At 47.0% G+C, this 70,943-nt stretch overlaps 1 protein-coding gene across 1 annotated transcript; it reads left to right on the top strand.

Moving 5' to 3' along the window:
• Nucleotides 1-15,547: 15,547 nt before the first annotated feature.
• LOC135180641 (sucrase-isomaltase, intestinal-like) lies at nt 15,548-50,789 on the top strand. The gene is made up of 24 exons (XM_064153263.1): nt 15,548-15,671; nt 17,318-17,391; nt 22,126-22,246; nt 23,261-23,370; nt 24,764-24,915; nt 27,062-27,233; nt 28,986-29,085; nt 29,671-29,783; nt 31,326-31,451; nt 32,242-32,373; nt 33,639-33,758; nt 35,167-35,280; nt 35,810-35,894; nt 37,229-37,346; nt 38,126-38,297; nt 39,772-39,888; nt 40,747-40,901; nt 42,049-42,133; nt 43,144-43,200; nt 44,158-44,282; nt 45,347-45,435; nt 46,727-46,776; nt 48,562-48,732; nt 49,496-50,789. Exons 1-24 carry the CDS (start codon nt 15,548-15,550, stop codon nt 49,559-49,561), a joined length of 2,748 nt encoding a protein of 915 aa, XP_064009333.1. The 3' UTR covers nt 49,562-50,789.
• Nucleotides 50,790-70,943: the final 20,154 nt, after the last annotated feature.

Raw genomic sequence — 70,943 nt, 5'->3', positions numbered from 1 at the left:
GTGCTCTTGCATTTCCAATTCAACAAGGAAGCAAGGGGCTGAATTTCTTCATAGGTTTTAATGACCTTAGAGCCTTTGGTGTTCCATACAGAAAGCAAATATCAGGGCTGCTCGAGTTCTTGCCTGGCTGGGCAGGAGAGGAAGTACTGACAGGACAGGAAGGGATGCCTGATACCTCTGCTGCCAGCCAGGCCTCATGGGGTCTGTGCTCTGTGAGTAGAGCACAAGTTAACACTAAGGAACATCAGCATTTTCTCTGTGTATCACGTCTGAGCTGAAATGCAGTGGAAGCATTTTCCTCTGTTTGGAGAGGTACCACAGCAGAAAGGATCATGGAAAACAGCACAGCTGAGCCATTTGGAATGTACAGGAAAAAAGTGTTATCCAAAATGTGTTTTACCCTAAGCCATGCAAGCAGGAGGATGACTTGCACACTAAACTCACAGAAGCCTGTGAGTTAAACCCAGACATGCTTCTGGGTATTGGCTTCATCTGAATTTGTTTGCTTATGAGGCTTTTGCACAGACTTGAAACCCAGAACTCTCTCTGGTGCCACAGGCACTGTGTGGAGGTGGAGCTGAGCTGTGTGCACCAGCAACTGCTTCTCGTGGGCACAGCTTTGGCTCCTTCCTAGAGCAGAGCTGCACCTTGAGTCAGCAAAGCATTGGAGCTCAGCCTTCAGCAGCTCTATGGAAGCCATGCACTGACTGCATGCCATACTCTAACTGGAAGGGATATCAGAGGTCATCTCCAACCTCCCCACCACGGGCAAGGACACCTCTCAGCAAGACTCAGCTGCTTAGGGCCTCATCCTAACTGGCTTTGAACACCCTTGAGGAGTCTTTAAACTTCCAGACTGGAGCCAGTATCTGTGGCCTCTTCAAAGGCTCTCAGCACTTGCTGTGTCTCCTCTGGATGTAGCTAAGTGCATGTTATCCATCTTTGAGGAATCCCAAGCAGACAGGGACAAGGCTGTGTCGATTGTTGTCAATGGCTGGGTCTTTGCAACACACCTGCAGGGACCAGGCAGACCTCACACAAACTGCCTAGCCTCCAAAATGATCACTTCATTCCAAGCACAAAGCACTTCATAAGGACAAGTTTGGCTCCTTGGCAAGTACATTTATCCTTTATTTAAGTGCAAGGAGTGCTGTGTGCTTCCCTGTCGCCTGGGAGGTTCTATGCCCACAGAAGGGCTGCTCTGGCATTTGTGCTGCTTGAAGGAAACATGTTCATCATTGGCTTGGACTGGATCAAATCTCTCCAACCTGTTTTTTCCCATGTGTCATTGTGGTTTAAAGGCACTACAGCAGCAGGACCAAACTGGAGCCTTTCATGGCAAAGACACTTGCAGGAGGGAAGCTGTCCCCAGTGCTTTCAGCCCTAATTGTCCCTAACTGTCCAACAGGTGAGAAAATGGAGCAGGGTAAGGAGACTCTGGAGTGACCCTTGGCTATTTCTCTGCTTTACACGTTTATCACCACCAGATATTGTTCTTCTCTTAAGAGTAAAGGATAATTATTGCCTAAGGGTAAGTCTTGGCTGGCTAAAGACTGAATTGGAGAAAGCTGTACAATAGATAACTGGGGAAATAAAGCAAAGGGAAGCAGCCCTTCTACTGCAGCTAAAGATTCAACTCCAGCAGAGGAGAGCTGTGTGCATGGCTGAGAGTCTCCCTCCCTAGACCTGCCAGCCCCACACCTTGCCAGGGGCTTTGGAAGCTTTTAAAAATGCAGCCCCAGGGTTCACTTGCAGCTTGTTGTCACACCCTATTTGCCAGAGTCTTGTTCAACACATTCAGTAGAGACTGGGAATAACAGAATCACAGAAGTTTAGAGGTTGGAAGGGGCTTCTGGAGATCATTCAGTCCAATCTCTCTGCTAAAGCAGGATCACCCAGGGTAGTTTGCACAGGAATGCATCAGACAGGTTTGGAAAGTCTCCAGAGAAGGAGACTCCACAACCTCTCTGGGCAGCCTGCTCCAGTGCTCCATCATGGAGCAGATCCTCCTGGAGGCACTACTGAGACACAAGAATAGTGAAGAGGTGATTTGCTACAGTCGGCATGGCTTCACCAAGGGCAAATCCTGCCTGACAAACCTGGTGGCCTTCTATTAGCAGGTCACAACATTAATCGATGAGGGGCGAGCAACTGATGGCATTTACCTGGCCCTGAGCAAGGCCTTTGACACTGTCCCACACCAGATCCTGATCTCCAAGCTAGTGGACATGGGTTTGATGGGTGGACCACTAGATGGATAAAGAACTGGCACGATGGCTGCACCCAAAGAGTGCCTGTCAATGGCTCCATGTCCCAGTGGAGTCCCTCGGGGATCAGTCCTGGGACCAGTCTTGTTTAACATCTTTGTTGGCACCATGGACAGTGGCACTGGGAGCACCTTCAGCAAGTTTGCTGAAGGCACCAAGCTGTGTGGTGCCACTGAGAGCTGGAGGGAAGGATCCATCCAGAGGGACCTTGACAGGCTGGAGAGGTGTGCCCAAGCCAACCTCATGAAATTCAACAAGACCAACTGCAAGGCCCTGCAGCTGGGTCGAGGTAATCCCAAGCAACAATATAGGCTGGGCAGTGACTGGCTTGAGAGCAGCCCTGAGGAGAAGGACTTGGGGGTGCTGGTGGGTGAGAAACTCAACAGAGCCAGCAGTGTGCACCTGCAGCCTGGAGGACCAACCAGATCCTGGGCTGCATCCTGGGCCAGCAGGTCGAGGGAGGTGATCCCTCTACTCCACACTGGTGAGACCCCACCTGGAGTACTGTGTCCAGTTCTGGGGTCCCTGTTACAAGAGGGATAGGGATGTGCTGGAAGGTGTCCAGAGAAGGGCCACGAGGAGAATCAAAGGGCTGGAGCTGCTCTGCAGTGAGTAGAGGCTGAGGGAGTTAGAGCTGTTCAGGGAGTTTGGAGAGGAGAAGGCTGCAAGGTGACTTTATTGTGACCTTTCAGTAGCTTTTTAGGATGTCAGGCAGAGATAAGACTGGGGGGAATTGAACAAAGATAGAAATGGGTAGATTCAGACTGGATGTTAGGAAGAAGTTCTGCACCATGAGAATGATGAGACCCTGGAATGGGTTGCCCAGGGAGGTGATGGAAGTCTCATTCCTGGAGGTGTTTAAGGCCAGACTGGATGAGGCTCTGGCCAGCCTGATCTAGTGTGAGGTGTCCCTGCCCATGGCAAGGGGATTGGAACAGGATGATTCTTGTGGTGCCTTTCAACCCTGACCAATTCTATGCTCTTAATTCTAAAAATGTTGCTGGTAACATTCCCCAGCTGTGGGGCCCTTCATTATGGGACACAGCATTTCAACAGCAGCTACAAAAGGGCCTTCTCAGGCTAAAATTAGGTAAAGTTACTCCTTTGTGAGTGAAAAAAATAATGTGATGCAGGGAATTCATTAGCTTTCACATTTCCTTTCAGGAGAAATCAAGACTGTTGTGTGAAGTTTTGCATTGCTATAGTAACAACTCAATTTGCTTTAAATTCCCAATTTATTTATCCATTTCACAATTAATTGGGGATAATTACATGTGTTCACAGAAGTGTGGTATCAACTACAAGGCAGTTCTTTACTCAGCTGTAGTGAGCTTTGCAGACAGTGCAGGGTCACTCTGAGTGTCAGGTTGCTTACTCCATGGAGCAAAGTGGTCCTTCAGTGAGTGATGCACTGTTAGGTCTGCAGGATTAGTAAAAGTTTGTTTCTTTATCAATTCCTCCTTTGTCGACATCTCCTTAAGAGCTCAGATCAAGATTAAATGTAAAGGTAACTACTGGGACCCTGCAGAGCTGTTGCTAATGTTTTGGAAATTTAAGGGTTATACCTTAGTGTTCTGCTCACTGTGAAGGTTACTGCCAATTCATCCTGACTCTAGCATCACCCCATAGTTTTCTTGTTCACCCAAGGATCACACATGCAGAGAATAACACAGAAAGCATCTGGGTGGAAGAGACATCCAAGCTCATCCAGTCCAACCCTCAACCCAGCTCTGCGGGGTTAGGACTAAACCATGTCCCTAAGCACCAGCTTCACAGATTGTTTGAACACCTTCAGAGATGGGGACTCCAGCACTGCCCTAGGCAGACTAGGGGGTGACTTAATAGTGACCTTCCAGTACCTGAAGGGGCTACAAGAAGGCTGCAGAGAGACTGTTTGCAAAGGCCTGCAGGGACAGATGAGGGCAATGGCTTCAAACTGGAGCAGATCAGATTTCAACTGGATGTTAGGAACAAGTTTTGCACCAGGAGGATCCTGCAACACTGCAACAGGTTGCCCAGGGAGGTGGTTTGGGCCCTGGAGATATTCCAGGTGAGGCTGGACAGGGCTGTGGGCAACCTGATCTAGTGGAGGATGTCCCTGCTGAGTGCAAGGGGGTTGAACTGGATGAGCTTTGGAGGTCCCTTCTAACCCAAAACATTCTGTGAGTCCATGATTCTAAGTTCACATGTCTTTGGACTTGGAGATTTCCCATCCCCTGAATGATCTCAGTATGAGCTGGTCCAGACTGTCCCTGTCACTTGTGCAGAGCAGCCTGCTGCTGAGTGCCTGCTGAGTTACCATACAGAAGGAGAGGTGCAGGGACATTAGATTGCTAGCACTGATGTCATCCATGCCCTTCAGTTACTGTTACAAATATGTGGATATGAAATATTCACCTTTTCTTCAAAAACCTCCTGAGCCTTTAATCCTTTTGTTTTCTTACAGTGAGCATCTATTATTTTTACTGGAAAGAAATGGCAAAGCTGAATAATGCCCTGTAATAAAGCATCTAAATAAGTAAAAAGCTGGCAAGGAATCAGTGTCTAATCATGGGGGCTTTGCTTTGCTTCCTGCTCAGCGTTGGCTGGAGGACCATCTGCAGCAAGGACAGGGAAAGTCAGAGAAACAGGCAGCAGAAAAGCTTTGACACAACCTGCAAAGGGTCAAAGCAGTGATTTCATTAAGCAGCTACTTTCAGCATTCTCCGCTCCCTCACTCCAAAAGCTGAGAGACAATCTGTCATTTCAGCTTTTGTTCATTAATGGCATGAAAGAAAACCAAAGAAGTAAAAGTGGAATAGGTTAGGAATTGTCTCTACTGAAATTAGCACTCAATAAGGTGAGGTTTGAGTTGTTATTTTCTATCTGGAGTGGTTTATTGCCTTTAGGATATTGTCAGAATTGCAGCCCTGTAATTCCACCTTTAAACAATTGCTGCTTTTTTTTTTGCTGTTTTCCAGTGTGATCTGCTCTAGGTGATCCTGCTGTGGCAGGGGGGCTGGACCAGATGATCTTTCAAGGTCATAGAATCATAGAATCAGTCAGGGCTGGAAAGGACCACAAGGTTCATCCAGTTCCAACCCCCCTGCCATGCCCAAGGACACCCTACCCTAGATCAGGCTGGCCACAGCCTCATCCAGCCTGGCCTTAAACACCTCCAGGGATGGGGCCTCAACCACCTCCCTGGGCAACCCATCCCAGGCTCTCACCACTCTCATGCTCAACAGCTTCCTCTTCACATCCAGTCTGTGTCTCCCCACCTCCAGCTTTGCTTCATTCCCCCTAGTCCTGTCACTCCCTGGTAGCCTGAAAAGTCCTTCCCCAGCATTTTTGTAGGCCCCCTTCAGATACTGGAAGGCCACAATATGGTCACTTCAGAGCCTCCTCTTCTGCAGACTGAACAGCCCCAACTCTTTCAGTCTGTTCTCATAGCAGAGGTGCTGCAGCCCTCTGAGCATCCTCAAGGCCCTTCTCTGGACACGCTCCAGCATCTCCACATCCCTCTTGTAATAGGAGCTCCAGACCTGGATGCAGGTCCCTTCCAGCCCCTGACATTCTATGATTCTGATTCTATTTATTTTCATTCTTCTAATGAAGTGGAGATATTGACCTTCATTGAAAATCAGACACTTCATTATAAATTAGACACTTCACTGACAATACTCACTTCATAAAAAGTAGTCACTTCATTAAAAACTAGTTTCTGGCAAGAAAGGGAAAGAGGAAAGAGGAAAGAGGAAAGACTAAAAATACTCTTAAGCAACTTCAGAAGCTCAGAAAGTGAGAGAGTCCTTAGTTGTTGTTGCTTTTTTAAATAGCAGTAGAAAATACATCAAAGGCTGACTTGGATCTGCCTGATGTATGACTCAAGAACCTTCAGGAGCTGGCAGGTGCTTGGGCTTCCTGGTGGTCTGTGCATATGTGTGCTCACATATGGTGAGTAATCAGTAGGTAGTGGTAGAGTAGGCAGTGGTGTAAATATTTATTTTATGTTTGTGTGCATTTCGACAGCCTGAACGCAGAGTGCGGTGATTCGGGCTCTGAAATCCAGGACTCTTTTGGTTGTGGTTGATTAATCATGGAATCCTAGAATGTCCTCTCTCCAGACACCCTCAGCAAAAGTCCCTCTGCAGCCTTCCTGCAGGATCCCTTCAGGCACTGGCAGGCAGCTCTGAGGTCTCCCTGGAGCCTTCTCCTCTCCAGGCTGTACACCCCCAACTTCCTCAGCCTGTGCTCACAGCAGAGCTGCTCCAGCCCTTGCTTCATCTTTGTGGACTCCTCTGGCCTCTCTCCAGCAGCTCTGTGTTCTTCTGCTGGGGACAGCAGCACTGGAGGCAGGATTAGAGGTGAGGTCTCAGCAGGGCATATCCAAGGAGCAGAATCCCCTCTCTTGCCCTGCTGCCCAAACTCCTCTGTCTGCAGCCAGCACACAGCTGCCTGCTGGGCTGCATGAGGGCACTGCTGGCTCCTGGGGAGTTACTCATCTATCAAACCCCCAAGTCCTCCTCTTCATGGCTACTCTCAACCCAGTCTGTAAGAGCAGTTAAACACAATTCACTAGTAGTTGGATTTTTAGTTCTGGGACAGAAAAGAGGGAGTGCTTAAGTTTCATTTGATTATCTCTGGAGTTCCTTTCCAACTCCTAACATTCTGTGCTTCCACGTTTCTGTGCTAAGTGAAGTATCCATGAACAAGTACTTGTTGATTTCTAATGCTACATTCAAGATAAGACTGGGTGAGGCATTTAGTGCCATGGTCTAGATGACTGGATAGGGCTGGGTGATAGGTTGGACTGGATGATCTTGGAGGTTCCTTCCAGCCTGGCTGGCTCTGTGAGTCTATGATTCACTTATTACCACAGACTGTGATCATGTATTTGTATTAACAGCTGAAGTTTCCAACATAGGCAGTTGTAATCAGTTCACCAATCATAGAATGATAGAGCAGCTTAGGCTGCATTTGTGAGCATTCCCAGGTCTTCATCTTGCTGGGGCCAGATCTGCATTAAGCTGGGTTTGGTGTCTGAAGAAGACTCAAGGGCAGCTGCAGACCTTTTTTTCTTTCATGAGATGTTTTCTTGCTCAGTTTCACAGCTGAGGGTTTAGGGTTTTTTTCCCCTAAACACAGAAATCTTCTGTGTCCTCTTCAGCAGCCTGTTAACACGTTGCAAAGCTGAAGAGCACTGTGCCTTCACACTCAGGTTTGGAAGCTGCAACAAAGATGTCCCAGGGAGCTCTGGTAAGGCTTCTGTCTAGAAGTTTCTATTAAAAAGCTTTTCAAAGCTCTGTTCTGAACACTGGTTCTTGAAACTTAAGAGAGGAATGAGCTGCCTGTAGTGGGAAGCATTTACTTTGTTATAGCCATTAATGAACTTTCTGAAGGTGTTTTCTTTGCTGTTCATCTCTTTACTGAGCTCGCAGGATCTGATAGAGTCCCAGAGCATGGTGGTGCAGCAGACAAAGCTGTTCTGTGGACCACAGGGTTGGAAGGGACCACAAGGATCATCCAATTCCAACCCTCCTGCTGTGGGCAGGGACACCTCACACTAGATCAGGCTATCCAGAGCCTCATCCAGCCTGGCCTTAAACACCTCCAAGGATGGAGCTTCCACTACCTCCCTGAACAACCTGTTCCAGGCTCTCACCACTCTCATGGTGAAGAACTTCTTCACATCCAGTCTGAATCTACCCATTTCTAGCTTGGTTCCATTTCCCCCAGTCCTATCACTACCTGATAGCCTAAAAAGTCCCTCCCCAGCTTTCTTGTAGCCCCATTCAGATACTGAAATTCCACAATAAGGTCACCTTGGAGCTTCTCCTCTCCAGGCTGAACAGCCCCAACTCCCTCAGTCTGTCCTCACAGGGCAGGTGCTCCAGCCCTCTGATCATCCTCATGACCCTTCTGTGGACACCTTCAAGCACATCCACATTGCTCATTCCAGATGTTCTCTGCAGTCCTGAGGAGTGATCATGGTGTGAGCCGAACCTTCTCCCGACTGAATGCCACCAAACTCATCACACCTCACATTACTCACTGCTGTTAGTTGTTAGTGAGGATTTTATGCAGGCTTCCACCTACAGGTGTGATTAGGTACAGCCTAAAGAAAACAAAGGGGACAAGGGATCAAGACAAAGCTTTCTTTGCCGTTGTTTAGCAGTGCCAGGGTAGTTCAGTAATTCAATGTTGATCAAGCCAGAGAGAACATGCAATGACTTCTGCTGAAAGGCTGAGACCCTTCTCCAGTTAAGGACTCCTGGTCTCCAGGCTCTGCTTCAGCTCTGTGTGCTTTAGTCACTGTTTATGTAAACCAGAGGAAGAGCCCTGAAAGCACTCAGTCTTCTCCCAGAGAGATGTAGGAAGGGGAAAAGTGCAGCTGTGTTTCCTGTGAGCTCTCTCAGTGGGCTGGGATGGTTCTAATGGAGTTTCTAAACCAGTCTGAAGAGGAAGCTGTGCTTCTATTTTTGAAAGGTTGGAGGACTTTTTTGTAGCTGAAGACTAGAACAAAATGTCTGTGATTTCAGCGTGAAAGAGGAAGGTTTTGGGGGCAGGAAGAACATCCGTGTGATCTGCTTGTTTTATCAGGGGCTTCCCAGGAGCCCTCTAAGAGCTGTGCTCAATTTTGGACCAGTTGTCTATCTTATTAGTTTGCCAGCATGCCCCAAAGTTGTTGAGAGTAAATTCATCACCAACACAAATCGGCTTGGGCAGTGGAGTTACAACAGGAACAGCTTTGGTCTCCTGCCAGCAGCCTGCTCACTTGAATCAAGCAGAAGCTGAGACTCTTACCAAAATACGGATTTGACCCGACTGTTTAACCTCTGCCCAAGGAGGATATTTGTGTTGCCTCAGGAAAACCAAATTATTACTCAGTGCGTGCAGGATCTGCAATGTCAGTCACAGAACCACAGGATGATAGCGGTTGGAAGGGACCTCGTGAGATCATCTAGGCCAAGCCCTGTGGCCAGTGAAGGTTCACCAAGAGCAGGTTGTGCTAGATGGTGTCTGAGTAGAACCATAGAATGGTTTGGGTTGGAAGGGACCTCAAAGCTCAGCCAGTTCCAACCGCCCACCATAGGCAGGGACACCTCCCACTAGAACAAGGCCTCATCCAACTTGGCCTTGAACACCTCCAGGGAGGGAGCAGCCACAATCTTCCTGGGCAACCTGTGCCAGTGTCTCACCACCCTCGCTGGAAAGAACTTCTTCCTAACATCCAGTTTAAATCTCCCCTCTGCCAGTCTAAACCCATTACTCCTCGTCCTGCCATTACAAGACCTGGTCCATAGTCCCTCCCCAGCCCTCTTGTAGCCCCCTTCAGATACTGGAAGGCCACTCCAAGGTCTCCTCGACCACTCCTCTGGACTGGCTCCAGCAGTTCCATGTCCTTCTTGTGTTGGGGGCTCCAGAACTGCACAGAGTACTCCAGGTGGGTCTGAGAAGAGCAGAGCAAAGGAGCAGAATCCCCTCCCTTGCCCTGCTGGCCACACTGCTCTTGTTGCAGCCCAGCACACAGTTGCTGTCTGGGCTGCACTCACACTGCCAACTCATGTTGAGCTTTTCATCAACCCAGACCCTCAGGTCATTTTCCTCAGAGCTGCTTTCAGCCATTCCCCATCCAGCCTGGAGTTGTGCTTGGGATTGTGCTGACCCAGGTTTCAAAACCCAGGTAGGTTTTGAATCACTCCAGAGAGGAGGACTCTACAACCTCTCTGGACAGCCTGCTCCAGGGCTGTGCCACCCTCAAAGTAAGAATGTTCCTCCTCCTGTTTAGATGGAACTTCTTATATTGAAGTTTATGCCTGTTGTCTCTTGTCTTGTCAGTGGGCAGCAATGAAGAAATGTCTGATCTCATCCTCCTAACATCCACCCTTTAAGTATTGCTCAGCATTGATAAGACTAACCCCCCAAATAACCTGATGATGATTATGTTCCTGACTGAGCTGGTGCTCTGCTAGCAGTTTCTTACAGGAACTAAGGGCTCCAAAGTGTAACTTTAAATAAATACTATTTTAGCAAAGCAGGGAAAAAAAACCAAATCTCATGAAACTGGGGGAAAAAAATCATGAGCTGTTTATTTTTCCTGCCATGGTCCCTTAGCTGAAAGCTGAATGAATACAGCCAGGGAGCTAGCTGATTTTTCAAGTTTTATGTGGTTTGGTTAGAACTGGAGCTGTTCAAAATGAGGACATCAATGTTTCTTTTTAAGTGGCTCTGTTTTTAACAGCACAACCTTTCCTGCCTTGCTTTCCTATGCCATTCTTTACAGTCTAGCCTCTGTTCCTGGGCTTGCCACCTGTCAGAATTGAACCAGCTCTTAATTCCTGCAGACAAAAGCAGGATGCAGCAGAGCCCACGCTGTTCCAGCTCTTGAGTTAATAGAGTTCTTGGATGTCTTTATGGTCTCTCCCTGTTCCCCGCTGAAGAGCCTTCCCCATTTCTCCTCCTATGAGTTCAATATCAGCTCTTGAGCTGAGAGCCCTGTTGTTGATATCCTTTGTAGACTAATGACAATGCACTCAGCTGGGAAAGCTGCTGCTTAACCCTCCGGGAGACCTTTCTGTGCCCTGCTTTTAGGCTCTGAAGCGGCACAGAGAATGTTGACTGGGTGATTGATGATTTACGTTTATGGCACTGTGGATGCAGGCAAACACGTGAGGAAATGCTTGTATTGATGGCAGGGTGATTGCAGACCTGCTTCACTCAAACACATAGCCATATGCTTTGCTGGCCTGGGCACTTTTCTGGAACAGCTAAATGAAAATGTAAAGCCTAGAGAGCAAACACCCATCAAATAAACCCCCAGGTCACCCAGACCGTGGATATCTCCACAATCCATGTGGAACATTACTTCCCAATAGGCACTGGCAGACCAGTCTACCTAGGGATGTGGAGAGGCAGGTTAGCATCGAGTTTCTGGAGGTTTCTTGCACACAGGTAGAGGTGAGTGAGGGTGCAGTGAAGTTAAGGGGTGAGGTAGCTACATACCAGGCTGTGTGTCAGCCCCAGAGGTGCTGAGTGGTGGCATTGATTCATGTAGAAGTGGCTGGTTCCAGGAGTGCACCAGTTCTCTGTCTGAGTGATTGATTCTCCTTCTTCTAAGTGCTGACCGAGGTAAAAGAAGCAACTCCCTTTGTGCTCAGAGAATCACAGAATCAACCAGGTTACAAAAGACCTTCAAGATCACCGAGTCCAATGAGCACCTTCTCATTAATTGAACCATGCCACTAAATGCCTCCTCCAGCCTCCTTTTAAACATCTCCAGGGATGGTGACTCCACCACCTCCCCAGGCAGCCCATTCCAGTGCCAATAACTCTTGCTGGGAAGAACTTCTTCCTAGCATCCAACCTGAATCTGCCCTGGCACAGCTTGAGGCTGTGTCCTCTTGTTCTGTCACTGCTTGCTTGGGAGAAGACACAATCTCCTTCCTGCACTTCACAGTCTGAGGTGAGGAAACCATGCAAATTTGTGAGTGGCTCAAAAAGTATAGGTGGAATTTTTCAGCCCTTTCTATAGCTTATAAATACTTGAATGACATGAATTGAATGCTTCCTTTTGGGAAAAAAGAAGGAAATATACAGATTGTATCTGTCTGTCATGAGATAAACCCCTACATATGTACAAAGGTTTCTTATTAAGGTTACAATTGAAGCCACTTCCCTAGAAACTCTTCTCCATGTTAATCTTCCATCCTTTTCTTCTGCTTTTGACTTAGATTGCTAATATCCTGTGAACTCTGTTTAAATTGATGCTAAAATTAATACTTTTTAATTCATTCCTAAAAACTTCTAATGACCATAAATTCAATTATCTCCTGCAACTATTTTAATAGCTCTTTCCCTTAGCTGAGCACATTTAATGACTTCTCATGGTGCTTACACCAGAAGTGATAGACAAAGAATGTGAAGGTTCAGTGAAGGTTCAGTGAAGGTTCAGTTGACAAAGACATGGAATAAAAACTGTTTAGTTAAGCACCATGAGTAAGTTGATTGACATTTTATGGCTGCTTTTCTCTCATTTGCAGAGTCTGATACATCATATTGAAGCAAAATACTGTTAATTAATCAGCCATTCCTTGGCTACAATATGCACAGCAACTGTGTTTAGTCCAAAGAGTTGCTGCAATCTGCCCTGCAATCATGTCCTTGCCATTGGCAGAGAGCTTAGCAAACAGAGCAATGAGCTGATAACAGCCAAGGATAAAGCACTGAGGTTGGCGTTGAGCTTTACAACCAGGAGCAGCAGATGAAGGAAGCAGAGAGGCTCCAAGGTATGTCATCCTTTCTATTGCATCCTTGGTTCTGGACACCTTTACCTTACTGCTGAGAACATGTCACACAACAGAATTTGTCTTTGTGAATGATAAAGCCTTCTTTCCAAAGCTTCAGGCTTGGGGGAGGCTGTGAGAAAGCAAGAACTGAAATGCACTGTTATAGCTGATGGTGGAGGGAGAGGGTGGGGAGAGCTTGGTTCCTAGCTATATGTTTAGGCAATGTTAAAGAGACATCAGGAGAGGAACTGCTGGAGCAGGTCCAAAGAAGGCCACAAAGATGATTAGGAGGCTGGAGAATCTCCCCTATGAGTACAGGCTAGGAGAGTTGGGGTTGTTCATCCCGAAGAAGAGAAAGCTCCAGAGAGACCTTAGAGCAGCATTCCAGTACCTGCAGGGGCTTCAAGAGAGCTGGAACGGGAGTTTTGACAAGAGCTAGGAGTGACAGGATTAGAGGGAATGAATTGAAGCTTGAGAAGGGCAGATTTAGACTGGAGATGAGGAAGAAATTCTTGACAATGAGGCTGGTGAGACACTGGAACAAGTTGTTCAGAGAGGTTGTAAATTCCCCCTTCCTGGAGATGTTCAAGTCCAGGTTAGTGAGGTCTCAAGCAACCTGATCTGGTGGAAGCTCTCCCTGCCTATGGTGGTGGGGGTGGAACTAGATGGTCTTTAAGGTCCCTTCCAATGTCAACCATCCTTTGAATCATTGCCTCATTACAAAGAACAAGCCCTGAGATGCTTTTCCATACACAGAGTGTTTGCAGACTTTAAGTTCAGTGTTCCCTGGAGGAGTAGAAGTCAGTGTCATGTTAAAAGTGACTGCAGGTGTTGCTATGGATGGAGAAGCTAGAGCTAGGACTAAGGTATTTACAAAAGGCTCTTTCTTAATCCTATGCAAAGCACTTAGCCAAGCACCACCTTTGCCCTTCTGGGGACCCTTAATGGGCCACTACTGCTTTCACTCTTCATTCATTCCTATGGCTGTGGGACTTGCATGAACTGAGATGCAGGTAAGGTGATGGGTTGTACTTGGAAGAAATGGGAGGCAAAAATATGAAATAGCTTTAAGATATTATTACACACACACAAAAGCTGCTCCTAAAGTATTTTTCATTCCTCTGGATCATCACCAAAACCTGTGGAAGTCTTTGCTATGCCAGGAGAATGCACATGTGCTCCTACAATTTCTTGCTTTAACTAAAAAGAGCAAATTTCTCTGTAAGGTTCAATGTCCTTAAAGGGAGCCAACATGTAGTAGCTGCTGCCAGTGCCTATTGGTCTGGGTGCTGGAGATTAGTTTGAATTAGCTTTATTGCTGGTGTGCAGTTCAGTGTTAGTAGCACCGTGTTGTCCTCTTCACGTGGCTGAGCAGCTGGCTCTGCAGCCAGCACCGCCCCTGGGCACAGCCTGCCTTGCTCCACTCTGGCTCCCAAAAAAGCAAGGCTGGGAAAAAGCAACTTTTACACAGCATTTTAAGGTGCTGCCGCCATTGACATAAACTCCCTCACTGTGGCTGTGATTTCAAGAGCTATCAGCATACTGGGGGCTGTTACACATGATGGATTCTGGCTGGAGCATCTCTGCTGTGAGGACAGACTGAGGAACCTGGGGTTGTTCTGTTCTGCCTGGAGAAGAGAAGACTCCAAGAAGACCTTAGAGCTGCCTTCAAAGATCCTCCAGGAAGGCTGCAGAGGGGCTTTTCCTGAGAGTGTCTAGAGACAGAGCAAGGGGGAATAGTTTGAAACTGAGGAAGAGCAGGGTTAGACTGGAGATGAGGAAGTGACAATTTACATGGTATTGTAATGACAGCATGAGGAGTAATAAGCTTAAATTGGCAGAGGGGAGATTTAAACTGGATGTTAGGAAGAAATTCTTTCCAGTGAGGGTGGTGAAACACTGGCACAGGTTGCCCAGGGAGGTTGTGGCTGCTCCCTCCCTGGAGGTGTTCAAGGTCAGGTTGGATGAGGCCTTGAGTGACCTGTTCTAGTGGGAGGTGTCCCTGCCTATGGCGGGAGGTCGGAACTAAATGATCTTTGGCATCCCTTCCAACTTAATCATTCTATGATTCTATAAGAAGTTCTTCAGTAGGAGGGTGGTGAGACTCTGGAACAGGCTGCCCAGGGAGGCTGTGGCTGCCTCCTGCCTGGGGTTGTTCAAGGCTGGATTGGATGAGACCTTGAGAAACTGAGTCTAGCTGAGTGATGTCCTTGCCCATGACAGGGAGTTGGAGTAGATGATCTCTGAGGTCCCTTCCAACCTGAGCCATTCTGTGATTTACAAGTCAGTAATTTGCACTGCCACCTCTGTCTTGCCTTTGAACATGACAGGACCATGTTATCAGAGCTCTTTAGATGCTTTTGTCAAGGATGTTTTTTAACAACATCTTCCTTTATATTGGTTAAGTAGACAGAAGTTTGCCATGGTGCTGAGATCTATACCAGATGTTAGCATCTGCTTGCTCATGGGAGCCACACCTGCAATGGGAGGTTGGGACAGATGATCCTTGAAGTCACTTCCATCCTAGTATTCTATGATTGTATGACTCTGTCAGAAAACAGGATATAGTTTGTGTTTATTCTAAAGGAGGAAAGAAGACTTTAAAAGCAAGAAAAAGAAGGCAAATAAAGGCTTTTTGGTGGGTTTTGTTTTGTTTGTTTTTTCTTTTGTCTTTCAGGAACTTCAATACCATGAAGAAATCCATAGTTAATCTCAGGAGAAAATTCTTCTTTATGTGTACAGTGGTTTGCAGGGAGCAAAATGTGTTTCTCAGCAATTGCTCACTAGTGTAGTACTGCAACAATGTGCACTGTGTGAGTTTTCCTAAGTGGGAAACCTCTGGCACACAGCCATTAAGGAGTGCATTACTTAATCCCTGCCATTAGGTACATGGCTTGAAACCTTAATAATGTATAGATTTTGGTAACCGATGAAATTGGTAATATAACTGGTGGAGTTTTCAAAGCTGTTATTTATGTCTTCCTTTTACCAATGGTGTTTCTTCTGGTCTAGATGGCCAAAAGAAAGTTCAGTGGGCTGGAAGTCACCCTGATCATCTTCGTCTGCCTGGTGACGATCATAGCCTGTGTCTTCATTGGGCTTTTTGCATCAGGACAATCTGGAATCAAAACTAAAGGTAAGCACTTACCATTGCTGCTGTGGGACTAGAATGAAAACCCTGAGTGGGAATGGCCCAGCTCTGCTTGCTTGAGAGTAGTTTGAGTGCCACAGAGCTTGAGGAGCTAACCATTGGCATCACCTCTGTCACTGTTTGAGTCAGACTATTCAGGAACGTGGATGTTCAGGTGAGAAGTGCTCTAAAAAAGCAAACACAGCACTCTAAAGCCCTGACCTCATTGTCATTGTTCTTATCACTACCCAGAGTCATGCCAAAGCCTTCCTACAGATAATATGAGTACAGTTGCCAATGATGAACATAGCAAACAGCATGACTCAGAATTTATTGTTATGGGGAAAAAAGCCCTTTTATGCCTTGCTCCCAAGACTGGACTTTTTTATAGACATAGAACTGGCAAGATGTCAAAAAAATTGAGTATAAAGAGTACAAGACTGAAAAAAAACCAACAAACAAACAAGGGGAAATTATCAGAGAGACTATGTGGGAGCAGCCCAGTGGTGTGAACCGTGCATCATAACCACAACAACCTGTAGTGCTTCCTGCTCACGTGTTGGTATGTTACAAACCACTTGCCTTGTTGTGTGGAGCACCCTGCTTTACACACAGCTCTGCTGTGTTTGAGTAATTCCCCTCACACAGGAGCATTGAACCAACAAGCTGGGAGCTTGAAAGTGGCAGTAAAACAAAAATAGTCACCAAGGCACAGCAAACATTTTGGTGTTTTACTAAAGCTGCCCACGCAGGAAATATTTGCATCTTTTCTGCCTGCTTCTGCCTCAAGATGATCAGGAGCCTGCCTGAGCAAAAAGGAAGAGTGCCTGCAGTGCAGGTGATGCAAACAGGCTCTCTGTGTCTCCCAGCTTGCAACAGGGTTGCTCCATGTCAAAGCTCTCATTCTAAACATACATGATTCCAGAAACTGAAAGCCATCACCAGGCACCCTTTTGTCAGCTAAAGCTGCCAAGAGAATCATAGAGTCATAGAATCAACCAGGTTGGAAGAGACCTCCAAGATCATCCAGTCCAACCTATCACCCAGACCTGTCCAGTCAACTAGACCATGGCACTAAGTGCCTCATCCAGTCTTTTCTTGAAGACCTCCAGGGACAGTAGGCTTAAATAGGTTGCCTTACATTTTGTCTGACAAACCTCAGATCTAATGGAGCATCTCTTGATGGAGCTTTAAGGTGCTCTTCCCTGTTTTTTTAATTCCAGCAACTGTAAGAGAACAAAGTTTCAGGAGAAGGAGATCCTGTGGGAGCAGCAACACCGTATCACAGAAGGGAAATGAATGTCCTTCCAATTTGCATTTGAGATGCCTTTTCACAAGAGGCATTGCATAGTGAGCCACAGGGTCTGCTGGAAACCAGATCAATACCTTCAGGAAGAAAACTAGCAGTGTCCTCCATCTGTTCATAACCTTTAAAGTGAACTTGGTCCTACCTTTATCTAAAATAGCTGTCTGCAGTTTTCCAAAGGTAAAATCATCTTAGAGTTCACATTCGTCTGAACCTATCTTTATGGTTGGAGATTCATGACGATGAGAACCAGGCAGCAGAAGCAGTTACTGAGGTAATAGGTAGCCAAGTTGTTCCTACCTTCTGGAAGCCCTGCTCATAACCTGTTCATTTCCTTCCCTAACAGAGTTTACAGCACAGTGCCCCAGTGTTTTAGTGGCAGAGAGGATCGACTGCATCCCGGATCAAATCGCTACTAAGGTCTGGTAACAGTCTGAATTAACTAGAAAGGGTTTGAGCTGCGAGAGCCTCATGCTGCCTCATGGCAGATTAACTGCTTGCTGCTGGCTCTCCTGTCCTTAGCCTCTCTTCATCTCTGATCACCTGAACACTTTGCAGGAAAGCAAACCCACATGTAACCCATTTCAACCCACTGACACAGGGAGCTGGGGTTGCTCAGCCTAGGGAAGAGAAGACTCTAGGGGGACCTCAGAGCTGCCTTCCCATAGCTGAAGGGATCCTGCAGAGAGGCTGCAGAAGGACTTTTGCTGAGGCTGTCTAGAGACAGGTCAAGGGAGAATGCTGAGGCAGAGCAGGGTTAGAGTGAAACTGAGGAAGAAGTTCTTCAGTAAGAGGGTGTTGAGACTCTGGAACAGGCTGCCCAGGCAGTTTGTGGATGCCTCCCTCTTGGGAGTCATGGTGAAGCCTCTAGTTGAGAGGTGTCCCTGCCCATGGCAGGGAGGTTAGAGTAGAAGATGCCTGTTGTCCCTTCCAACCTGAGCCATTCTAGGATTCCAGCCACTCTAGCACTTTGTTGTCAAAGCTTAAAGTTCACTGCCAAAGTACTCCCCAGCAGGCTGATTCTGGGATAGGTGGAAACATTAGTCAGACATCAGCAGCTAAAAAAAGTCATTCTTAACATTTGCCAACTTTGCCTGAGCAGTTTCTTTTTGTCTAATGGTCAAGTAGTAGCACTTAAGTCAGGTCAGACATAGCAGGTGAAGATGCACTTCACCCAGGGGCACAAGACTTTTGTAAGAGACATAGACAAAGTTTCCTTTCAGAACCAGTTTTGGATCTCAGAGTCTTCCTTTGTTGGTTGTGAGATCTCTTATCTGGGAGAACACAGAGTTTAGAAATTACTTTTCAGCTTAAGAAGCTGTGAGTTAAGATTCACAGGGAAAAGGATCACAGAATCACAGAAGTTTAGGGGTTGGAAGTGACCTCCAAAGATCATCCAGATCAAGGTCACCCAGGGCAGGGCACACAGGAACAATCCAGGTGGCTTTGGAATGTCTCCAGAGAAGGAGACTCCACAGCATCTCTGAGCAGCCTGCTCCAGGGCTCTGCCACCCTCACCATACAGAAGTGTCTCCTCATGTTGAGGAGGAACCTCCTGGGTTCCAGCTTGTACCTGCTGTTCCTTGTCCTATCAGTGGGCACCACCATATGGAGCTTGGCACCTTCATCCTGGCACCCACCTCTCAGATATTTATAGACATTGATCAGGTCCTCTCTCAGCCTTCTCTCCTCCAGACTGAACAGCCTCAGAGCTCTCAGCCTTTCCTTGTAACAGGTATGATCAAGTCCCCTCATAGCATTTTGTTGGACTCTCTCCAGCAGATCCCTGTAAATCATCTGAATTTTTCAATGCTCCCCCATTCACAACCTTGTGTTGGCCTTGAAAGGCTGCTGGTGGCTTTTATTATCATTGTTAGTTGTCATCTTTCCAATGGATGCTCTCAGTTTCCATGGCAAAGTGGGAGATGCCTGGCATCTTTCTTTGGTTTAGGGGAGCAGATTAGAAGGAAAAAAAAATAATATATTATGATGTGTGATGTTTATGTCATTCACAGAGGTACCAAAAATTATTAACCATCTGCCTCAGTCTCTGAGGAAATTCCCAGTCCAATTCCAGAACTGACAGTTGGTAAACCTTCTGTCCTGCCATGGGTTTGGTACTGATATACAGTTCAATAAAGTGCTGCTGGTGAGCAGATCAGGAGATGCTCATGTCAGAAACTGCTCCTCTGCTTTTTCTGTTCCTCCACCCCTCCAGGGGCAAGCACACCATGGTAGGAGCAGGCGTGCATAACACTTGACTTGCTGCCTTTGAGCCACTCACCCCACATTACTGCTGCACTCCTCACACAGTGAGGGAAACAGTTTTGCTCTGGTTGCAGCTGTAAGCCCTGTTGTAAATCTGTCTTTGAGTTTTACCATCACTGATCACAGAATGAATGAAAAATAATCAGATTATTTGGATTAAAGTAGGGCCAGATGCAAGTTGGAATATGGGGGCACCTGCTCTGGAATTAGAGAAGAAATAAATGATTCTTGGATATGTTCTGCCATCAGTGAAGACTAGAGATAAATGCCACCTTTACCCTTTGCCCTGGTGACAGCTGCTAGGTGCACACCTGACACCAGCCAGAGCCCCACTCCAGCATGTTCATTCATTCCTGTTATGGATTTTCTCCTGGGAGCATTTTGGTTATCCTTCCTTAGGCTGTTCCATCAGAGCTGTCAAACTACAGGTAGCTGCTTACAACAATAGAACTATTCTGTAGTGGTTTCCATGAGTGCTCTCCAGAACAGCCAGCAGCTGGGAAAATAATGATTTGCCTAAGCTTATACAGCAGGTTAGTATCTGTCTGGATTTCTGCATGCACTGAAGATGTCCTGGATGAAGCCAGAGAATGAGTAGGATTGCAGAGGATGGAAGTCTGGAAAGCAGATAGATAGTTATTAAGGGCTCACAGGGGTGACAGAGACAGACGTGCTGGAAGGAGGCAGACCTTTATTAACTAGTCCCTGCTGTGGACACTGCCAAACGGTCTGATTAGACAAGAGGAAGGCATCAGTGAGAAATGAAGCACGGCAAGCAGAGCTAGAGTAGTCCTCTGCTGGAGTGACACCTCCAAAGGCTCAAGGGAAGGCTGTGGCTTTGGTTTGGTTCATGTCTGAAGGGTTTTTTTCCAAACTATCCTGCTGGCAGAGTTTTCTTTGAACATTTTAGTTCAGCAGCACACAGACAAATCTCTTCTTTTTATCCTGGGTGCCCAGATCCCTCAGGAGTCAGTGCTGGGATTAGTGCTGTTCAACATCTTTGTCAATTATATGGACAGACAAAATCAGGCACTGTCTCACTCTTCCAACCAGATTTTTTTCTTGGAACCTGACTGAGTGACCACAGACTTGTGTGGATGTGGCAGAGAGACAAACATTTGTCTGTGTGGTGAAGCTAGCTTTTACTTGGGATGGCTCTGCAGAGGTTTCTGTGCTCTGTGCAATCACTGCCAAATAAAGGCACTAACACTTCCCAAGCCAGTGGCTCTGTGAGCTCCCTCTGTGCTTTTCTTCAGCACTTCCATGATTTCTGGGCTGGATCTGGCTTTTATCTTTGCGCTCTTCAAAGGATTGGAAAAGCATTTGCTGTGCAATGACCAAATTGGGCTCTATAACCCCCCAAAAGTATCACAGTATTATGAAGGTTGGAAAAGACCTCACAGATCATCTAGTCCAACCCTTTACCACAGAGCTCAAGGCTAGACCATGGCACCAAGTGCCACTAAGGACAGCAGCAAGAGAGATTTGGGACCATGTCCACCTGTTTCAAGCTACAGAACATTGAAAATGAGCATAGCACAAACCAAAACCATCTGAACACAATCAGATAGAGGCAGAAACCATTTCTGCCAATGCGTAGGTGGAGAGAAAGATCTTGAAGATCTGCACATTGGATTTGGACACCTGAGATCACTTCTGGGGTACCTTTGCCCTCAGTGAAGTTTGCATTACTGCTGCCCTTTGACCCAAGTAATGAGCTGGGGATTTAAGGTGAGAAACATGTGTGGAGATGTGCTGGTGTAGTACCCAAAGCTGATCTGCAGAGATAAAACTCAGGCAGGCAGCACGTGAGGAAGTTAATTTCTAACAGCTAAGCAAGGTGAGGTAAGGGTTGGTGCCACTACCCTGAGATATGCTTTAAAAAATAGGGTTAAGAAATTGATTCATTCCAACTCAAGGCTCTGCAGAAGCAACCTGAACATGTTTGCTACAGAAAAATGGCATTAAAATGTAGATTGTGCTGACAATAATCAATTATGCATGCATGGATCTTTAACCAGATGCTTTCCAGCTGTTAAGCCAACCATAACTTTTTGTCCCTCCCCAGCATGTGACTTTTGGTCAGACTATGCCACATCTGTCACAGCTCCATTGTTTAAATGATTCTTTTCAAACATGTGTTTTGCCTGTGGATCTTGTGTGTTTAAGACAGATTTACTGACTAATAAGCACATTTCTACTCTGAATGCACAAAATAGCTTTTCTACTTCAGTCTGGAGCAGAGAAGGCTTCGAGGAGATACTGGAGTGGCCTTCCAGTATCTGAAGGAGACCTGCAGGAAGGCTGGGGAGGGACTATTTACAAGGTTTTCAATCACACTCTGTCATTCTGTGATCCACAACCTCCCTGGAGGTGTTCAGGACCAGGTTGGATGAGGTCTTGAGCGACCTGTTCTAGTGAGAGGTGTCCCTGCCTATGGTAAAGAGTTGGAACTGGGTGAGCTTTGAGGTCCCTTCCAACCCAAACCATTCTCTATTTCTACTTCACATACACGAGGAGGAAAAACTTTACTTCGTGGGTGGCAGAACACTGGAGAAGACTATCCAGAGAGGTGGTGCAAGCTCCATCTCTGGAGTCATTCTAAACCCACCTGGATGCTGTCCTGTGCAACCTGCTCTAGGCAACCCTGTTCTAGCAGGAGGGTTGGACTGGATGATCTCCAGAAGTCCCTTCCACCCTCCAGCAGTCTATGATTCTGTGGGTCTGTATCCCATGCCACTGAATTCCCTCTCCAGCAGTGGGTCTGGCTGCAAAGGCTGTTAAGGTTTCTGATGTCTGGGGTCTCTCCATGTGCATTTGCACTGCTGTGGCACAGAGGATTTTTGTGACACCAGCTCATTTGTGCTGCTCATGTCATTGAATCAGAATCTCTGCACTCTGCGTGGCTGCTGCTGGAGTCCCCAGAGTGATCCCAGCGTACCCTGGTGTTACTTCCCCTCCAACTACGGCTACAAAGTGGATGGGTCGACCAGATCTACTGAGGCAGGTAAGCTGCAGGCTGAGCTCCACGACTGCTGTGGGAGTGTGCTGGCTTGAGGCTAATTGGAGTATTTTAATGAGAGAAATTATATCATTGGGTGTGAAAAGAAAATAACAATGATTGGTTTGCTGAGGGATAAAAAGCCAAAACATAAACAGTGCTCTCTCACTTTGTCCTGGGACCTTGCCCTGTTCCTTCCTCTGCCTGGTCTGTATTGTTAGATTTAATCACTTCCATTTTAACCCCAATCTGCTTTGATATCTCACCTCTAATTTTGGCAATGAACACATAAGCTTTGCTTTGTTTGTTTGTCTGTCTGAGACAGAGGGAGTAGGGAACAGAGAGGGGGTAACTTTGAGCCCTTCTGGGAAGTTTTCTTTGTCCTGGAGGGAGTTTGGGTTTCTCTATTATTTCTAACTTGTATATAATTGTAAATACTTGAATATATTGTGTATATACAGGCTGAGGGAGCTGGGGGTGTGCAGCCTGCAGAAGAGGAGGCTCAGAGGTGACCTCATTGCTGTCTACAACTACCTGAAGGGAGGCTGTAGCCAGGTGGAGGTTGGTTTCTTCTCCCAGGCAACCAGCAACAGAACAAGGGGACACAGTCTCAAGTTGTGCCAGGGGAGGTCTAGGCTGGATGTTAGGAGGAAGTTCTTCACAGAGAGAGTGATTGGCACCACCACCAGGGAGGTGGTGGAGTTGCTGTCCCTGGAGATGTTCGAGACAAGCCTGGCTGAGGCACTTAGTGCCATGGTCTGGCTGACTGGGTAGGGCTGGGTGCTAGGTTGGCCTGGATGATCTTGGAGGTCTCTTCCAACCTGGTTGATTCTATGATTCTATGATTCTCTATGCTTGCAAATGTTTCTGTGCTGTCAATATATCTTCATCTTACTTCCAAACTATCTGAGTTAGTCTGGGAAATTTCAAATGGTGGGGAGGGAAGGTTCCTAATCCACCGCAGGGTGCTGCTGCCTGACTGTGCACAGTAACCAGGTACAACCTCTGATTTCTCCCAAGGGTTTGAGAACACTCTAACAAGGCTGTCATCACCATCCCTCTTTGGAAAAGACATTGAGACTGTCCTCCTGACAGCAGAGTACCAGACCTCCAATCGCTTCCACTTCAAGGTCAATCCTTTGTACTATCCCTCTTCTAAGATCCATGTTCTGCGGAGGATTTGAGGCTGACCGGGGCAGTGCAGGGATGTTAGAAGGCATGGATTAATCCCCACTGTGACTCCCACTGAAGTGTTGGACTCCTCTTTGCTTTGTCCTCTCTGCTCTTGCAATGGCTCAGGTTTAGAGGACAGTGGGATTGTTGTCTGAAGAAAATTGCTGATACCTCGGTTTTTAAATCTGCCTCCCCCTCTTCATCATAGGAACACACTGGGGGGAAATGTTATTTAGTTATTTTTTTTGTTTATGGAATAGACATATCTGTTTAGTCTGGAGAAGAAGAGGCTGAGGTGAGCCATCTCACCTTCCAGTACCTGAAAGGGCCCTATGAGAAGGCTGGGGAGGAACTATTTGCAAGGTCTTGTAATGACAGAGTTTAAACTGGCAGAGGAGAGATTCACAGTATCACAGTATCACAGTGTCACCAAGGTTGGAAGAGACCTCACAGATCACCAAGTCCAAACTAGATGTTAGGAAGAAGTTCTTTGCAGTGAGGGTGAGACACTGGCACAGGTTGCTCAGGGAAGTTGTGGAAGCTTCCTCCCTGAAGGTGTTCATAACCAGGTTGAATGAGGCCTTGAGTGACCTGTTTTAGTGGGAGGTGTCCCTGCCTGTAGATGAGCTTTGAGGTTCCTTCCAACCTACACCATTCTATGATTCTATGATTGATCTCTGCAGCTACCTGAAAGGAGGTTGAAGATAGGTGTGGGTTGGTCTTTAGTATCAAGTGAAAGAAATGGCCTGAAATTGTGCCAGGGGAGGTTCAGGTTGAAGATCAGGAAAAACTTCTTTGCTGCAAGAGTGGTCACACATTGGAACAGGCTGCCCAGGGAGGTGGTGGAGTCAGCATCCCTGGAGGTGTTGAAGAAATCTGTAGATGTGTCACTTGGGGACATGGTTTAGTGGCCATGGTAGTGTCAGGTCAATGGTTGGACTCTCAGAGGTCTTTCCCAACCAAAGTGGCAGACATTAGATCTTCCAATGGTTTAGGCTTTCTGAGGAAAGATAAACAGCTCATGCCATGAATGAGGGATACTGATGTGTTCTGGGCTTGAGCAAACTTCCTTCTGTGGGAGGCCTTCCTCTTGGGCTCCTGCTGGACCAGGGAAACACAGGGTTAAGTCTTATGAGGGAAATGGCTGAAAAAGAGTGATACAAGTTGAAAGTGAACAACAATGAAGGCAGAGAAGGAGAGTGGGATGGCGTAGGAATATCTTAAGTCTGAGGTGTGTGTTAATGCTGGAAAATCTAAAATATGTATCAAGATTTTGACCTCAAATTCCCAAATGTTTGCATCAAACATAAGGTTTTAAAAGTCCACCACTTCTGTTGTTTAAAACTGCAGATCACTGATCCTAACAACCAAAGATTTGAGGTCCCTCACGAACATGTGAAGCCTTTCACTGGATCCAAGGCCTCCAATTTAAACTACAAAGTAGAGGTGAAGTCAGATCCCTTTGGCATCGTGGTGAGCAGAGCAAGCAACAACAGAGTGCTGTAAGTAATGTTGGTGCTTTTGCTGAAGGCCAGGGGTGACGCTGCTTGGCTCTGGAAGCCACACAAGCCATAGATGTCCAAGTTATCATGTCTGAGGTGCTCTCTTGGACATGCTATTTGCTTCTTTTCACTGCAGGATTTTCTACAAGAGTTCTGCAAGGCCTTTGGGAACAAGTTCTGTGATACGGAATGTCCTAACGGGAGGGGTTTAGGTCTGACTCTCTGCTCACTTTCCCCCAGAACCAGGGATATTTTTACAGCTACTCTGCTCTATCCATTTGGGATTTTTTTATTATCCCTTCAAGTGGCATGGAAGCATTCCTCACTGCAACTTTCATTTGTCACAAACATGCTGAAGCCCTGAATCACCAAAACCAGGTTGCCCTTTAGACCCACAGTGCACAAAAATAAAGACTGGATGAGGCACTTAGTGCCATGGTTTAGTTGACTGGCTAGGGCTGGGTGCTAAGTTGGACTGGATGAGCTTGGAGGTCTCATGCAACCTGGTTGATTCTGTGATTCTATGATTCTATGACAAGAACAGATGGTGCCATCCACTGATAAGCTTCTTATGTCATTATGCAAGAGTAACATTTGATGAACTTGCACCTTGAATGCTTTTATCCCTCTAAGGTTCTAAAAACAAATAAGCAAACCAAACCTCTAAAGCTAGTGGCGTGGCATGGCTTGAAAGTCCATTCAGAGGAGGGAGTGCAAGGATGTCACTTATTATATCAGTCCAAAAATGTTTGTCCATCAGAGTGCTGGGCCACCTGGATTATCAACATTTCAAGGGGAAGTACTGATTACTTTTGTGCTCTTACTAGTATTTCCTTGCTCAGAACCCTCTAGAATGATTATGGAGAGCACAAAGGGTGGGTTGGTGTTCAGAGGTGCATGACTGATTGAACACAAGTATGGAGGGGGAATGGCAAACCCACTGCAGCAGAAGCCTGTCGAATGAGTGCTCTGGAAGCTTCTCTCTCTTTTCCTCAGGCTCTCATTTAATTTGGTAACAGTGGTTTCATTTTCTGTCTCTAAAGGAAAAAAACCTGCAGTGCCTGTTGACTATGAGTGTCTTACAGAAAGCTGAGGTTGTCATGGGATAAGGGCAGCCCCCCAGGGGCAAACCCTTGATACTTTTGTCTATGCAAAATGATTGCTTTCCCTCAACTCTTCAACTGATTTCCTCTGGTAAAAAGAAAGAAGAACAGGGAGTGCTATGTTATTCCAGCTCACTGCAAAATCCTCATTGGCCAGGTGATTATAAAGCCTGTGACCCTCCCTTCTTCACTCCTTACACCTGAGCCCCACCAAAGGCTTAGAGATCTGATTGCACATTCACCATCTGCAAGACAAGCTGCGTCATTCCACTGGAAATGCAGACTCTCCTCCCCAGGAAAAAAGGTTTCAGTGCAGTTTGTGAGCAGATGGGCAAGACAGTCCTTGGGATCATTAAAACTGGACAGAAACATATCAGTCAAGAATTTAGCCACTCTCAACTGTTAGTATTTTTAACTTTAAGAAAGGAAGGAAAAGTAAATGAGCAGATAAAAATTGTAGCAAGGCCAACCCCCTCTGGTTTTGCTGCTGCTTGTGCAGTGCTGGAGGTCACCACTGCAACGTGCCTTTATGTGTTCTTTCAGCACTTGAATCTGCACCCATCTCTGCTTGGATTATCAGGGAGCTGGCACACAGCCACACTCTGCCTCCCCTGTAGGTGCAGCTGGGCTCTAGAGTGAGCCGTGTTCAGTTTCCCTGACAAGCCAAAGCTGCGATGGGTTGCAGGTTGATGAAGCTGAGTTATTTTGGGGTTTCTGTTCACTCACAGAAGTTTCCAATCTGCCCCATTGCTGTGAGTGGCCACTGAGAGTGGATTCAGCATTCAGCACAACAGACACAGGGTGGGAAGCTTTGGTGGAAGAGGGGACTGCAGATGTACCCTTGACAGCAGAAGGGCTTCTACAGGCTACATGGATGCTGTCCATCTCATCCTCAGTGGCAGGGTCACTGTGTTCCAGCCCTACACCCTCCTAGCTGCACCTCTCTGAACCTGCTGCCCAGCTTTAGCTGCATGGGACAAGAACAATTCCTGCAACAGGCCTTGGTAAAATTCTTTCTCTTCCTTTTCCCATGATTCCATCAGGTTTGACACTACCATAGGACCTCTGCAGTACTCAGACCAGTTTCTACAGCTGTCAATCAGAGTGCCAAGCACCAACATCTATGGTGTGGGGGAGCACGTCCACAAGCAGTACCGGCACGATGTCAACTGGAAGACCTGGCCCATGTTCAGCAGGGACATTGGCCCCTCTGAAGTAAGGACTGGCTTGGTTACACTGCCTTTATTGGAGGACTTGCATTATCCCAGCCTGTTATGCAGCAGGCACATTAGTAACAGCCACTGAAATTTCCCCCAGGGGCTTGTCAGGCACTGCCTGTTATTGCTGAGAGCTGGATGCAGCTGATGATTGTTCCCTCAGGAGTCACTTTTAACAAATATTTTGATTTTTGTGTTGACATGCAGTTGAGAAAGTGTTGATAAGCATTAATAGCTGAGAGCCTTCGGTTCCTGCTGCTCACATCAGTACCAACCTGTGCTGCTGCAGTGTCAGTGCAGAGGACGCAACGCTCCTCCAGCTCACACCCTCCTAGTTCAGCAAGTGACTGAGGAGCTCTCCTCAGCAGCTGTCTCCTTGCAAGCCAAACTGTGTCTGGCAGCAGTCATTTGTCTCTACAGTCACTGCCTCTTTATGAAACAATTTCTGAGGCACCCATTTTTTGGTAATTGTGAGGCAATTTGTTCCTGTTACCTCAGCCTCTCAAAGCAGCAATGCTTTGCTTTTCCTGGGAGAGACCACTTCAGTGCTGGGCTGAAACAGAAGCTCCGTTAAGGAAAATCAGAGAGCCAGACCATTCTGTGTAATCAATTAATCATTTGGAATGTGTCCCTCTTTCCTTGGGCCACTTTCTGCATAATCAATTAATCATTTGGAATGTGTCCCCCTTTCTTTGGGCCACTTCCTCACTATCTTTTTTTCTATTTTAAAGGCAGTTCTTACCTGAATGGCTTGGTTGAGTGTAGACTTTTTAAATTGAACTAATCAAGACTAAAGCAGAACCAAATTAGGCTGTTTTCAGATTGCTCAACTTCTCCTTCTGGTTAATTTGTTCTGAGTTTTCTTTTGCAGAGGAAGAAGCACAACTCTTGAAATTATTACTGTTTCTACAGGAGGGCTGGGGAGGAGCTGTTTTAAAGGTCCTGTAATGACAGGACAAGGAGTAATGGGTTTAAACTGGCAGAGGGGAGATTTCAACTGGATGTTAGGAAGAACTTTGCAGTGAGGGTGGTGAGACACTGGCACAGGTTGCCCAGGGAGGTTGTGGCTGCCCCCTCCCTGGAGGTGTTCAAGACCAGGCTCGATGAAGACTTGAGTGACCTGTTCTAGTGGGAGGCGTCCTTGCCTATGGCAGGGGGTTGGAACTGAATGAACTTTGAGGTCCCTTCCAACCTAAACCATTCTATGCTTCTATAATTCTAACATCTCTAAGGCTCTTGCTGCTGATAACAGTGGATTGAAAGCATTAGGAAGGCAACAAAAAAACAAACAAACCAGAAGCAAGGCATTCTCTTGTTTCTATACATTAGACATTACAACAATGACCCTGTAGGACTCAGAAATATAGATCAGATGGAAAATCTAAGCTATGCTGAAAGGTGATGAAAGCACCTTTCAAGCTCTGCTGTTCACTTGATGTGCTTCTGTATCACCCGGAAACAGAGCTGCAGCAAATGCAGTCTTGCCTAGAGATCCATCCCATCTGCTTACTTCTGTGACCTGTGTGTGTGAGAAGACTTTGGGTATAATGGAAAAGGTTCTCTTCAAGGAGGAGAATGTCAGGAAAGGGAAAACAGAGCTGGATAGGTGTCAGGATTTCTGGCTTTCTTGTTTGCTGTATTTTGTGAGCTTTGAAGTTCTACCTCTGATATGCTTGGAGGTATTCCAGGACCATTCCTGTTACTAGACTTTATTCTTCTTACTGTTTGTGTGTTTGTTTTTTCCTTCAAGGCAATGCATAATTTATATGGAGTTCAAACTTTCTTCCTGTGTTTGGAGGACAGCTCTGGAGCCTCCTTTGGTGTTTTCTTAATGAACAGCAATGCCATGGGTAAGAAAGCTTTCTCTCTATCTCTGAACATTGCAGTTAGCTATCTTTTGAAGTCACCTGTTGGCCTGGGATTAAAAACACAGTGCTGGGTACACACGACATAAGCAACAAGCAGCACACAGGGAACGTAAAGGTTCTGCTGGAAGCCTGATGGTCAGAACCTCACCCAAAGCCTGTGCAGGAAACTGACACCAGGCCCTTAGTTTGGTGTGAGCAACACCTGCAAGTAGATGCCCTTTAGCCTCTTTAGATGAGCATGCAGATGAGTCTACTGTACAGAGCTACTCACAGCAATGCAGATTGGAAAGTTGTGCTGAAATGCAAGAATAAAAGCTTGAGCCACTGAATTTGTTCCCCTTGTCACCTCTGTAGGGTGTAGAGGAATGGAAATATGGACATGTAGAAGAGTTACTTGAATGTATTTCCCCTTCACTGCAAGTTCAGTTAATGGGTTTGAGTTCTTTGCTTGGTTATACTTTGTGGATGTTCCTGAAATCAATTTCCTAATAGTCAGTTAGAGCATTACAAAGTTATTTTACAGTTAGCTGGCACTCAGAACTGTTTTTTGACACTCCTCTCTGGCAGAGTTTGTGGTGCAGCCTGCTCCAGCAGTGACCTACAGAACCATTGGTGGGATCCTTGATTTCTACATCTTCTTGGGGAACACACCAGAGGAAGTGGTCCAGGAGTACCTACAGGTGCCTTTAGCTAGAGGAATTATGCACTAAAGAGAGCAAAACAAAATGCTTGGGGTTTTTTTGGTGGGTTGTCTTTCCCCCCCCCCCCCCTCCCCTTTATAGGACTCTGTGTCTGCACCACCTTAGCTACTAACTGCAAATACTAAATGTATTCAACTATCTATAACTGTTAGCACATCCTTGGTGTAATTGCTGCCCTCAGTAACATCTAGCTGCAGTCAAGATGAGCTGGAGTTATGTTCAGCTGACCTTTTGCAGCCAGCTGTAACTTAAGCTCTACTACTGGAGATACTGGAGCAGCAACCATGCAGCAGCTTGAGGCTCAAGAAACTGGCAGCTGCTAAATTCTTCAGCCTAGAGAAGGAACAATTTCAGCTTCTCTGAAGGGACATTGTGGAGAGGCTGCTGCTGGTCTCTTCTCACAAGTCACTGGAGACAGAACAAGGGGGAATGGCCTCAAGCTGAGGCTGGGGAGGTTTAGATTAGACATTAGGAACAAGTTTTTTCATGGAGGCAGTGGTCAGAGACTAGAATGAGCTACCCAGGGAGGTGATGGAGTCACCCACCCTGAATGTGTTTGAGGGTGGTTTGGATGTGGTGCTTAGGGGTATGGTTTAAGGTGAATCTTGTAGAGTAGGGTTATAGGTTGGACTTGGTGATCCTGAGGGGCTTTGCCAACCTGCATATTTCTGTGATCTCTTGATGGGGAAGCCTCCTTGATGGGGCTCCCTCTTGTCATAAGGACAAACGCCTGTTCCTGTGGCATTAGTACAGGGTACATAATGTGTTTGCAGGTGTGTCATGGTGTTATGGTCATAAGGTATTGCTGATATCTTTTGCTCTCCTTGAGATCTGCTTAGGTTTCAGCAGCACTTTAAAGATTGGGCATTGTCCCAGAATATTAATATCTCTTAAACTTAAAAAGATCATAGAAAACAACTACATTTGAGGATATTTCTATCTCTTAGATGTAAAAAATCATAGAAAATTACTACATTTGGGGACATTTTTATCCTTTAAATGTAAAAAATCATAGAAAATGACTGCATTTGGGGACGTTTTTATCTTTTAAATTTAAATAACATAGAAAATGACTGCATTGTGGAATATTTACATCTCTTAAATGTAAAAAAAACCATAGGAAACTACTGTATTTGGGGATATTTTTCTCTCTTAAATTTAAATATCATAGAAAATGACTGCATTGTGGAATATTTATACCTCTTAAATTTAAAAAATCACAGAAAACTACTGCATTTGGGGATATTTGTGTCTCTTAAATTTAAATATCATAGAAAACTACTGCATTTGGGGATATTTGCATCTGCTAAACTCAAAAAAATCACAGAAAATTACTGCATGTGGGAATATTTCTGTCTCTTAAATCCAACAAACCATTGCATGTGGGAGTGGGCTGCTCATTCCACACACTCAAGCTTACTGTAGACTATTTATTAGAGAGCATGGGCAGGGAGATGGAGACTGAGGCAACACGAGCAGTATCCACTGATGGTGCCTGCTGTTCCTGCTCTCACCTTTCAGTTCGTGGGGCTGCCATGTTTTCCCTCTTACTGGAACCTGGGCTTCCAGCTCAGCCGCTGGAATTACGGCTCCCTGGATGAGGTGAAGTCAGTTGTGGAGAGGAACAGGGCGATTGGACTCCCTTATGTAAGTAGGGGCCTTGAGCATCCTGTGAGAGGAGAAACGACCCAGAGGGTCTTACTATGGTGTTTTGCAGCTGCTTGCTGTGACACCAGTTTAAATGAGTAGATTTGAATATACGGACTCGTGGTGGCAAAGGGGTTTATGCATTCTGATGACAGAGCCATGATCAGAATGTGGGCCAGGGTGGGGCTCAGTGGCACTAGGTTTTATTTGAGCACTGGGTTGGCAACACTTTCCAGCTAGATCCACTTCTCATGTTACCTAATCCATGACATTATGTTTTTAATTGTCCTGTAGACAATTACAGAACCACATGTTAGTCTTAATTAACAGCCAAAGGTAAAGTACAATTAACTTTTAAAATCAAATTTCAGGTTACATTAGCTTGATGGCTTAAGTAGAATAAAAATGCCCTAATATTAAGCTAAGATTTGAGGAAAGGATGTTTGGATTTAAGGGGACAGCTCTTGAAGTCAGGCAACTGCAATGAAATAAGCAGAGGGCCAGGGGCTATCTGAGAGGGTGCCAATGTACACAGTCATTTGGATTCTGTTGCTGTTGAACAAGGCTCTTTGGAGGCACAAAAGATGTGTCAGTGCCATTAATTAGGGCTGAAAGTATGAGATGAGATGCACTTTGTTTGCAGGAGCTCCTAAAAGAACACTTTGTGCCAGGCTCCAGTGAAGTCCCACTGGCAGATTCACTGTAGGGCAGAGGGGAGCTGGCAGAAGGTGTGTTGTGCTGAGATTCAAAGGCTTTCCTCGTGTTAGGGCTGGACTCCTTTCTCTTTCAGGATGCTCAGGTCACTGATATCGACTACATGGAGGAAAAGAAAGATTTTACTTACGACAAAGAGAAGTTCCAAGATCTCCCTAATTTTGCAGCTTACATGCATGCCTATGGCCAGAAGTACATCATCATCTTGGTGAGCAATCTATGACTGGATGACCCACCTGGTAGATGAGGGGAAGGTTGTGGATGTGCTCTACCTAGGTTTCAACACAGCCTTTGACACAGTCTCCCACAGCATCCTCCTGGCAAAGGCACCAGCCCATGGCTCGGACAGGTGCACCCATTGCTGGGTTAAACACTGGCTGGATGAGTGAGCACAGAGAGTGGCTGTGAATGGTCCCACATCCAGTTGGTGTCCGGTGCCCAGCAGTGTCCCCAGATATTTGGTCTGGGCCCAGGTCTGTTCAACATCTTTATCAATGACCTGGATGAGGGGATCGAGTCTGCCATCAGTAAACGGTGGATGACACCAAGCTGGGAGGGAGTTCATCTGCTGGAGGGTAGGGAGATGCTGCAGAGGGACCTGGCCAGGCTGAGCCCATGGCCAGAGAGCAGCAGGACCAACAGCAGAGTCCTACACCTTGACCACAACGACCCTGTGCAGCTGGCATGGAAGGCCAAGGGCGTCTTGGCTTCTGTCAGATACAGTGTGGGCAGCAGCACCAGGACTGTCATTCTGCCCTGTGCTGGCACTAGGGAGGCCTCACCTGGAGCTCTGTGTGCAGCTCTGGGTCCTCACTGAAAGAAAGATCTTGAGGGGCTGGAGTGGAGCCAGAGGAGAGCAATGAGACTGGGGAGGGGGCTGGAGGGGAAGGCTGCTGAGTAGAGGCTGAGGGAGCTGGGGGTGTTCAACCTGGAGAAGAGGAGACTCAGGGAGACCTTAGCACTCTTTTCAACTACCTGAAGGGAAGCTGTAGTCAGGTGGGGGTCAGCCTCTACTCCCAGGCAACTTGTGACAGTGTGAGAGGGCATGGCCTAAAGCTGTGCCAGGGGAGGGTTAGTTTAGGTGTTAGGAAGCACTTCCTCAGGGTTAGGTTGGATATTAGGAAGCACTTGTTCTCAGAAAGGTGGTTAGGCACTGGAGTGGGCTGCCCGGGGAGGCGTCGGAGTCACCATCCCTGGAGATCTTTAAGAGAAGGTTGCATGTGGCACTTGGTGGCATGGGTTAGCTGATGTGATGGTGCTAGGTTATAGGCTGGACTTGATGATCTCAGAGGTCTGTTCCAGCCTCAATGATTCTGAGATTCCTTTTCCCTTGGAAAATATTAACAATGCAACTATTTCTTAGTCTGCCTTGCACATTCTGTGCAGCTTTTGCAAGCATTGCCCAGCCTTCCAGTAGGCATTGATGGAGTGTACCTGAGCTGCTCTTATTTTCCTGTTTTCTCTTTTTTTTAGGACCCTGCTATCAGCACACAAAGCCTAGTTGATGGCAGTCCCTACGGTAGCTACGTCAGAGGAGAGAGCAAAAAAGTCTGGGTAACAGAAGCGGATAGAGAAACGACGTTAATTGGGGAGGTAATTGTGGGTTTGTGAACTTGAGCTTGTCTTGGTGGCACTGAGAGGGGTTCATTTAGGGCAGCCTGCTCCTTCTAAACTCCCATTCTCTAAGCTGCTTCTTTCAGTAAAATTAGCTGCCAGTGAGAACTGAGTTTTAAAGTCTCATTTAAGGTATGATACTTCTCTTGGTTGCCCTGTAGATGATTTTGGGAACATATATTCTTCTTAATTAGCAGCCAAAAGTAATTAATTAACAGCCAAAGGTCTCTGCCTTTCTTGATTATTTGTTTTTTACAATTTTGTATGTGAAATGAAAAAGGAAAGCCAAGGTGGTTTGATGACCCAGGGGACAGTTCCTATTTATTTTCAGTAGTGACTTAAGAGTAAGCTCCCATATTATCTTTTTAACTTAGACTTTCAACTTCTCTTGACACAGTTCTGTGATGTGCCTTGTCCCTTGTGTAACACAAAAGGAATTAAAAACTCCAGTTAAGAAACTGGTGCTCTTTCTGCCTCCCTTCTGCATCCAAGCTTTGTCACCAGCAGTTTGCTGTTCTAAAGGCTTCATCATATTAGCATTGTCTTTGGTGGTCACCTGTTAGTGTAGTCTTTGATGGCTACCTATTGGTACTGTCTTTGGTGGCTACCTATTAGCACTGTATTTGGTGGCTACCTATTAGTGTTGTCTTTGATGGCTAACTATTAGTGTTTTCTTTGATGACTGCCTATTAGTATTGTCTTTGGTGTCTAACTATGAAGGACCTGGTGGCCAGCAGCCTAAGCTTGAGTCAGCAGCTTGCCATCACTGCAGAAAAGGCAAACCAGATCCTGGGCCTCACCTACAGAGGCATTACTTGCAGATGCAGTTGGGACCATCCCACTCAACTCTTGTCACGCCACAGCTGGAGTATGGTGCTCATTTTTGGTCCCCACAATACAAAAGAGATGCAGATAGATGAGAGAGGATCCAAAGGAGGGCCACAAAGATGATAAAGGGGCTGCAGGAGCTGCTCTACTAGGCAGGACTGAAGAAGTTAGGTATTTCTGGAGAAGAAAAGCCTCAGGGGAGACTTCACTGCAATATTCCAGTCCCTAAAGGGGGGCTAAAAAGAGGACAGAGGTTCTCTCTTCACAAGGAGTCCTGTGAAGAATACAAAGGGAAAAGGGTACAGGTTGCACTGGACAGCTTTTTAAAATGAGAACAGTCATTGGAACAATGTCTCAGGGGCATGGTAGAACCCCCACCAGCAAAGTTTTTCAAGCCGTGGTTGGACAGAGTGCCAGATGATCTCATCTAGATTCTATTCCCCAGGAAAGGTGGGACCAGATGACCTTGCATGGTCCCTTCTAACCTGTCTTGTTCTGTGATTCCACAAGCCCAGTTTAGTATCGTTAAAGCTTAGTTGTTTCCCTTTGAACACTGCAGGTGTGGCCCGGGGAAGCTGTGTTCCCAGACTTCAGCAACCCAGACTGTGAAAGCTGGTGGGTGGAAGAGTGCAAACTGTTCCATGATGCTGTGCCGTACGATGGGATCTGGATTGTAAGCTCTTCAAACTTGCATTTGTATTGTTCCTTACAAAAACAGTCCAGGACAGATGTGGGTTAAATTCAGTCTGCACTGAATCTGAAAGGGCTGCTTACTGAGCTGCTGGAGTCAGCCCAGGAGGTGTGTTCTGAGCAGGGTTAACAACGTGCCTTTGCTGGTTCTGATTTTAATCTCCACGTGGGCTCCATCCCAAAGATACTTTGTTGAGAGATACATGGGGATGGCCATATGTAGGGACAATGTGTACCTGAGCACCTCTTGCAATTGCTTTCCGTGAAGAGATGAGATGTAACTCTTGCAACACGATGCTCATCTGCATGTAGAAGTCTGTCCAGCACTGAGACCTGCACTAATTGCTAGAGAAAAGTACTACGTCAGTATCTGAGCCACAGTTTTCTTGCTCCATTGTATGATACTGATTCTAATGAACTATTCCTTAAAGGATGAGGGAATAGAACACAAGGCTTTATTAGGAAAATGTACTTTAGGGAACTTTATAACGTTTGGCATCTTACCTTTGTAGGACATGAATGAAGTATCCAACTTCGTTCAAGGCTCGAGTAAAGGTTGTCTTGCGAATGACTTGAACTATCCTCCTTTCACTCCCAGTAAGTCCATCTTTGTTAGCCAGACAGCAAAAGACCAGAAAGATGGTGAATTACTGTGCCACTGGCCACAAGGATGCAGAGTTGAGTTAGTGACCTCATCTTCAGTACTGCATTCAGTTTTGGGCTTCCCAGTTGAAGAGAGACAGGGATCTGCTGGAAAAGTCCAGCAGAGGGCTAGGAGGATGATTAGGGGACTGGAGCACTGCCTGATGAGGAGAGGCTGAGGGACCTGGGGCTGCTTAGTCTGGAGAAGAGAAGACTAAGAGGAGATTTAATCAATGTTTATAAATATCTGAGGGCTGGGTGTCAAGAGCAGGGGGATAGGCTCTGCTCACTGCTCCCTGGGATAGGACAAGGAGCAATGGATGGAAGCTGCAGCACAAGAGGTTCAACTTCAATGCAAAAGGCAACTTCTTTCCTGTAAGGGTCACAGAGCACTGGAACAGGCTCCCCAAGAGGTTGTGGAGTCTCCTCTGGAGACTTTCAAGGCCTGTCTGGATGTGTTCCTGTGTGACCTGAGCTAGATTATATGGTCTTGCTCTGACAGTGAGGTTGGACTCGATGATCTCTTTGGGTGCCTTCCAACCCCTGACATCCTGTGATCCTGTAGTATAGTTGCTATTGATAGTGTCAGTACACTCTGCCCCTCACAGGAGCCCTGGTTTATATAACTGCTTTTTTTCTCTCATTATTACTGAACATTGCCATTCCCTTAATTATGTCTGATAAAATAATGAGTTTCTTTCCCTATCAGTAGATTTTGAGATGTATGCAGAGCTAAAATGAAGATCATAGTCCGTGTTAAAGAGTAGGTTCAGGTAACAGTTGCCAGACTGTTGTCAGATGCTGAATCTAAAATTTCCAGTGTGGTTCTCAGCTATTCCTTGCATGGCTGCAAAACTGAAGAGTGAAAATGGTCACGGAGCAAAGATGAACCAAAAGTAGTCAAAAAGAACCATTTTGGGTTTTGTAGTAGTAACCACAGAGTGGTAGGGGCTGGAAGGGACCTCCAGAGATTGAGCCCAACCCCCCTGCCAGAGCAAAATCACCTAGAGCAGGTCACACAGGAACCATTCAGGCAGGTTTTGAAAGTCTTCAGAGAAGGAAATTCCACAACCTCTCTGGGCAGCCTGCTCACAGTGAAGAAGTTTTTCCTCTGCTCCAGCTTGCCCCTATTGCTCCTTGTCCTATTATTGGGCTCCATACTGGCCTTAGTGCAAGCATTAAAGAGGTTAAAAGGTCTGAACGCCATGAATGGGAATGAAAGATATTACTGGAAATATCCATAATACAAATGTCTTTCAAAAGCACTGTTTTTTATGCCTTTATTGTAGATATCCTGGACAAACTCATGTATTCTAAGACGATCTGTATGGATGCAGTGCATAAGTGGGGGCAACACTACGACGTTCACAGTCTTTATGGACATTCCATGTCCATGGCAACACGGAAGTAAGTAATGCATCCTGAAATCTTTGCAGCGAGCTCTCAGGATGGCACAGGCCCTGCATTTTCCACAACAGCCAGAAAATTCACTTCACAGAATCATAGAATGGGCTGGGCTGGAAGGGACCTCCAAAGGTCATCTAGTCTAACCCCTTCTGCAGTCAGCAGGGACATCCTCCACCAGATCAGGTTGCCCAAAGCCCTCTCAAGCTTCACCTTGAATATCTCCAGGGATGGGGACTCAACCACCTCTCTGGGCAGCCTGTTTCAGTGTTCCACCACCCTCCTGGTGCAGAATTAGTTCCTCACATCCAGCCTAAATCTGCTCTGCTCTAGTTTGAAGCTATTGCCCTCATTCTGTCTCTGCAGGCCTTTGCAAACAGTCTCTCACTTCCTAGAACCCAGTTCCTGGCCAGTGCTGTATTTCAGGCACTTAGTGCCATGGTCTAGTTGATTAGCTAGGGCTGGGGGATAGGTTGGACTGGATGATCTTCGAGGTCTCTTCCAATCTGGTTGATTCTATGATTCTATGATTCATTTAAGCCAGTGCAGCTAAGGCAAAATCCACTAACTGTAAAGTTGCTCTTATTGTCAAAGCTTTGTGGAAAGGCTGTTTAAATGTCTTGAATGTCACTAAAATACACCTGGCTACCTGGAAAAGAATCCACATCCCCGGGGTGAAGAATCAGTGTGAAGCAAGCAGTGTAAATCTGTCTTCCGTAAAGCTGCTCATGTCTGAGCTGCCTGCATTCCTTTGCATAATTCCAGCCTCATTTCCTTTGCAGAGCCATTGAAACTGTGTTTCCTGGAAAAAGAAGCTTCCTTATTTCGAGGTCTACTTTTGTTGGATCAGGAAATTACACAGCACACTGGCTGGGAGACAATGCAGCAACCTGGGAACACTTAAGATGGGCCATACCTGGGATGCTGGAATTTAACCTCTTTGGATTCCCTTATGTATGGCACTCAAAACATGTGGATAAGCAGTAGCTCCACTTTTTTGATAGCAGCTGAAAATGTAGGATGGTTATCTAGAGGGCATTTGATTAGCTAATCAAATGCCCTCTAGATAACCATCCTACGTTTTCAGCTCCAAATTACTTCTGCTTAGGAATTTAGTTTTAACTTTTCTTTCCAGTTACTGCTTTTTGGGTTAGGTCACCTACTTGGAATGCTGTGGATGTGTGTCTAGGGTGAGATAAATGTGGCTAACAAACGTATTATCTTATATACACCTCACCTGCACCTGGCTCTAGAGCAGTGCTGAGGAAAAGGCCTTGGGGGCTGTCAGTTGGTGATGAACTCCCCAGGAGCAAACACTGGGCATTGGCAGCCCAGCAGGCAGCTGTGTGCTGGCTGCATCCAGAGCAGGGTAAGTAGCAGGACGGGGAGGGGATTCTGCCCCTCTGCTCTGCTCTGCTGAGACCCCACCTGCAGCATTGCCTCCAGTTCTTGGGTCCCCAGCACAGTAAGGACTTGGAGCTTTTGGAGAGGGTCCAGATGAGGCCACAGAGATGATCAGAGGTGGGAGAACCTTCTCTCTGGGGACAGACTGGAAGAGTTGGGATTGTTCAGCCTGGAGAGGAGAAGGCTGCAGGGAGATCTTAGAGCAGTCTTCCAGTACTTGAAGGGGATACAGGAGGGCTGGGGAGGGACTTTGATAAGGGCTTGTAGGGACAGGATGAAGGACAATGGCTTTGAGCTGAGAGACGGGAGGTTAAAACTAGAGATGAGGAAGAAATTCTTTACAGTGAGGGAGGTGAGACACTGACAGAGGTTGCCCAGGGAGGCTGTGGCTGCTTCCTCCCTGGAGATGTTCAAGGCCAGGTTGGATGAAACCTTGAGTAACCTGTTCTAGTGGGAGGTGTTGTCCCTGTGGCAGGGGGGTTGAGACTGATTAATCTTAAAGGTCCCTTCCAACCCAAACTACTCTGTAGTTTCAAGCTACCTGTTACTTCCAGTAAGTTTTAAGCACTGGTGATCAATGTGAAACACTTTTCTGTTTATCTCATAGTTTCCAGTGAAGTGGAGGCACCCATTTGTGAGGGAAACAGCCACAGACTTTCCCAGGGTTTACATTTGTGTGACTTTTAAGCTTTGTCATCATGTAAACATATGAGCATCAAACAGGAAGGTGAAGGTTTGGAAGAAAGAGAACTATGGCCTCATTCCATGTCAGAGTGGACAGGGCTTTCAGCAAGCTGACCTAGCTGAATATGTCTCTGCTGACTGCAGGGGGGTTGGACTAGATGATCTTTAAAGGTGGCTTTCAACCTAAACCATTCCATGATTCTTTGACCTTGGAAGAACAAAGGTGCAGATGTGCTGAATAGCTCAATGGGCCTGGCTAGCAGTCCAGGTGGAATGAGAAGTTTGTAGGTACTGGAGATGTCCATTCTGTACAGCCAACACACTCTGTTTTTGTTGAAAGATTGGAGCAGACATCTGTGGTTTCTCTGACAACACCACAGAAGAACTTTGCAGACGCTGGATGCAAGTAGGAGCTTTTTACCCCTTCTCCAGGAATCACAATGCTGAAGGGTTTATGGTAAGTGTGCTTCCTCTTGCAAACTGCCTGCTGCTACACTGCATAGTCCCTTGGAAAGTGTCACTGCTGACCATTGCTGCCACTGGTAAACACTTAGTTGACCAGTTTGAAAACAGCAGAACTGTTTTATGAGACCCTAGACCTGAGAGGTCTGGCTTCAAAAGGGATATTTGGCACTTAGACTCATTTGGTAGTGTTTTCCACAGCCCTGGTTGTGCCCACCACCAAGGGCAAGCACCCACTTCTGTGTGACTCTTGGGAGCCCTTGAGCGTGCACCTGACTGCACATCAGGATGAACCCTGGGCTAGCCCCGAGGTGTCCTTGCAGGTGGGTAATGAGGGACATGCAGCAGGAAACACAGGGAGTACAGAGGAGCAGGACCTCAGCCACCCCACTGAAAAGGGAAACATCACAAGGATGTTCACCATTGAGTTTCAGCCCCTCTGAAGCAGCAGCCACTTCTCACATGTTCTGCAGATTTGTTCTGCCTGGTGAAGGGAGCCTAGAGGAAAGAGGCCTTCAAGAAAGCTGGGAAGGGACTTTTTACGAGGGCTTGTACTGATAGAATGAGAGGGAGTGGATTGAAGCTTGAGGCAGGGAGGTCCAGACAAAGAAGTTCTTTCCAGTGAGGGTGGTGAGACTATGGAACAGGTTGCCCAGGGAGGCTGTGGATGCCTCTTCCCTGAAGCTATTCAAGGCCAGATTGGATGAGACCTTGAGCAACCTGGGCTAGTGGGAGGCATCCCTGCCCATGGCAGGGGGTTGGAACTGGATGATCACTAAGATCCCTTCCAACCTAAACCATTCTATGAACCCATGATAAAAAATAATGCTAATTATCTGGTATTTGTTTTCAGTCTCAGGACCCAGCTGCGTTTGGAAACAATTCCCTCTTGGTGAACAGCTCCAAGCATTACTTGAACATCCGCTACACCTTGCTGCCCTACCTGTACACCCTGTTCTACAAAGCCCACACGCGAGGAGACACGGTTGTACGGCCGCTTCTGCATGAGTAAGCTCACCCTTCAGCCTTTGGCACAGCTTGATGAGGAAATCAAAAACCCAGGCAATGCTGTCAGGGACTTCCTAAGCACAAATGTGGGCTGGAGTATATATGGGCACGTCTCTGGTGGTGAAATACCTTTTTGGAGTGATCAGAAGAGTAATCAGAAACCAGCTGTAATTTCTGCATAGAATTGCAGAATGGTTTATGTTGGAAAAGACTTCAGAGATCATCAAGTTCCCCCCACCATAGGCAGGGACACCTCCCACTAGAACAGGCCACTCAAGGCTTCATCCACCCTGGCCTTAAACACCTCCAGGGAGGGAGCAGCCACAACCTCCCTGGGCAACCTGTGCCAATGTCTCACCACCCTCACCACAAAGAACTTCTTCCTAACATCTGCTCTAAATTGCTCCTCTGCCAGTCTAAACCCATTACTCCTCATCCTGTCATTACAAGACCTTGTCAATAGTCCCTCCCCATCCTTCCTGTAGCCCACTTCAGATACTGGAAGGCCACTCCAAGATGTTCTCAAAGCTTTCTCTGCTTCAGGCTGAAGAACCTCAACTGTCATAGCCTGTCCTCATAGCAGAGCTGCTGCAGCCCTCTGAGCACTTTTGTGGCCTCCTCTGGACTCACTCCAACAGTTCCATGTCCTTCTTGTGTTGGGGGCTCCAGAACTGTACATGGTACTCCAGGTGGGGTTTCAGGAGAGCAAAATAAAGGGGCAGAATCCCCTCCCTTGCCTTGCTGGCCACACTGCTCTTGATGCATGTCAGGACATGGTTAGCTTAGAATTTGCTACAATATGTTATTGTCAGCTAATCAAATTATTCTCCACCACCACACAGATATTAAAATGCATCTTTGCTTGCCTGGAAGCTCTTGAAGGAGCTGTGTGAAGGACACAGCTCCTTACACTTTGACGCATGTAAACCCTAACTCAACTAATCAAAGTGACCTTCTTCAGACTGACTCTGAGCAGCAAGCACTGTACAAGAGTAGTTTTGCCATGCCACTTTTCAGTCATGGTTGTGGACAGTCAGTGCCCTGACTCTTTGGCTTGCTGCTGCTGTTCTAGCTCGTTAAAAGCAGCTGTAAAAACTCATGCTGTAAAAATATGTTGCATCTTCCTCTGTCTTTCCCACCTGCCCAGGTTCTACTCTGATGAAAATACGTGGGGGATTGACAGACAGTTCCTGTGGGGTCCTGGGCTTCTCATTTCCCCTGTGCTTGACCCGGTAGGTTTGGCTGTTTCGATGTCGTTGGGGTCAGGTTGAGTCATCAATCTGAGCTCTTCTTTCTGATATAAAATGCTCAAGTTACACTGTTCCTGTCACTCCTTCATTGCCTGGGTTAGAAACCACCTTCCAGTTGTGCAGTCCCATTACCATCCTGTTAGGCAGCCCGGAGCTCTGAGCTCCCCTGCTGTGTGCTTCCTGCTGAAATCACACTGCCTCTGCTCTTCGGAGTAAGCTGAACTGCAACGGAAGCCTTTGACATCTCCCTCAGGATCCCAGCAAATTTGCTCTGGTCCTGTTCCACTCTGAACTATTCTGTCTTGACCAGACCTGTAAACACTGTTGGCAAAGTGATGGCAGAAACCTTATTTGTTAGCATTAGCACAGCTCTGTCTCAGCACAAACACGGGGTTCTGCTCATCCTTAGATTGCATTTGTCTTGCCATGGCTACATCACGCTACTTATGGTCCTGGATGGATTCCTAACAAGCCTGGGGGTTGCTTCTTTTTCCTTTTTCTTTTTTCCTTTTTTTTTTTCTTTTTTCTTTTTTTTTTCATTTTCCTCCCTTTCCCTTCTCCTCTCCTCTCCTCTCCTCTCCTCTCCTCTCCTCTCCTCTCCTCTCCTCTCCTCTCCTCTCCTCTCCTCTCCTCTCCTCTCCTCTCCTCCACTCCATGAACCTCTCCTCTCCAAACTTCTCCTCTCTCCTCATCTCCTCTCTCCTCTCCTTCCCTCTGAACCTCCCCAAAGCTCTCCTCTCCAAACCTCTCCTTTCTGAACCTCTCCTCTCTGGACCTCTGCTCTCAGAACCTCTCCCCTCTGCCAGTAGCTTTGCAGAAGTTGTACTTCAATTGTTCTCTTCCATCTGGACAGCATCATAAAACCCACTAAAGATATTAGTGAGGAGAAGTATCACTGGTTTTCTCCATGTGCACTTCAGTTTTAACTGGAAAATGCAGAGCACTGGATGAAGTCTTCAACTCTGAAAGCTCTTTCTTTGTTCTCCTTGCAGGGTGTGGACACAATCCAAGCCTATATTCCTGATGCAGTGTGGTATGATTATGACACGGTGAGTAAATGCAGAGGGTACTATGGCGAGAGTTTCTAAGTGGCTGAGTGATGAAATCAGGCTGTCAGCCCCAGTTGGGTGACCTAAAGACAAGCCTGCAGGAGGGTAATGATGGTGCAAGAGTCAACACCTCAAGGAAGGACAAGGAGATATGGAAGAGAGTGCAGGAGATGGGCGAGCACATTGAGTGGAAACCTGAGCAAAGGCTGTGTCTGAACAAAATGCAATACACTGTTACAATCTCAACTGCAAGATCCAGGATGCTTTGCTGCAGCCAGCAGTTGGGTTTTGTAGATGGCATGACAGCAGCCAGATATAATCAGCAGCAGATCCAACTCAGCCCATGACACATGACTGTAAGACACAAGAGTCTGCACATAGAATTTACTAGCCTCACTTCTGCAAGGAAGCTGGACTTGATGGCCGTAGAGGGCTTTTCTAGCCCTAATAATTCTGTGATTCTAAGTTTCCTGCTGGTGTGCTGAGCCTTCTGCTGGGTAATAAAAGGGCATTGTGTGTAAAAAAAAGGACACTGTTTACATCAGATTCCCCTGGAGATATTCCAGGTGAGGCTTGGCAGGGCTCTGGGCAACCTGATCTTGTTGAGGATGTCCCTGCTGACTGCAGGGTGTGTGTGTGAGGGTTGGATTGGATGACCTTTGAAGGTCCCTTCCAACCCAGACCATTCAGTGATTGTGTGATTCTATGGTTCTGTTCACATCAGAGTCCCAACAGGACCTGTTTGCATTGACTGAGCCAAACCTGGATGATTCATGAGATGCCCATTTATGACATTAGATGACACTGATGTGCAGAGCCGATTTAACTTTATATGCCTACTGGCACTGAGATATTTACACAACTTAAACACTCTCTAAAATACAGCATTAAGAAACTCAGGGCTTGAATGCATTCAAAGCAATGTAACTGGTTCTGTTTTCCATTCCTGACAACAAGGGGGCAAAAATCTCAGCGAGAAAGCAATGGACCGACATGTTCCTGCCAGGAGACAAAATGGGGCTCCACCTGAGGGGAGGCTATGTGTACCCTATTCAACAACCAGCTCAAACAACAAATGCAAGGTCTGCTTCAAACTTCATGGCTTTCATGGGTTTATTTCCAAGCCTGAGCTGAGGACTCTCTGGTTACAGAGCAGTAGCAGTCTGTTGTGTTTTCCCCCTGTACTCAGCACTGGCGAGGCCACACCTTGGATCCTGGGTTCAGTTTTGGGCTCCTCACTCCATGAAGGACATTCCTAGATTTATAGAATACATTGAGGGGCTGGAGTGAAGTCAGAGAAGGGCAACAAATGTGGGAAAGGGTCTGGAGAACAGCTCTGGTAAGGAGTGAGTGAGTCAGAAAACTGGGATTGTTTAGTCTGCAGGAAAGAGGCTGAGGGAAGCCCTCATTGCTCTCTACAGCTCCCTGGGAGGAGGCTGGAGTGCTGTGTGAGTTGGTCTGTTCTGTGTAGCAATGAATGATAAGCCCAGAGGAAATAGCCTCAAGTTGCACCAGGGGAGGTTTGGGGTAGGTATTAGAAGGAAATTCTTCTTAAAGACTCAAAGTTCTCAAAGCCTGACCCAGGCTGCCCAGAGAGGTGGTTGAGTCCTTATCTCTGGAGGTGTTTCAGAGGCAGAGGTCCTCCATGAGGGCCATGGCTTAGGACCAACCTTGGTAGAGTTAGAGAATGGTTGGACTCAAAGATCTCAAAGGACTTTTCCAGCCTTAATGATTCTATGATTCTGTTTAGCATTTTCTCCTCAAAATGGGGCCTAGCTGTGAGCCACAGCTCACTTCCAGGGCTGCTTCCAGCACAGGCTCAGCACTGGGCAGGCCACACCTTGAGTGCTGTGTCCAGTTCTGGGCCCCTCAATATAAAAAAGATGTTGAGGTGCTGGAAGGTGTCCAGAGAAGGGCAGCAAGGCTGGGGAGGGGGCTGGAGTACAGCCCTGTGAGGAGAGGCTGAGGGAGCTGGGGGTGTGCAGCCTGCAGAAGAGGAGGCTCAGGGCAGAGCTCATTGCTGTCTACAGCTACCTGAAGGGAGGCTGTAGGTATGCAGGGGTTGGTCTCTTCTTCCAGACAGCCAGCAACAGAACAAGGTGAGATGTTCGTTGCACATGTAAGACACAAGTCACTCTTTCCACAGCCGCCTGAATCCAATGGGACTTATAATTGCCATGGATGACAGCAACACAGCTTCTGGGGACTTGTTCTGGGATGATGGAGAGTCTACAGGTGGGCACTTCTCATAGAATGCTACAAGAGCTTAGGCTGCTCCAACCTCCCCACTGTGCTCAGGGACACCTCTCAACTAAATTCTGCTGCTCAAGGCCTCAACCAGCCTGGCCTTCAGTACCCCCAGCAAAGAGGCAGCCACAGCCTTCCTAGGCAGCCTGGGACAGACTCTCAGCACCCTCACACTGAAGAACTTCTTCCTCAGCTCCACTCTAACCCTGCTCTGCCTCAGCTACAAACCATTCCTGCTTGGCCTATCTCTAGACACCCTCAGCAAAAGTCCCTCCTCAGCCTTCTTGCAGGATCCCTTCAGGCACTGGCAGGCAGCTGTGAGGTCTCCCTGCAGCCTTCTCCCCTCCAGGCTGCACCCCCCCAGCTCCTCAGCCTGTGCTCACAGCAGAGCTGCATCTGCTTCTCTGCCTTAGCCTCTACGTCACCCATCCAACCTGTAGAATTCCCTTTTGTTATTTTAAGTCCACTTATCACAACTTCAGCAAAATGTTCAAGCCTTCATTTTTCAAAGTTTGTGGAAGTTAGGGCTACTCTTAAGAAATAAAGCTGTGATGCAGCTGATTATTGCTGCCATAAATAGGAAGGCCTTGGATGGTGTTGGATGTATGGGTGACAGGTCTATGTCCTCCTTTGTCAGGGCTTAAAATAACGAAGCTATTATTGTGCTCACTGCTCTGCAGAAACAAACCAATAAAACATCTTCTGATTTTTATTTCCTGCCCAAAGCTCATAGACTGCAACTTTTCAGAGCAACTCTTTCCAATTTGCTGCAATGACAGCGATTTTCTCTTCATCCAGAGGACAAAACTGTGCCAAATTGACTCTGGTTTTGTCTTGCCTTTTCCCAGTGCTGGGTTCTTTCCTCCCTCATGCTTCCATGGGCGAGGGAGCATTAATGTTGTTGTCATTTTTGCACAAAGAGGGATTCTTTAAGTTGTCGGGAAAGATTCAATATAAGCCACACGTCTACATTTAAGATAGGGTGAGAAGATATAAGTCTAACAAGAAATGTGTCTTGTAGGAAAACTGCTTTCAGTGGATTTGGGGAAGTTGAGAAATTCCATCTCCTGGGAGTCTGGCCTAAGGAAAAGAGAAAATTTTAGTTCCTCAGGGGAATAGTAGTAAATATCTGAGCTGCTCAGTGCAGCCTTGAGCTGGAGTGGTGCTATGAATTAGACCGTGTTGATCTGCAGCAGTGGCACAGTCCCATTCTTCATGCCTGTGCTGCAAGTCTTTGCCTTCCTGTGCTGCAAGTCTAACTTTTCTCTTGCCCTTTTAGGTACAGTGGAGAGGGAAGCCTACACTTACTACGAGTTTACAGTCTCCAGTGTAAGTATTTGATTGGAAATGGCCTTCTTTTGAGCTTTGCTGTTATCAATAATGCCTGCAAAGGGCATTCTTCTCTCCTGCCGTGTTCTGCTATTAGCTTTACTGAGAAGCAAAATACTTGACAAACTCCAAGTGGATTCACGTTCAAATTACTGTAATTTAACTGGGACAAAAATGTGCTGTTTGCCTTCTCCTCCTTAATAAGAGTATCTGAAGAGCTCCTGTTTCCTTTTGCATACCAAAGGCAGCAGCAATGTTTATTGAATGGGAGAACCACAAAGCATCAATGGCAGTTAGAAGAGTCAGAAGGGAACTGAATGCAGCATTTGTGACTCTCAGCATATTGGGAATTTGAAAGTGAATCTTTGCACACTGTGAAAATACAGCTGGGTGTCTGCACCCATGGAATCACAGAATCACAGAATTAACCAGGTTGGAAAAGACCTCTGACATCATCCAGTCCAACCTATCTACTTCAAGTTTGCCTTGAATATATTATTTTACCTAAAATGAAGCTGCCTTGGAAGGGTTAATTCCTGTCAGAGTGCAGTCCAGAGTGTTTCTGCTCAATATACAATCATAGAGTGACTCAGGTTGGAAGGCACCTCAGAGATCATCTACTCCAACCCCTCTGCCACGGGCAAGGACACCTCTCAACTGAACTCAGCTGTTCAAGGCATCACCCAACTTGGCCCTGAACACCCCCAGGCAGGAGGTGGCCATATTGACCAGAGATACAATATAAGAAGGATTCCAAGCAATATGATTATTGTTTTCCATATTAAAAAGATCTCCTGAAGTTTTTCTTTTCCTTTCCCTGGTGAAACAGCAGGGCAGCAATGAGAGAGACTGCACAGGAAAGTGGGAGTGGAAGCAGAGGAACAAAAAGGGGCAGGGCATGCATTAGTTATTTCCTTTACTTGTGTCAAATCTCATAATCATTTGCAGATAAAATCCTCAATTCCTTTTGGAGTTTGAAACTCTTGTAGCCAAATTATCAGTGGTGATGATGTTGAAATAAAAATGAAGATGCATTTATATGTAGGGAGCAATAAGAAAGGCTGCAGAGGAGCTTTTGCTGAGAGTTCTAGAGACAGGCCAAGGGGGAATGGTTTGGAGCTGAGGCAGAGCAGGCGTAGAGTGGAGCTGAGGAAGAAGTTCTGCAGTGTGAGGGTGGTGAGAGTCTGGCACAGGCTGCCCAGGAAAGCTGTGGCTGCCTTCTTGCTGGAGGTGTTGAAGGCCAGGTTGGATGAGGCCTTGAGCAGCAGAGTCTAGTTGAGAGGTGTCCCTGGACATGGTGTGGAGATTGGAGCAGATGATTTCTGGAGTGCCTTCCAACCTGAGCTGTTCTGGGATTCTATGATAACAGTTGTGGTTCAGCTCCACTGTTAGGACTCTTAAGCTAATAGTAAGTAATGAATTAGGTAGGAACTGGCATTTTTCTGTCAAGGAAAGTGAATATGGATTCTCCTGTGTTGGTAGCTGATGAGATCACAGCCAAGTAGAGGTTATCTGCCCTGTCACAGACACATGTCAGCATTGTCTTACTCCCAAAACTAGCACCAAAAGGCAGCTAAAACGCAATGATGAGGCATATTGTGTACATGGCAGAAAAACATCATTGTAAGGATAGCAAGCAAGGCAATCACTGATGTGTTAGGAAAAAAAGAACTGGGATGCTTCATGCTGCATTATGAAGACCTAATTAAAAAGTAAAGGTGATTAAATCAGTAGGAATTTTGGCAGATCCTTTTTTATAACCATACCATGGCTAATACTTTTCAGAATACTCTACAAATAACTGCAAAAACCATTGGCTATTCTGATCCAAACAATCTAAAGTTTGACGAGATCAAGATCTTGGGAGTGCAGCAAAGAATAACAGCAGTTGCTGTAACTCAGAACAACGTTGAGGAGAACCACCCAGTGAACATCATCTATGACTCCGTGCAGAAGGTAAGACAGTAACAGCAATGTGGGGAGGAAACAGCTTTGAGTCTGCATCACCTTAATTATGTACACTGAAAATGACAGTGCTCGGTACTGAGTAGTGGCCCAGTGCCAGCTGCATGAGGTTCAATGTGTTGGAGTAAGGTCCTGCAGCTGGGTCAGTCCAGTAAGCAGCTGTGTGCTGGGCTGCAGCCAGAGGAGTGTGGGCAGCAAGAGAGGGGATTCTGCCCCTTGATTCTGCTCTGCTCAGACCTCACCTCCAATCCCACCTCCAGCTCTGCTGTCCCCAGCACAAGGACACAGAGCTGCTGGAATGAGACCAGAGGAGGTCACAAAGATGTTCCAAGAGCTGGAGCAGCCCTGCTGCAAGCACAGGCTGAGGGAGCTGACGGTGTGCAGCCTGGAGAGGAGAAGGCTCCAGGGGGACCTCAGAGCTGCCTGACACTGCCTGGAGGGATCCTGCAGGATCTCTCTGGACAGAGTGTGATTGGCATTGGAATGGGCTGCCCAGGGAGGTGGTGGAGTCACTGTCCCTGGTGGTGTTGAAGAAAAGCCTGGGTAAGGCTCTTGGTGCCATGGTCTAGTTGATTAGATAGGGCTGCGTGCTAGGTTGGACTGGATGATCTTGGAGGTCCCTTCCAACCTGGCTGATTCTATGATTCTAGTCAGTTGTCATGCAGCAAATTGGTCCTGAGGACAGGGATCTCTGCTGGCTGAAGGATGTGAGCTGGGATTTAATAACTTAATAACTCTTCTTTAATATTTATAGGTTGCACACATAACAGGACTTCAGCTTGAACTGGGAAAATCTTACACAGTGCAATGGACTCAATGAGTGAGCGTGGCCAGACACTAGATGACTGCCAGAGGCTCTCTGCCTTCCTGATGGAAGAGAAAGGGAATAAGGGAGGGAGGCTGATGGGTTAGAAAGAGAAAATTAACCAAGTTTAATAAAAAATGTAACAATAAAATTAAATAGAGACACAGAGACACAAACCAATGTGGAACCCGAGCCCTGATGGCAAGGACAGCACCACTGGCACCGCTGATGCTGGGAGCAGGTACTGGGCAAGTCCCAGACTGGACTCAGTGGTAGATGGGAAGCAGACTGAGGAGCTAGATTTTGGACTAAGCTCAGAAACTCATATATCAAGGCCAGAATTGGCAGAGTCCTCCTGGGATGCTGGTCATTGAAGAGAAGAACTTGACCTTGGGGATCCCTCAGCTTGCCTCTGAAGATACTATCCAGTGGCTGCAATCTCTTGTTGGGCACTTGAGGCTCACTTGTCGTGCCTGCTCCTCCCCACAGGTGCCATCTTTGCCTTCCTGTCCCAAAGGTGTGGCAGTGCCCTTGGTGTGCAGAGGAGCAAGTGTCAGGCAAAACCTTTGTGCCCTCCAGCCCTTGGCAGGAGCTGTCCCATCAGCTTCTTCCTGCTAGCAGCAGCCCCTGGATGTGCAAACTGCCCTGAGCTTCAACAAGTGCTTGAGTGAGCAGAGCCTGAGCTGGGCAGTGCCAACCCTGAGCAGAGCTGGTGCTGGTGCAGCTCAGAGCAGAACTTTTTATTCCAGTTCTGATCCAGCAGAAGGAAAATGTGAACAATGTGGCTGTGTCCTCGAAATTAGCAACAATTATTCTTCTAAACCAATGAGCCAGAAATGCTTCCATAGTGAGAGATATCACTACAGTAGTTACGGGGGGAAAAGCAGCTCGGCAGAGGTGCCATAGGCAAATGGAACGAGGGCACAGACATCAGCTGGCTTGGACTAACAGGTTTTATTTTCTTCCCTGAAACCAAAGTAGCTGGCAAATGTGTGAGCTGGCAGCTGTGTGAGCTGGCAACTGTGTAAGCTCTTCCCAAGTGCAGCAGGAAGTGAGGGAAAAGGTGGCATTTTTGGAGAGCTTGGCAGACATTTTTCTGCCACATGGCACCAAGGCCTGCAAGGCTGCCCCCCTGCCCCTAACCCTCAGAGTCTTTGGAGCACATCTGAAGTCAAAGCAATTTCCCTGGGTTTCAGTGCAAGAGGGAATCCTTGACTGCCCTGCAGACTGTGCTTCAGTTTAGAACTTGATTGCTTGTGGCCATGGTGAGGAGGGATTTCCAGACCTCACTCTCTGATGTGCAGTTCATCATGGAGTTTCATCCTAACTTATGAGATCAGCATCTCCTGGCAGGGTTGAACTTCAGAGGTCTCACCAACTCAACAACTCCGTGCTCCTCCAAGTCTAAACTTTGGCCTATATCCTAGGCATGAAGATGACAATTCTTTGCCAGCTTGCTCCTGAAACAGCACCATCTGAAATGGCTTCTGGACTGTCCTGAGTTTGTTGCACTACTAGGAATAGTTTAGGTAACTTCAGGCCTTTAGAAATTACTTTTCCTGTGGCCCCAAACCCTGCTCCTGCTGTGGGCTGGGTGTGCTTGGAGCACTCACTCTAGTTCAGAGGCGCTTTAGGTCTGGTGCTGCCAGGTGATAAACCTTCCTTAGCAGTGATGTGGAGCAGGCACAGCTCCAGATGAAGAGTTGGGCAGGACTGGTGGTGTCTGCAGAGGTGGAGGCTGCTGCATGAACCTGTGTCAGCTCATGGAACCTCCCAGCAGCCAGTCTGAGTGTCCCTGCTCAGCCATCACAGGAGCCTGAAAGTGATTTTGAACTTGCTGTCAGGAGCCCTTAGCTTAGATGGATTTCTCAGGGGGTGTTTCAAGGACAATTGGTGTGAATAACCAATCAGTTCTCTTGCCTTTAGCTTGCATCTTTTTTGTTCTCTTTTTTTGTCCTGGGACTTTGTACTCAGTTTCATGATGCCATGATGTGAATCCAAAGCCTCCTTTCAGGGCATGGGTGTGGTGTTAAGCCAGAAACTCTGGGAATGAAGACATAATAATGCAGAAATAAAGTTACTTGGGAGTGTAGAGTATTTTTACCTTAACCATCTTACCTCTTTTCAACACACTATTGTCTAGACCAGAGGGAGCTGGGGGTGTGCAGCCTGGAGAGGAGAAAGCTCCAGAGGGACCTCAGAGCTGCCTGCCAGTGCCTGAAGGGATCCTACAGGAAGGCTGCAGAGGGACTTCTGCTGAGGGTGTTTGAGACAAGCCAAGGGGGAATGGTTTGGAGCTGAGGCAGAGCAGGATTAGAGTGGAGCTGAGGAAGAAGTTCTGCAGTGTGAGCATGGTGAGACTCTGTCCCAGGCTGCCCAGGGAGGCTGTGGCTGCCTCCTTTCTGGGGGTGTTGAAGGCCAGGTTGGATGAGGTCTTGAGCAGCTGAGTCTAGTTGAGAGGTGTCCCTGCCCATGGCAGGGAGGTTGGAGCGGATGATTTCTGAAGTGCCTTCCAGCCAGAGCTATTTTGTGATTCTATGACAGCAGTCATGGTTCATCTCCACTGTTTGCACTCTTAATCTCATAGTAGGTAATGAATTGAGTAGGAACTGGCATTTTTATATCAGGGAAAGTGAATATGAATGCTTCTGTGTTGGTAGCTGATGAGATCACAGCCAAGTAGAGGTTATCTGCCCTGTCACAGACACATGTCAGCATTTTCTTATTTCCCCAGAAGCACCAAAAGGCAGCTGAAACACAGTCATGAAGGATCACAGGATCACAGGATGTGAGGGGCTGGAAGGGACCCAAGGAGATCATTGAGTCCAAAAGCCCCGCCAGAGCAGGACAACACTATATAACACAGATCACAGAGGAACACAAGTATGATTATCAAAACACAAGATATGAGGCTCCAGCAGCACTAAAACTCAAGAGCTCATAGTCAAGCACGGACAAGTAATAGCTCTATGAAGTGTCCATTCAGTTAAAAACATTTGGGCTCCAAAGATGGGAGCAGTCACATAATCCAGAGCCATTTTGTGTCACTTGTCAGCTCATCTCAAGCCAACCCATTTTCTTGTGCTCTGTAGGTTATGGCTGGCATTTGGGCCCTTGCCATGCAATGACTCTGCCTGCCAAACGCTGCTCCAGCAGAGACGATTTCGCCACTGCATGATATAAGAGCACTGCCTGGGAGAGAATGGGGAAGGTGTCACAGAATCACAGAATGTCAGGGGCTGGAGGGAACTTACAAAGCTCATCCAGTCCAATCCCCTGCAGAGCAGGGTCACATAGACCAGATCACACAGGAACACATATCTCCAGAGAGCACAACTCTCTGAGTAGAGCACAAGTTAACACTAAGGAACATCAGCATTTTCTCTGTGTATCACGTCTGAGCTGAAATGCAGTGGAAGCATTTTCCTCTGTTTGGAGAAGTACCACAGCAGAAAGGACCATGGCAAACAGCACAGCTGAGCCACTTGGAATGTACAGGAAAAAAGAGTTATCCAAAATGTGTTTCACCCTAAGCCATGCAAGCAGGAGGATGACTTGCACACTAAACTCACAGAAGCCTGTGAGTTAAACCCAGACATGCATTTTTTATCTAGCTTAATGCCATTGTAGTTCTCCACCCCTCAGAGAGCTTCTGGGTATTGACTTCATCTGAATTTGTTTGCTTGTGAGGCTTTTTCACAGACTTGAAACCCAGAACTCTCTCTGGTGGCACAGGCACTGTGTGGAGGTGGAGCTGAGCTGTGTGCACCAGCAACTGCTTCTCGTGGGCACAGCTTTGGCTCCTTCCTAGAGCAGAGCTGCACCTTGAGTCAGCAAAGCACTGGAGCTCAGCCTTCAGAAGCTCTATAGAGGCCCTTGAAGTTTTCCCTATCCCCCCAAAAAAACTAAATCTACATCCCCCAGTGCTCCATTCCTCCCCCCCTCAATGCCTCTACCATTCAAAGAGGCCTAAACAAGCCTCTGGAGGCTTACATGTTCCTGTTAAAGTGTCTCCTGCCACACACACAGGGCAGGAGGAGGAGGAAAGGAGAACAAACTGACCTTGTTGTGAGTCTGTAAAGAGACAGCAGAATTATGGAATTGAATAACAATCTTCTAGTCCCCAGAAAAAAAAATAACCCTATGGCCTCAACCTGGGACAAGGACATTGCTCCAAAGGCTCTAAATCCTGGTGTGGAGTTAGATGTGGTCTAGTATCTATCTGCATTAAGTTCTTTGCTCCTGTTGACTTCAGGTTTTTTGAAGCAACTGCCTAAGAAAAAAGTGGCAGAAACGAGAAAGTGGTTCCCAGTCTGTCCACTGCCTAACCATATTATTGCTGCTACCAGCCAAGCACAACAGACCTGCCGAGCTTTGGGATCCAAGTCAACTGAAAAGCGAACACAAAGAAGGAGCAAAAAGAAGAAGCTTGGGCTTCCCTGATGAGGTTCATGTGAGGCTCCTCAAGTATTCCTGGCAAGCATTCACTGATTCATGAATTATTAATCCCAGAACAAAGGTGAGACAACAGCAGATATTAGGGACAGTAGATTCAATCACTGACAAGGATGCCTTGAGGAGGGAATATTGTGGAAAAGGTCAGCAGCCAGTGGCTGATCGTTATTCTGTGCACTCGCAGATGTGTGGTGGACAGAGCGACCTGGGAGATGGATGAGCAGCTCCCGTGGGGCCTGCTGCTGCTCCTCAGCCCCTGCTGCAGCTGGCTTGTGAAAGGTTGGAGTCACTTGAGTTAAACTTCTCTTTCTGAGCCATGTGTGTTTGAGTGCAGAATGTCTACACACTCAGAGCCTGCTGCTATGAGTCCTGGAGAGGAACTCCTTGAAAAGGGACACCTTCTGTGTCAAGATGTGCTAAGACTGGTGGTGAGGTAGGAGCCCTTCCCCTCTTTCACAGTCACAAAATCACAGAGTGGTTTGGGGAAGGACTTCAAAGGTCATCTAGTTCTAAATCCCTGCCATGGGCAGGGACAACTTCTACTGGACCAGCTTGCTCAAGGCCCCACCCAACCTGCCTTTGGACACATCCAGGCCTGGAACCTACACACTTTTTCTTCTCCAAACCTGTTTCCATGCTTTGCCACTCTCCTTGGGAAGAATTTCTTCCTAATATCTAATCCAAATCCAGCTTCTCCCAGTTTGAAACCATTACCACTCCTCCTGTCACTCCATGCCTTTGGCAAAAGTCCCTCTCCAGCTCTCCTGTAGCCCTGTTCAAACACTGGAAGGCTGCTCTAAGGGCTCACTGGTGCCTTCTTTCCTCCAAGCTGAGCAACTCTTCCAACCTGACTTCACAGGAGAGGTTCTCCAGCCCTCTGCTTATTTTCATGGCCTCCTCTGGACCCGCTCTACAGTTTCACATCCTCCTTGTGTTTGGGCTCCAGAGCTGGACACAGTACTCCAAGTGGAGTCTTGTGCCCTCTGTAACTGGTGGTGAGGTGTGATTGCTCCCTCTCCCTTTCACAGTCATAAAATCACAGAATGGTTTGGGTTGGAAGTGACCCTAAAGAGCACCCAGTTCTATCTCTCCTGCCATGTACAGGGACACCTTCTAGGAGATAAGCTTGCTGGAGGCCTCATCCAACCTGGCCTTGGAAACTTCCAGGCTCAGAGCCCCTCCAACTCTCAGCAACATGCTCCAGAGTCTCCTGACCCTTCCAGGGAAGAATTTCTTCCTAAGAAAAAAGCTGCACATTCTTCAATCAGCATCTGTTCTTAGCAATGCAACTTCTGCTTAACTGATCCAAAAATCCTCCATTCCTGTGTAATGACATGACCAGAGTCAGGGGCAATTCAAAATGTGAAATTAGATCGTTAATGGGAAGTCCTTCCAGTGAGTTTGTAGCGCTCTTAATAACACAAAGTCTTTACAAAGAATGCTGGAACAGAGAAGGACAAAGCAGGTTTCGCTGCAGGATCTTACACAGAAAATGAGTCAAGACTGGATAACAGGAAGAGCAGTCATCAAAAATCACTTCATTAGGTCTAAAGATGTCCCTGCTCACTACAGGCAGATTGGACTGGGTGACCTTTAAAGGTCCCTTTTAACTCACAGCAGCATTGAGTGATTCTGTAATTCTAATCAGAAGCTGCCGTCTCACCTGACTGGCCCCTCTGGCTCAGCTGCTGTCACCTATGGCCAAAGCTGCCTGTAATAGATCCAGGGTTTCCTGGAGAGCAGAAGAAATTCAGTAGAAGATTTTTCTGTGCTGTCATGTAGAGGCTTTAGGGGACAACTGAAACTTTTACCTTTGGAACGTATCAGCTTGTGTAGCTGAGATGGATGCAGCCCTGCTTGGCAAAGACCTGCAGGTGCAGCTTTGGACAGGGCAGGCTAACTGCGAGTGTAACACTCAAGTTTGCACCACGACACACAGAGAGCAGCATGCAGCTAAGGAGATGTGGTTTGTGGTGGACTTGGCTAGGTTGCATTGATGGTTATTATGGTTGTATTAGGGTTACATTACAACTAGATGGAGAGAGAAGATTCTGCCACTTTGCTCTGGTGAAACCTCTCCTGAAGTGCTGTATCTAGGTCTGATGCTCTCAAGACAGGCAGGACATGGATCTGATGGAGTGAGTCCAGAGGAGGGCCACAAAAATGATCAGGGGGTGGCTAAATAATGACTTTCCAGTACCTGAAAGGGCTACAAGAAGGCTGCAGAGAGACTGTTTGCAAAGGCCTGCAGGGATAGATGAGGGCAATGGCTTCAAACTAGAGCAGAGCAGATTGAGATTGAATGTTAGGAACAAGTTCTGCACCATGAGAGTGCTGGAACACTGCAACAGATTGACCAGGGGATCATCCTCCTGTGTTCAGCGCTACTGAAGCCACAGCTCGAGTGCTGTGTTCAGCTCTGAGTCCCTCACTCCATGAAGGACACTGAGGGACTGCAGCCTGTGCAGAGCAGGGCAGTGAGGCTGGAGAAGGGCCTGGAGATGCTGGGCTGTGAGAAGAGGCTGAGAGAGCTGGGGGTGTGCAGGCTAGAGAAGAAGAGGCTGAGGGCAGAGCTCATTGCTCTCTGCAACTGCCTTCAGGGAGATTAGAGTGAGGAGGAGGCAGCCTCTGCTGCTTGGTGGCAAGGGACTGGAGCAGAGGAGATGGTTCCAAGCTGCTCCAGGGGAGATTCAGACTGGATAGTAGGAAGTATTTCTTGCCAGAGAAGGTTCTCAGACACTGGAATGATCTGCCCAGGGCAGTGCTGGAGTCCCCATCCCCAGAGGCATGCCAGCAGCCTGTGGAGCTGTGCTTAAGGACATGGTTTGGTGTTGACCCTGCAGTGCTGGGTCGAAGGTTGGACCGGATGAACCTGGAGATCTCTTCCACAGCATGCTTTCTGTGATTCTGTCATATTCTGCCATGAAGCCACTGCCTACAAAAGCAGTGTGGAGAGTTGCCCACTTAGAGCAGCTAACAGGAAACCCACTGCTATCTGGTGTGGAAATGAGCAACCCAGCTCCCATTCGCCTGCAGCATGGCTCCAGATGATCTCCAGTGATGCACTTAGTGACTCTGGAGGACTTTCTCTTGTATAGTGTGTGTGAGGGGGTGAATCTCTGTTGAATGGGAGCAGACAGAGTTGTGCACATTGATGACCCTGAAATGACTGCTCCACTGCTGTGAATGACAAAACCATGTCACACTTCACTGTGCTCCTTCTAATGAAGCTGCCACACACACCGAGTTAATTGGATTTTGCCTTGAAGCCTGGGAACAGCAGCAGGATGGTAACATCTGGCAGCACAAGGCAGGCATGGCCTGGCTTGCACAAATACCACTGTTGGTTATTTCACTGCTGGGCGTGGCATGGGGAGCTGTCTTCCCCCTGGCACACAGAGCTCATTTCCACCTCCTCTATGGGCTGAATACAATTACAGAAACACAGGCTCATAGAATTGTTTCAGTTGGAAGAGACCTCTAAGACCATTGAGTCCAACCACCAACCTTGGACCACCAAAGCCATTAAAGCAGTTCTTTCTTCCTCATATTCTGTCTCCAAGTAGTGTGCAGACAAGCATGGTCTACGTCTGAAAGCTTCTTCCAGCTCCAGTGACAGGCACCAAGCCCTGTGTGTGAATTCTGTATTACAACAAATAGAAGGGTTGAGGTTTTGTCACTGATGTATTTTTTAGGTTATCTTTAGCAAACCCAGGAAATTTTGGCAAGCAGCTTTAGCAGTAATCAAGAGTTTGTAGGTTCCTCTTGGCATTTACTGAACATACCAAGCACATATTTTTCTGAAGATGAAGAGCAGGCTGCCCAGGGAGGTTGTGAAGTCTCCTCTGGAGACTTTGCAAACCCATCTGGATGCCTTCCTATGTGACCTGCCTTAGGTGATCCTGCTCTGACAAGGGACTTGACTCAATGATCTCTGGAGATCTCTTCCAACTCCTAAGATTCTGTGGACTCCAGCTTGATGATATTTCACTGCTATTAGGAATATGAAGATACTGCAATATTCAGGTTCTCTGCAACTGCCTGATGGGGGATCTTCTCCTGAGTAACCAGTGATAGGGATGAGAGAAAATGGCCTGAAGTCACTCCAGGTGAGGTTTAGGTTGGACATTTGAAGAAACCTCTTCACTGAAAGGGTTCTCAAGCAGTGGCCCAGGCTGCCCAGGGAGGTGGTTGAATGCATATCCCTGGAGGTGTTTCAAAGAGACAGAGATGTGGTGCTGAGGGACATGAGAGGTTGTGGCCAGGTGGGGGTTGGTGTCTTCTCCCAGACAACCACCAATAGAATAAGGGGACACAGTCTCAAGTTGTGCCAGGGGAGATATAGGCTGGATGTTAGGAGGAAGTTCTTCACAGACAGAGTGATTTGCCATTGGAGTGGGCTGCCCAGGGAGGTGGTGGAACCATCCCTGGGGGTGTTCAAGAAAAGACTGGGTGAGGCACTTAGTACTGTGGTCTAGTTGAATGGATAGGACTGGGTGCTAGGTTGACTGGATGAGGTCTTGGAGGTCTCTTCCAACCTGGTTCATTCTTTGATTCTATGATTCTATGACTTAGCACCAACCTTGGCAGAATTAGAGAATGGTTGGACTGGATGAGCTTAAAGAACTTTACCTGCCCAAACGACTTTATAATTCTATGAAGTTTTTAATGCTGATGAATTGGAACTGAAACATTAAAGACTAATCCAGTGGGATAAAAACACTTCAAATTATCCTGTGGAAAGGTTAAGTGTTTAAGTGCATATTTAGTAAATGCTGCAGATAAATGTATGCATAACTGTATGAACTTACAGACACTGTATGTAGACTTTAAATTATTAATACTTTAATTTCTATTATGTAGAGTAAGGGATTTTTTTCCTTATTAAATGGTTGTTCTCCGATGCAGAGCCATTTGAGCTGAACGTTTAATGCAGATGAGGCATTATGCACATCATGGTAATTACGTAATAAGCAATTTAGAAATGCTTTCTGACCAGTGGTTCCCTTCTCATAATCTCAGGAGGCCTTTCAGGCAGATAGAGAGCACCATTTACTCCTACTGACACAAAGCCATCCTCGAGGTCAGGCCATGCTGATATATTCCAGCTATTTTTAACAACTGAAGCCATTTCCATTGAGCCCTCAGTGCAGGAAAGGCAAATAAAAGTGACATTCAGGCAGGAGGGCCAAAAGGTATTTGCTTAAAAATATTATTTGCCATAAACTGCCTCTTAAATGTACCATAGGGATGGAGGAGAGCAAAGAGTCTGGTCTAGATAAGTCCCTCCAGGTCACAGACTCACAGACTCACAGAGTCACAGAACGTTAGGAACTGGAAGGAACTTCCAGAGGTCATCCAGTCCAACCTCCCTGCCAGTGCAGAATCACCCAGGGCAGGGCACACAGGAACACATCCAGGTGGGTTTAGAAAGTCTCCAGAGAAGGAGACTCCACAGCCTCTCTGGGCAGCCTACTCCAGGGCTCTGTAACACTCAGCATACAGAAATGTCTCCTCGTGTTGAGGTGGAACCTTCTGTGTTCTGTACCCATTGTTCCCTGTCCTATCAATGGGCACCACCAAAAGAGCCTTGCACCCTCATCCTGACACCCATCCCTCACAGCCTTCTCTTCTCCAGCTCCAAGTCTTTCAGTCTTTTTTCATAGCAGAGATGCTCAAGTCCCTCATCATCCTTGTAGACTCTTGGAGTCTCTCCAGCAGATCCCTGCCTTTCTTGAACTAGGGAGCCTGAAACTGGACATAGTATTCCAGGGGTGGTTTCACCACTGCAGAGGTCTGTGACCTTCCTTGCTGGCAATGGGAAGAGCTGAGATGGAGGACCTGATGTGTAACAGAGAAAACGTTCCTCTTCTGTGTATATCTGGTTGGGCAGACCTGTCCTTGGGTTGGCAGAAGCTCTGGTCAAAGGCTAAAGTCCAAGCTGAAGTCTAAAGCTTGCATCAAAGTTGGCTAGAGTCTAAAGCTTGCACCAAAGCTGGCTAAAACCTTAGCTTAGCTGAAGCCAAGCACAAAGGTGAAACCAGAGCTAAATGCATTCTAATAGCAGAGGGTCAGTCCAGGGTTGTTCTGAGGAGTACAAATCATGCATTTGTCTTTGCATTACTGTGCTAGTTTGGGAGTTTCCCACCCTCACCACGAATTCACCAGACTAACTCATCTGTCTAGATATAAGACTGAAGCTGTATCTAGAGTGTGGCACAATTTACAAGCATATATACCCAATCCATACAGATATTTACAGCTAGATACAATTATATACAAGGTAAAGGTAATACAGAAATACAAAACCCCTCCCAAACAGCAGAAACTGCCCGTGAGGGCTTTCAAACCAACTCCCCTCTTTCCACCCTCACCCTTATATCAGAAGGCTTACATGTGGGGTTGAGATGCCAGGTAAGGAGTTAGAAGAAGATCAATTAGTTGGAGTTGGAGTTATACAGGTTCAGGCAGCAGCCAGACAGAGACTGATTGACTTTGTTTACATTTCTTGGTTTTATATCTCTCAGCAGAGGAAATGAGTGACATAGACATCACTGTTGTCCTCTTTTCACAGCCAATGGTCTATTTTCTCTCATTAAAATATTCCAATTAGCCTCAAACCAGCACAATTACATAGGGCATGGGACGCCAGGAGATCTCCCTGCACTGCATATAGAGACTGCAGATTCATTTGTTGCTCCCCAACACTCTGCATTCCTTTTGCTCTGCAGCAGGCAGCATGTTTTATTTCTCACAGCAGGCAGCTCTTGCTTCCTCTACAAGTTCCCATCCGAGGCCTTTACTTCAATCCCTTTTACAATCGAGCTAATCTGTCTCAGCTACTCCTTTTCTCATTTTCCCTGCCTGCCTGTGCCTTCTGTTCAGCACTCTCTGCTGCTATCAGCCTGCACAAAAAAAGCTGTTACAGCTTCAACCTATTCCATCTCCACCTTCAGAAAGTGAAATATTTTCATGGCACCTCTACACACTGCAGCTTTAAATGGATCTAATCGGTTCTGCCCTCTTCCTTTCATAACCAGAAACGTTTTGAAAGGGAAATTGAGCTGTCCCATCCCTCAGTCACAGCCTTGCTCTCACTCTCTTCCCAAATCATGTTTCAAGCAATGAAAAAAATCAAAATAAAAGAAAAAAAAAAGAAAGTTTGCCTGACTTTGAGAACTTCCCCACAGCACAAAAGCCTTTTCCAAGAGTTTTAATTGAAGCAAAGCATCTATTTAGGTTACAAAGTGCTGCCTTTATCTTGAATAGGCTCGTTCCTTTTCTTGTGTCTAACTTTTGATCAGCTGCCTGCCTCTGAACTCGTGACTAACTGCTCCCCCTTATCCTTGTCCCATTTCTCTTGTGACTCTTGTGTAACCTCACCCTGCAACCCAGACCTCAATTCTTCAGGGGCAATATTATTTCACGACCAGCACAGGAAGCCTCTCATGCTGCAATCTGAACTCCAAGCCCCACCATACTTTGCTCCAGCCAGCACTGCCAGTTTTAACACTGGCAGGACTGCAGCATGGTGTAGGTGTTATATCCCAGATCTCTCTGGTGGTTGTGCTCAAAAAAAAAAAAAAACCCAAACTCAAAAAAGGACAAAGTGACTGAAACCATCTCTGTGCAAAAATCCTGGGGATGGAGGTGGTGCCCCAGGAATAGGATATAAAAGCACACCAATAAAACCCTCCTGTATATTTGGATCACAACCCCGTGCTGGTGCCATCTCTCTGAAAAAATCTTGGGGATGGAGGTGGTGCCCCAGGAATAGGGCACAAAAGCACACCAATAAAAACCTCCTGTATATTTGGATCACAACCCTGTGCTGGTACCACTGGCCCAGGAGGTATGGGAGGGATGATGTGCTGGGTTACCTACTCCAGCTGCATTTGGCAGGCACTGCAGAAGCTGGAGGTATCCTGAGAGCAGTCTGCTCTGGGAGATGACTGCAAACTATGACCTACACTTCTGCCCAAGGCAGCCAAGCCAGTAAAGCCATGGATAATTCTGCTGTAAGTCCACTGACCACAGAGAGCAACCCTGACACAGACTGCAGCACAGAGACATTCAACAGATTAGAAGAATTTATAGCACTGGATATTATCTCCATGAGAGAAAACAAACATCTGCTGGTTCAAACTAATGAGACAATTGAAGTCTCAGCACATTTTATTTTGCTTTGATGGTTCCATTAAAAGCCTAATTTGTAAGCAATTTAAAATATTATGCATATATGTATCTAGAGAGAAGCACACATATATCCCATGCTGGTAGAGAAATAAATCAGTGTTATTGCATCAGAAGGAGTGTGGCCAGCAGAGCAAGAAAAGGGATTCTGTCCCTTGACTCTGCTCTGCTGAGATCTCACCTCCAATTCTGGGCTGCATGAGGGCACTGCTGGCTCACGGGGAGCTGCTCAGCAACCAACAACTCCAAGTTCCCTTCTTCAGAACCACTCCCAACCTACTCTGCATCCAGTATGGATTTGTACCCGGGATTGCCCCAGCCTAGGTGCATTTGAGGTGCTGGTTTGCACCTTGATGTAGTAGCATAAAACACAGTAAAACAGGGAGATGAGGAGGATCAGCCCAAGTGCAGCCTCCTGACATCCCATGGGCACCCTGCATCCCGATGTGCCCATGGCTCCCAGGAAGGATATTGCTGGGACAGCCCATTCCTATGGCCTCAAGGAATGAGCTGCAAACAGGGTGGGAAAACAAGGAAAACCTTTTGTTCTTAAGAAAAAAAAAGAAAAAAGAGAGAGAGAGAGAGAGAAAGAATTCCAAGCCAGAGATTTTAACAGTAGGGAAAAAACCCACAACGCTTGATTGCTGAAACCAAAGAGTTTCAACTTCCCAGCTGTCCTTTTTGTTGTCAGCTTCAGAAGTTTCCAAAGCTTAACAACATCATTTCAAAAGCATTTGGTTTCAGTGTACACTAGATAATGAAAGAACATCTCTTCAGAATATTTTGAGGCACAGCAAGCTTCCAGGAGTGACACTGTGACAAACGACACAGCAGAAGAGATCCGGCCACGGGAATGAAGACTGCAGGGAGAGTGACACTTTCTCTCCTGCTAATTGACAACTTGGGAAGCAGAGCCACGAAAGGAAACACGCCATGGCATTCCTCTGGTGACTACAGGCTGTCAGCAAGTGCAGCCTGTTTATTAGCTTGACATAAGGACTCATTTTGATCTCGGGCAGGGCTCGGAGATGAGTTGTGGAGCAGAAGGGATCTGCGAGGGCTTGCAGCGCAATGTGTGTGCAGAAACAATGAAGGAGCCTTTGAAGGCCTCTTAGACAGCAGAGGAGGAAGCCGAAAAGGCAGTTAAGTATTTTTAGTGCTCTGAGGCTTCTTTGTTGTTCAACAGCTTAGCAGTTGGAAAGAACTTTCAGATGGGAAGCTGGGAGAGTCAATGGCTGCACTGAGCCGCTCAAATAGCTCTGGATTCAGAGCATCAGTTGTACTTGGAGGAAAAGCCAGAGACCCAGCCTTTGATGCCAAGGCTTGCAGACCCAACCGAGGTCCATCAAGCTGCTTCTCCATCTGGCTGAACTGGCAGTCTTGTGGAAATGTGGAGCTGTCTACAACTACCTGAAGGGACATTGTGGAGAGGCTGCTGGGCTCTTCTCGTAGGTAGTTTGAGACAGAACAAGGCGGAATGGCCTCAAACTGCGACTGGATGGATTTAGATTGGACATTAGGAAAAAGTTTTCGTGGAGAGAGTGGTCAGGGACTGGAATGAGCTACCCAGGGAGGTGATGGAGTCACCCACCCTGCATGTGTTTAACGATCATTTGGATGTGGTGTTTAGGGATATGGTTTAAGGTGAATCTTGTAGAGCAGGGTTATAGGTTGGGCTTTGTGATCCTGAGGGGCTTTGCTAGCCTGAATGTTTCTGAGATTTTGTGAATCACCCCCAAAACTGCCATCCAGCAGAGGGAGGAAACAGTGCTTCTGATTGAAGAGTTCATGTTAAATGTAAATCTATCCCAAATCACCATTTGTGCATTCTGGCTGTTACAAGCTCCTGCCAATACAATTATTGTTAGCACTTCTACCACGGGAAGATCTACCAGCTCAGGAAGTCCTCCCACTGCATCAATTTTTAAAGATAAAATTAAGGAGCTAGGCGAAATGGAAAACCTCTGTAACTTACTAGAATCATTGAATGGTTTAGGTTGGAAGGGACCTCAAAGCTCATCCAGCTCCAACCCCCTGCCATAGGCAGGGACACCTTCTGCTAGAACAGGTTGCTCAAAGTCTCATCCAACCTGGCCTTGAACATCTCCAGGGAGGGAGCAGCCACAGCCTCCCTGGACAACCTGTGTCAGTGTTTCATCACCTTCACTGGAAAGAACTTCTTCCTAACATTCAGATTCAATCTCCCCTCTGCCAGTTTAAACCCATTGCTCCTCATCCTATCATTCCAAGCCCTTGTCACTAGTCCCTTCCCAGCCCTCCTGTAACCCCCTTCAGATATTGGAAAGCCATTTCAAGGTGCCCTTGAAGCCTTCTCTTCTCCAGGCTGCAGAGCCTCAACTCTGGTAGCCTGTCCTCATAGCAGAGCTACTGCAGCCCTCTGAGCATGGCCTCTTCTGCACTGGCTCCAATAGTTCGATGTCCTTCTTGTGTTGAGGGCTCCAGAACTACACACAGTACTTCAGGTGGGGTCTCAGGAGAGCAGAATAAAAGGGGAGAATCCCTTCCCTTGCCTTGATGGCCACACTGCTCTTGCTCAACCCAGCACAGAGTTGCACTGCTAGTGAAGCAGATAAAATGTTACTGCAAGACAAGAAGGAAAAGGAAGAAAAAGCAGGGAAGAACACAGTTTAACTTTGAACATGGCCAAACAACTTGATGACCAAAAGTCAAATGTGCAGATTTTAGGGCATTCAGCATCAGAACAAATTCACTCCTCAAATCACTGTCACAAACAGCCTGGTTCTCAGACCCCTACTGCTGCGGGTACAAGCACAAGGAAAGGAGTGAGAGGCAAAAGCATGCTCCATATTTCTGCCTCTCACCTTTCTAGCAGCCTCAGCTGCAGCAGGAACACTACCTCAAGAGCCCAGAGGTACCTTCAAGGATGTTATCACTAATACTTCAAGAAGCAAACAGCAGAATTCCTTTTTATTTGTCTGCAGTTGTCTCCAAACAGAGAAAGCCCCTAGGGTTTTGTTGGGTTTGTTGCATTGCCTGTGATGTGCTCTGTGGATAGTCTCTTGCTGCTGAGCCGAGGATTTACAGGAGCTGCTATTTTTAACTAAACCTGTGTCTGATTTGCAGGAAGAATAGGTAAAATCTGAACTGTTCCCAGCTCATTTCTAAGTTTGGATGATATTATAACTGTGATGTCAACAATTGTATCTTGGACTTGTTCCTTGTTTAGACAGCACTAATTTAGCACTGAAAATGAAGAGCGCCTGCGCTGCTTAGAATCAGGGAATTGTTTTGCTTGGAAAAACCCTCTAAGATCACTGTGTCCAACCATCCTCTAACTCTACCAAGGCTGGTGCTAAATCATGGCCCTCAGCACCACATCTGTGCAGCTTTTAAGCCCCTCTAGGCAGGAGGATTCAGCACTGACTTCCACTGCAGCATCTGGTACATCTGGGGAACCTTCCCTCAACCTTCATGTGTGTTTAGACAGGTTAGTGGTGTCCTGCTCACCAAATAATGCTTGGAAGCAGAAACTGCTGCCTGAAACTGGAAATGCCTTTGATCAGAGAGAAGTCCATGCCAGAAAGCCACAGAATCACAGAAAACATCTGGTTGTAAGAGGTCTCAAAGATCCTCCAGTCCAACCTTTGACCCATTTTAGGGTCATTTCTAACTCATGTCTCTAAGCACCAGCTCCACAGGCTTTTTGAACCCCTCCAGGGATGCTGACTTCAGCACTACCCTGGCCAAACGATTCCAATGTCTGAGAACCCTCTCTGGCAAGAAATATTTCCTAGTATCCAGCCTGAATCTCCCCTGGGGCAGCTTGGAACCATTTCCTCTGCTCCTGTCCCTTGTCACCAAGGAGCAGAGGCTGTCCCCTCCCTGCTCCAACCTCCTTCCAGGGAGCTGTAGAGACAATGAGCTCTGCTCTCAGCCTCTTCTCCAGCCTGAAGACCCCCAGCTCCCTCAGCCCCTCCTAGACCAGATACTCCAGACCCTTCTCCAGCCTCTGCACAGAATCTCAATGCCCTCATAGTGAGGGACCCATTTCTCATCTGTTTTCCAGCTGCTTTACTACAATATTATTTCCCTGTAGAGCTGACAGCCCAAATGAGGGTATGCAAGTCACAGAATCATAGAATGATTTGGAATAGACCTGTAAAGGTCACCTAGTCCATCCCCCTGCAGTGTGCAAGGGTTTGGTGAATAGATTATCTGATGAGCAGAGGCTAAAGAGAAGTTTGTCTGAGCTTAGCTTAGCAGAAAACAGTGTCATGGGCTTGCAGGGGATGGAGGCATCATGTATCAGAGTCTTCCTCAGAGCAGGCAGCAGATAGCAAGCCACTGATTCCCATGCCTCTAAAAACGTTTTTGTATCAAGCCTACCTTCTCTTCTCCATTTATAGCTGTTAAAATGTGACTGAAAAGAGTGAAGCAGAGCAAGCAATCAGAGCAGGTTTCAGCAAGTGCCATGGCACTTGGCTCACCTGGCAGCAAAACCATCCACAATGAAATGATGGTCTCAGTGAAGAGCAGATGAAGCTTTCCACAGGAGTGAATGAAAACCATGTGTCTTTGATGTTGGCAAGTTGGTTTAGCTTCCCTAGATGGGTATGACACATCCCTCTCTATCCATCAGCCCGTCCCAGAAAACTCCCTTTTCTCTCTTCCAGGAATTTCCCACTTTCAGTTTGACAGTTTTTTCCACTGGCAAAGGAGGAGGGAAAAATCATTCCTCTGCTGTCCCTGAGCACTGGCCAGACAGCTGCCTCCAGCCCTTTCTCACTCTTCCAAACACCTTCCACAGAGCTGACAAATAACTGCAAACAGCAGTGACCACTAAAAGCAGGCAGAGAAGCTGCACATCAACCCACCAAACAGCCAGGAGCCCCAGCAGCTCTCACGTGTTATTGCAGAGCAGCTTCAGGTCTCCTGTGATAACACAAGTGAGGACCTGCACTTAGCCCCTCCAGCAAAATCCATCACACAGCCTGGCTGTCCTCAGGCACTTTGATATGTGCAGGTAGATATTGACAAAACGTCACTGGCAGGGCTGGAGGTACTTCACCAGTCTGCAGTAACTATAGCAGAAAGGCTTCCCAGGTGGTCACCAGATGGGATCCACCCAAGGGTAATTCAGGAGCTGGCAGCTGTGCTCACCAAGCCACTCCCCATTATTTGTCCACAGTCCTGGTTAACCAGGGAGGTTCCAGCTGACTGCATCCTGGAAAATGTGACACCCATCTACAAGAAGGGCCAGAAAGGTGATCCAGGAAACTACAGAACTGCCAGTCTGAGCTCAGTGCCAGGAAGGGTCGTGGAGCAGAGCATGCTGAGTGACATCCAATGGCACTCACAAGACAACAAGACGTGACCGGCCCCAGTCAACCCCATGGTGAACTGTAGGGTTAGGGATGTGTGGTTGGAAAGCTGCAACTCTGAGAGTGATGTAAGGGTTCTGGTTGACAGTTGACTGAACATGAGCCAGCAGTGCCCAGGTAGCCAAAAAAGCCAATAGCAGCCTGGCTTGGGTCAGAACCAGGGTGGGCAGCAGGGGATCATCCTCCTGTGCTCTGCACTGCTGAGGCCACAGCTCGAGTGCTATGTTCATTTCTGAGTCCTTCCAGAAAGGACACTGAAGGGCTGCAGCCTGTGCAGAGCAGGGCAGTAAGGCTGGAGAAGGGACTGGAGATGCTGGGCTGTGAGGAGAGGCTGAGAGAGCTGGGGGTGTGCAGGCTAGAGAAGAAGAGGCTGAGGGCAGAGCTCATTGCTCTCTACAATTACCTGAAAGGAGGTCAGAGCAAGGAGGGGGCAGCCTCTGCTCCTTGGTGGCAAGGGACAGGAGCAGAGGAGATGGTTCCAAGCTGCTCCAGGGGAGGTTCAGCCTGGATGGTAGGAAATATTTCTTGCCAGAGAGGGTTCTCAGACATTGGAATGGTCTACCCAGGGCAGTGCTGGAGTCCTCATACCTGGAGGTGTTCCAGCAGCCTGTGGAACTTGTGCTCAGGGACGTGGTTTGGTGTTGACCTGCAGTGCTGAGTGGAGGGTTGGACTGGATGAGCTTGGAGGGCTCTGCCAACAGGATGTGTTATGTGATGTGTGATTCTGTGAGTGGAGCTCTATCTGTAGGAAGGGTGGGTTGGGTGAACAAGAGATCTTGTGCAGGCTTTGTATGCTGACTCACTGCTTTTGGTAGTGATCAGTCCTGCTCTACTCCTCTAAGCATGGTGATGTCTGTTTCCCAGTGCTGTGAAAGCAGCAATGATTCGACAGAGAGCTCTTTAAGCACTGCACTATTAGAGCTGCCAAGGTTTCTGTCTGCTGTAAGTGACACAAAGCCTGGAAAATAGTTTGTTACTTTTTTAACCTTCTTTCAGCACATTCTCTGTGCCATCAAGAAACAACCTTAGGTATTATATCTAGAAATTTTACACTAGTCATTTGGACTGAAATGACTGCAGCTCAGATTAAAAGAAATTGTAGATTAAAGGTGGTCTCCTGCTGCATATTTCTGAGTAATAAAGAGAAAAGACATGGAGAGGTGACCCTCTGGGGAAACTAAATCTGGGAACAAATCATTCTTTTACAAGTATAGTTGAAATTTTATCCACACTGAATAGTTTCTATGCACAAATCTGTCACCAGAATGCTGCTTCAGGAGGATCCAAGCACTGGAGCAGCTCTGCTGTGAGCACAGGTTGAAGGAGCTGGGGGTGTGCAGCCTGCAGAGGAGAAAACTCCAAGGGGACCTTTGAGCTGCCTTCCAATAGCTAAAGAAATCCTGCAGGAAGGCTGCAGAGGGACTTTTGCTGAGGGCGTCTAGAGACAAAACAAGGGGGTATGGATTGGAGGTGAGGCAGAGCAGGGTTAGAGTGGAGCTGAGGAAGAAGTTCTTCAGTGTGAGAGCGCTAACTCTGGCACAAGCTGCCCAGGGAGGCTGTGGTTGCCTCCTTGCTGAGGATGTTGCAGGCCAGGTTGGATGAGGCCTTGAGCAGCTGAGTCTAGTTGAGAGATGTCCCTGGGTATGGTGTAGAGGTTGGAGCAGATGATCACAGGCTCACAGGATGTCAGGGATTGGAAGAGACTCAAAGAGACCATTGAGTCCAACCCCACTGCCAGAGCAGGACAATACAATCTAGCTCAGGTCACACAGGAACACACCCAGAGGAGCCTTGAAAGACTCTAGAGAAGGAGACTCCAAGACCTCCCTGGAGAGCCTGTTCCAGTGCTTGGGAGCCTGTTCCAGTGCTTGGGACCCTTATAGTAAAGAAGTTCCTCCTTGTGTTGAGGCAGAACCTCCTGTGCTGCAGCTTCCATCCATTGCTCCTTGTCCTAATGATCTCTGAGGTCCCTTCCAACCTGAGCCAACTGTGATTCTATGATTTTATGATGACTCTTTGGTGTTCCCTCTCTGCTGCATGACTTGTTTCTGCCATGAGATCACCAACACTCGGCACATTGAGTCTTTGTTGTTGGCTGAAGAGAGGTGTGATGTTTCTTAGTCTGAGAGGAGGATCTTTACAAGCAAAAACCACTTTTTCTTGTGAGCAGGAAAGCTTCTCAAGGCAGGATGCTACTCCATGGGTGGCAGCAAAGATTGTTCCTCTCAGTCTCTCATCCCTGGGCAGTGGCATAATATGAAGAAAACCACCAAAACCTCCCCCAAAAAGTATTGTCAAGCCCTGGCTGAGGCTGCCCAGGGCAGTGGTGGAGACCCATTCCTGGAGGGATTTTAAAGCTGGCTAGGTGTGGTGCTAAGGGACATGGTTCAGTGAGGACCTGGTAGTGCAGCATTAATGTTGATCTTTATGATCTTGAAGATGTCTTCCAACCAAAATGGTTCTGTGCTTGTGTTTGCACAGGTGCCTGCATGTGGAACTTTTCCAAATCAACTCTCATTTACCATTCTCACTTTTTGCATTTTCTCTCTTCAAACTTTTAAATGAGGTAGATTTGTGCAACTTTGTCTTACAAGTAAGCATTTTGCTCTTCTTTTCCTGGAACTCAACAGCAAATTGTTTATCTGTATCAAGAGGGCTCTCAAAACCTGAACCTTTTATGTATAAGAGCACTGGCCTGGTAGCTTTTCTGTTTCATGCTTTTATTTCTCTCTACCATAAAATGAACCCTCCACAAACTTAGCACTGTTGCAGACAATAATGGAAAACAAAATGCACTAATGGAAACTTTAGTGCCAGGTTCCAAGCTATAACCAACCCTTATGGCTACATTAGAACTGCTATAAAATGCATCTTGCTCTTGGGAAGGCTGAACACATTCTTTCTGTGCCTGTAATCTCTGTAGGCCATGGCTGCACTGAGCAGTTTTGATGATTTTGCTAGGAAGGTCACAAGAAGCTGTAAGGAGAAGGCCACCAGGTCACATGCTTGGCATCCAGAAAAAGGAGGTATGAAGAATTCAAGTTTGCCACATTGATTATTTCCTCTGAAGAGGACAGGAATGAACAGATTATTAAAAGCAAAGACAATTGCACACCAAGTTTGAAGCTGGGAAAGGGTCTGGAGAATAGGGCTGCTGAGGAGCAGCTGAGGGACCTGAAATTGCTCAGTCTGCAGAAGACTGAGGGGAAACCTCACTGCTCTCTTCAGCTCCATGAAAGGAGTTTAGAGAGAGGTGGGGGTTGGTCTATTCTGTCTAGGAAGAGGTAGGATGAGAAGAAACAGCCTCAAGTTACACCCCAGAAGGTTTAGCTTGGAGATCAGAAGAAACTTCTTTACTGAAAGGGCGAGAGCAGTAGCAGCAGCAG

This window comes from Pogoniulus pusillus, chromosome 13 (genome assembly GCF_015220805.1).
Source record: "Pogoniulus pusillus isolate bPogPus1 chromosome 13, bPogPus1.pri, whole genome shotgun sequence".
NCBI classification, from domain to species: Eukaryota; Metazoa; Chordata; class Aves; order Piciformes; family Lybiidae; genus Pogoniulus; species Pogoniulus pusillus.
Note: the sequence above shows the minus strand (reverse complement) of the source record. Positions and strands in the feature narration are given on the sequence as shown.

Coding starts and splice junctions, on each gene's coding strand:
- LOC135180641 (XM_064153263.1), top strand. CDS start 15,548: ATGGCCAAAAGAAAGTTCAGTGGGCTGGAAGTCACCCTGATCATCTTC. Junction 15,672..17,317: donor ATCTGGAATCAAAACTAAAG/GTAAGCACTTAC, acceptor CTTCCCTAACAG/AGTTTACAGCACAGTGCCCC. Junction 29,086..29,670: donor AATGAACAGCAATGCCATGG/GTAAGAAAGCTT, acceptor CCTCTCTGGCAG/AGTTTGTGGTGCAGCCTGCT.